The 72,089-nt window shown below is 39.5% G+C and overlaps 1 protein-coding gene across 1 annotated transcript; it reads right to left on the bottom strand.

The window, feature by feature from the left end:
• Window positions 1–24,854: 24,854 nt before the first annotated feature.
• CCNB3 (cyclin B3) lies at window positions 24,855–69,781 on the bottom strand. The gene is made up of 8 exons (XM_004606566.2): window positions 67,712–69,781; window positions 66,739–66,807; window positions 64,990–65,082; window positions 38,468–38,605; window positions 30,762–30,917; window positions 29,483–29,632; window positions 25,114–25,244; window positions 24,855–24,977 (listed from the first exon to the last, which is right to left on the bottom strand). The coding sequence occupies exons 1-8, from the start codon at window positions 69,779–69,781 to the stop codon at window positions 24,905–24,907; spliced, it is 2,880 nt and encodes a 959-aa protein (XP_004606623.2). The 3' UTR covers window positions 24,855–24,904.
• Between the last annotated feature and the right edge of the window lie 2,308 nt (window positions 69,782–72,089).

The following is a 72,089-nucleotide window of genomic DNA, read 5'->3' as shown; positions in this document are numbered from 1 at the left end:
TTTGGTACATCTATACAATGGAATACTATGCAGCTGTAAGAAAAGATGAAGTCATGAACTTGCATATAAGTGGATCAACATGGAAAGTATCATGCCAAGTGAAATGAGTCACAAAGAGAGGGACAGACATAGAAAGATTGCACTCATCTGTGGAATATAAAATAACAGAGTAGGAGACTAACATCCAAGAATAGCAGTATATAATACCAGGAGGTTGGCTCCATGGCTTGGAGGCTGGCCTCAAATGCTGGGGGAAAGGCAGCCCGGATATAGTGGGGAACACCAAGTAAAATGTGGTTGGGGACCCCGCATGAGAAGAGAGAAGCATACTGAAAGTAGCCTAGAGACTCAACACGATGGCCACTCAATACCCCTATCGCAAACCACAACAACAAAAAGGAGAGGGAACTAAATGGAATGCCCTGCCACAGAGGCAGGGTGGCGTGGGGGTGGGGGATGAGAGTGGACGGTGGGAGGGATACTGGGTTCATTGGTGGTGGAGAATGGACACTGGTGGAGATCTGGGTTCTCGAACATTGTATGAGGGAAACACAATGTCAAAGATGGGTAAATTTGTAACTGTACCCTCATGGTGACTCACTTATTAAAAAAATAAAATAAAATAAATCCTAAAAAAAAACTAATGAAGAAGAAACTGTCAAAGACAGCATTGCTAATATGATCCCAGTGCTGAAGAGCACATGCATCAGATTCATGAAGCCTGAAGGGTACCAGCTAGAAGAAATCCAAATAAAATAACTCTAAGACACATCCTTATCGGAATGATGAAAACCATATACAGAGACAAAATTCTGAAAGCATTAAGATCAAGTAAAGAAATTGCCTATAAAGAAGCTTCCTTAAGATTTACAGATAACTTATCTGATGAAACTCTAAGGGCCCAAAGACAGTAGTAGGATATAGTGAAAAATCTAAATGAAATAAACACCTCACCAAACATACTTTACCCAGCTAGACTCACATTTTTATCAGAAGGAACAACACACAGATTCACAGACAACAACTCAGGAACTTTATAGACTCAAAACCATGGTTACAAGAACAACTAAAAGGACTGCTTTAAGACAAGACAAGCCGCTCAACTACATGGAACTTCAGCAGAAAGATGGGACAAAACCCCATGACAATAATCTCTTTCAATGTCAATGGGATAAAAACACCAATTCAAAGAACCAAAGTGAGAGAATGGATCAGAAAACTGAAACCAACATTTTGCTGCCTGCATGAAACACATCTGAACAGTCAGAGAAAACACAGATTCAAAGACAAAGTCTGGAAAAAAGTTTTACAGGCAAACAACTCTCTCAAAAAAGCTGGGGTGGCCATTCTTATACCAGACCACACTGATTTCAGACAGCAGAAGCTCAAAAGAGACAGTGAAGGTCATTTATTATTGATCAAGGGATCTGTATCAGGGAGAACTTACATTGCTGAATGTATATACATCTAATGAGGGACCAGCAAAATGCTTAAAACAAGTTCTGATAGACTTGAAGAAAGATATGGATAGCGACATAATAATAGTTGGAGATTAACTTTATGCTGCCTACAAGAAACACACCTGAACAGTCAGAGCAAACAAAGGCTCAAAGTCAAAGGATGGAAAACAATCCTGCAAGCAAACAATTCCCTCAAAAAAGCTGGGGTGGCCATACTAGTATCTGACAACAAAGATTTCAGACTGAAAAAGATTAGAAAGGAGAGTGAAGGTCATTTTCTGTTCATCAAGGTATATGTACAACAGGAAGATATCACACACTTAAACGTATATGCACCTAAGGAGCAACCAGCTAAATATTTAAAACAACTCCTAGCAGACTTTGAGGAGGACATCGCTAGCAGCACAATATTAGTCAGACTTCAACACTGTATTATCACCTCTGGATAGATCGACAAGAACAAAACTCAGCAAGAAAACAATGGCTCTGAAGGAAGAAAAAGAAGAGAGAGGGTTAATAGACCTATACAGGGCTTTACACCCCCAAAAGAAAGAATACACATTCTTCTTCAGTGCACATGGAACATTTTCTACAACAGATCACGTGCTGCACCACAAAACATACCTCAATAGAATCAGCAAGATAGAAATGGTATCAACTATCTTTTCAGACCAGGATGTGCTGAAAATGGAAGCCAATCCCACACAGACACGAAGCACAAAATCAAATACCTGGAAATTAAACAACTCCCTGTTGAACAAAGAGTGGGTCAGGAAGGAAATCAAAGAAGAAATCAAAAGATACCTCGAAAGAAATGAGAATGAAGACACAAGCTACCAGAACGTATGGGACGCAGCTAAAGCCATGGTAAGGAAAAAATTTATAGCTCTGCAAGCATTCCTCACTCAGGAAGGAAGAAAGGGCCTACATAGAGAGCTTGACTTCACAGCTCAAGATCTTAGAAAAGGACGAGCAAAAGGAACCCAAGCAAAACCAAAGGAAAGAAATAATAAAACTTAAAGCAGAAATTAACAATATGGAAATCCAAAAAACAATCCGAAAGATCAATGAAACAAAGATCTGGTTCTTTGAGAAAATAAACAAGATTGATAAACCACTAGCAAGGCTCACAAAGAAAGAGAGAGAGAAACCTAATAAACCGAATCGGAAATGAAAAGGGTATATCACAACAGAAACCAATGAAATTCAAAAGATCATCAGAAACTACTTTGAAAACCTTTACACCAAACAGACCTGCAAACCAATGGAACAGAGTTGAATATCCTGTCACAGACCCCCAAATATATAGACACTTAATCTTTGACAAAGGAGCAAGAAAAGCAAAGTGGAACAAGGAAAGACTCTTCAACAAGTGGTGCTGGGAAAACTGGATAGCTACCTGCAAAAAATGAACTCTGACCTCTTTCTAAAGCCAGGCACAAAAGTCAGATCAAAGTGGATTAAAGACCTCAATATCAGACATGAGTCTATAAGGTTCAAAGAAGAAAATGTAGGCAGAAATCTCCATACATACATTGAAGCTAAAAGCATCTTTAAGGAAGAAACAGCACTGACCATGCAAGTGGAAGCAAACATAAACAAATGGGTCTACATCAAACAAAGAAACTTCTGCACTTTAAAAGAAACAGTGACCAAAATATAGAAAGAGCCCAGAGAATGGGAAAGAGTATTTACCCAATACCCATCTGATAATATCCAGGATATACAAGACACTTGTAGAATTGCATAAGTAAAAAACCTCCATCCCCATCAAAAATGGGAAAAAGAAATGAAAAGAAGTTTCCTCAAAATAGAAATACAAATGGCCAAAAGGCACATGAAAAAGTGCTCCACATCACTAGCCATTAGGGAGATGCAAATCAAAACAACAATTAGATATCATCTCACACCACAGAGACTGGCACACATTCAAATGAACAAAAGCAACCAGTGCTGGTGTGGATGTGGGGAAAAAGGGACACTCCTTCACTGTTGGTGGGAATGCCGACTGGTCAAGCCTTTCTGGAAAACAATATGGACAGTCCTTCAAAAACTAGAAATTGAGCTTCCACATGAGCCCGAAATACCACTTCTGGGAATATATCCTGAGGATGCAAAAGAGCACAGTAGAAATAACATCTGTACCAATATATTCATTGCAGCACTGTTCACAATAGCCAAAATATGGAAACAACCTGAGTACCCTAAAACAGATGACTGGTTAAAGAAACTTTGGTACATCTACACAATGGAATACTGTGCAGCTGTTAGGAGATATGAAGTCATAAAATTTGCTTATAAATTGATAAACATGGAGAGTATCATGCTAAGTGAAATGAGTCAGAAAGAGAGGGACAGACATAGAGGGACTGCACTCATTTGTGGAGTGTAGGGTAGCATCACATGAGGCTGACACCCAAGGAGAGTACATACAAGGTCCAGTGGGATTGACCCATAGCTGGAAGAATACTTCATGAGTGGAGGGGAGAAGGCAAAAGGAATAGAGAATGGATCACTAAGAAAATGATGGCTGGAGGAACCAGTTGGGATCGGAGATGCATGCTGAAAGTAGATAATGGACCAAACATGATGACCTCTCAGTGTTCGTGTTGCAAACTATAATGGTCCAAAGTAGAGAGAGAGTATGGGGAATATTGTCTGCCATAGAGACAGGGGGAGGGTGGAAAAGGGGGGGTTACCTGGGATATTGGTGGTGGGGAATGTGCACTGGTGGAGGGATGGGTGTTTGATCATTGTGAGATTGTAACCCAAATATGAAAGCTTGTAACTATCTCATGGTGATTCAATAAAATTCAAAAAAAAATAAAACAAAAGAAAATTTGGTACATCTACACAATGGAATACTATGCACCTGTTAGGAGAGATGAAGTCATGAAATTTGCTTATAAATGGGTAGACATGGAGAGGATCATGCTAAGTGTAATGGGTCAGAAAGAGAGGGACATAAATAGAAGGGATGTACTCATTTGTGGATTATAGAATAACATCACATGAGGCTGACACCCAAGAACAGTAGATACAAAGTCCACGAGGATTTCCCCATAGCATAGATCCTGCTTCATGAGAGAAAGGGAGAAGGCAGATGGAATAGAGAAGGTGTCACTAAGAAAATGATATCTGGAGAATCAGTTGGGATGGGAGATGTGTGCTGAAAGTAGATAATGGACCAAACATGATGACCTCTCAGTGTCTGTGCTGCAAGACATAATGCCCAAAAGTAGAGACAGAGAATGGGAATATTGTCTGCAATGGAGGCAGAGGGAGGTTGGGAAAGGGGGGGATATACCAGGAATATTGGTGGTGGGTAATGTGCACTGGTAAGGTGGTGGGTGTTTGATCATTGTGTAATTGTAATCCAAACATGAAAGTTTGTAATTATCTCACGATGATTCAAGAAAATATTTTTAAAAAGAAAAAAAAAGAAAACCTTTATGCCACGAACAAGAGAACCTAAAAGAAATGGATAAATTCATTAATTCCTACAATCTCACAGCACTAAACCATGAAGACTTGGAATACCTGAACAGACACATCACTATCAAGGAAATTGAAACTGTAATCAAATGTCTTCCCAAAAACAAAAGCCCAGGCCCGGATGGATTCACTAGCGAATTCTTCCAAACATTTAAGTAGGACATGTTGCCAGTTCTTCTCAAGCTTTTCCAGGAAACTGATGAAACAGGAACTCTATCAAATAGTTTCTATGAGGCTCATATCTCCCTAATACCAAGAGCAAACAAAGACACCACTAACAAGGAAAAGTATAGGCCAATATCCCTGATGAACAGGGATGCGAAGATACTCAAAAATATATTAGCAAATAGAATGGAAGAACTCATCAAAAAGATCATACATCACAACCAAGTCGGATTTATCCCGGGGATGCAAGTTTGGTTTAACACTCAGAAATCAATCAACATAATCCATCATATCATCAAAAGTAAAAATAAAAACCATATGATCATTTAAATAGATGCAGAGAAAGCATATGTCAAGATGTAACACCTATTTATGATGAAAACTCTCACCAAAATGGGCTTAGAAGGAAACTTCTTCAAGATAGTCAAAGTCATCAACCACAAACCCATGGCAAGCATTATCCTCAATGGAGAAACACTAAGGGCCTTCCCTCTAAGATCTGGGATAAGACAAGGATGCCCATTCTCACCAATTCTGTTCAACGTAGTACTGGAACTACTTGAAAATGCAATTAGGCAAGAAAGACATTAAGGGCATCCAGATAGGAAAGGAAGAAATCAAGCTCGCACTATTTTCAGATGACATGATTCTATACCTAGAGAATCCTAAAACCTCCACTAAGAAACTTCTAGAAACAACAGACTTGTACAGCAAAGTCGCAGGCTATAAAATCAATACCCAAAAATCTGTGTCCTTCCTATACACAAATAGCAAGACAGAGAAAAGTGACATAAAAAAAAATCCCATTCACAATAATGTCCCAGAAAATCAAGTACCTCGGAATCGGCCTAACTAAGGAAGTAAAAGATCTCTACAAAGAAAACTACAAAACGCTACTCCACGAACAAAAAGAGGACATGAGGAAATGGAAACATATCCCCTGTTCATGGATAGGAACACTTAACATTGTTAATGTGGCAATACTCCCCAAAAGCACTGTCCAGATTCAGTGTGATCCCTATAAGGATAACTATGAAATTCTTCAAAGAAATGGATCAAACACTCCTGGAATTCATATGGAACAATAAACGCCCACGAATAGCTAAAGCAATTCTTGGGAAAAAGACGATGGGAGGCATCACCCTCCCAACCCCAAACTCTACTACAAAGTGGTAACAATTAAAACAGCATGGTACTGGAACAAAGGCAGAGCAGCAGACCAATGTAACAGGGTGGAATATCCCTACATGCAACCCCAAATATATGATCACCTGATCTTTATAAGGGAGCAAGAAATGTGAAGTGGAGCAAGGAAAGCCTCTTTAATAAATGTGCTGGCATAACTGGACAACTACATGCAGAAATGAGCTCAGAACTCGATCTAACACCATGCATAATAGTCAGATCAAAATGGATTAAAGACCTCAACATCAGACCACAATCCATAAGGTACATTGAAGACAAGGTCGGCAAAACCCTCCACGATATTGAAGCTAAAGTTATCTTCAAAGATGACACACAACTGAGCAACCAAGTGGAAACAGAGATAAACAAATTGGATTATATTAAAGTAAAAATTTTTGCACCATAAAAGATACAGTGACCAGAATACAAAGACAATCTACAGAATGGGAAAGGATATTCACCCAAAGCCCATCTGATAAGGGGTTGATATAAAGGGTATATAAGGCACTGTTTGAGCTGTACAAGAAGAAAACATCCAACCCCATCAAAAAATTGGGCAAAGAAATGAACAGAAACTTTCTCAAGTAAGAAGTACGAATGGCTAAAAGGCACATGAAAAAATGCTCTGCATCACTCATCATTAGGGAGATTCAGATACAAAAAAACTATGAGATACCACCTCACACCACAGAGACTGGCTCACATCCAAAAGAACAAAATCAACTGCTGTTGGCGTAGATGTTGAGAGAAAGGAACCCTCCTACACTGGTGGTGCGAATGCTGACTGGTTAAGCCATTTTGGAAAACAATATGGTCACTTCTCAAAAAATTAAAAATTGAGCTCCCATTTGAGCCAGCAATACCACTTCTGGGAATATATCCTGGAGAGGCAAAAACAGTGCAGTCGAGATGGTATCTGCACCTGTATGTCCATCGCAGCACTGTTACAATACCCAGAATCTGGAAAAAACCTGAATGCCCGAGAACAGATGACTGGTTAAAGAAACTTGGTACATCTACACAATGGAATATTATGCAGCTGTCAGAAAGGATGAAGTCATGAACTTTGCATATAAGTGGATCAACATGGAAACTACCATGTTAAGTGAAATGAGTCAGAAAGAAACAGACAGACATAGAAAAACTGCACTCATTTGCAGAATATAAAACAACAGAATGGGAGACAAATATCCAAGAATATTAGCAATAAGTACCAGGACATTTGCCCCCATGGCTTTGAACCCAGCCTCATATGCTGGGAAAAAGGCAGCTCAGATAGAGGAGGGAACATCAACTAAAGTTTGGTGGAAGATCCACTCAGGATGGGAGAAGCAGGTTGAAAGCAGACTATAGTTTGAACACAATAGCCACCCAGTACCTCCATTGCAAATCACAACACCCAAAAGGAGAGAAAGAACAAAAAGGAATGCCCTGTCACAGGGGCTTGGTGGGGTTGGGGGACAGGATAGGGGGTGAGAGGGTCCTGGTCCCTGGGGCCATTGGAGGAGGAGAATGAGCACTGGCTGAGGGATGGGTACCCCAGTATTGTATATCTGTAACACAAGCATGAAACTCTGTAACTGCACCCTCATGGTCTCTCATTAATAAAAAATAGATCATGAAGAAAAAACTAATAATATTTGGAGAGTTCAACACCACTTTATCACCTCTTGATAGATCAGCCGGACTCAAGCTTAGTCAGGACATACTTTATCTGAGAGAAGAAATGGAAGAAAGAGGCTTAGTAGATATATACAGGACACTTCATACTGAAAATACTGAATACATATTCTTCTCAAATGTGCATGGGACATTCTCCAAGATAAAACACATGCTTTTGCACAAAACATACTTGCATAAAATAAAGAAGATAGAGATTGTATCAATGATCTTCTCAGACCACGATGTGCTGAAAATAGAAGTGAATCACACACATAAACAGATAACCAAATAAAATACCTGTAAATTAAACAGCTCACTACTGAACAATGAGTGATTTAGAAAGAAAATCAAAGAGGAAATCAAAAGTTTCCTGGAAAATGAAGACATGAGTTACCAGAACTTATGGAACACAGCAAAAGCTGTGTTAAGAGGAAAATTTAAACCTCTATAAGAATTCCTCAGGAAGAAAGAGCAAGCCCATGTAACATAAATTCACAGCTTCAGAGCTTGGAGAATGACCAAAGAAAGCAGCCCAACCCAGTCAGGTGGAAGGAAATAATGAAACTTAGAGCAGAAAATATGTGCTGCTTGGCTAATGTTTGGCATTATGAGAATGATGTCATCAGTGAAGCAGAGGTGGTGTAGTACAGCTCGTGGAGGATCTTGATGTACTGAGTTTGAATGCCCTGTTTGGCTAGGGATTCGATGACCGCTTCAGTCTCAATAGAATCAAAGGAATTCTTTAATCGATGAAAGCAAATGGAGTGTCAGGGAATAGTTCGTTTTTCATGAGTATCGTTTTGTTGAGGTTCAGCTGCAGTCCGACCTTTCTGAAAGGTCGGACTGCAGCTGAACCTCAACAAGACGATGCTCATGAAAAAAGAACTAGTCCCAGATGCTCCATTTGCTCTCAATGGAATGAAAATCTCTGAATGCAGCAGCTATGTGTACCTGGGTCGAGAATTCAACATGAGGAATGACTTGGCAGCAGAACTACACAGGAGGAAGAGAGCAGTGTGGAACGCCTTCAAGAGCGTCGAACAAGTGGTTAAGAGGACGAAGGACTTCTGACACTGGGCACATCTTTTCTATTCCACTGTTCTTCCTGCACTAATATATGTCTCAGAGACCTGGGCCCTAAGCAAACAGGATGAGAATGCTATTCGGGTATCCGAAAGAGGAATTGAAAGAGCTATGCTTGGAGTATCACGTCTCACTCAAGTGAGATAAGGAATCCGGAGTTCTGAACTCCATCGACTATCAAGAATCAGGGACATGGGGCTGGAGTGATAGCACAGCGGGTAGGGCGTTTGCCATGCACGCGGCTGACCCAGGTTCGATCCCCAGCATCCCATATGGTCCCCTGAGAACCTTCAGGAGTAATTCCTGAGTACAAAGCCAGGAGTAACCCCTGTGCAGCACCGGGTGTGACCCAGAAAGCAAAAAAAAAAAAAAAAGAATCAGGGACGCTGTCTCGTTTGCCAAGACATCAAAAATCAGATGGGCCGGACATGTAATGCGATTCAAAGACGACCGATCTGTTACTAACAGAGCTGTTACTAACTAGATTCCACGGGACGTCAAAAGACTGCATGGCCGCCCACCAATGAGATGGTCAGACTTCTTTGTTAAAACCCTGAATGAATGGTTTAAGGCTCTTCCTGTTCCTGGAGCGAGCAGGTATCATTGGGCATCATGACAGGGACAAATGGAGACGCTACTGGCGCCCGTCCGAGCAAATCGAAGATCAATGGGAAGATAAGTGATACAATTGATACAAGAGCAAAAAATAATGAGATGGAAGCCCAGAAAACAATCCAAACAATCAAAGAAACCAAGAGCTGGTTCTTTGAGAAAATAAACAAGTTAGATAAACCTCTAGCAAGACTCAAAAAGAAAGGGAGAGAGAACTCTAATAAACTGAATTAAAAACGAAAAAGGGGAAATAAAAATAGAAACTATATAAATTCAAAGGATCCTCAAAGATTACTTTGAGAAATTATCAAATGCTTACTTTCCAGCAGGTCTGACTTTGGTGGGCGGGGGGAACTCCAAACAATAACAGTGAGTTTTTTTGTTGAAATACTGAATGTAATCAAAGTAAAGAGAAAGTAAAGTGAAATTTATCAGCTACACAGGTGGGGTAGGGGGCTGGGGAGGTGGGGGGTGGGGGGAGGTTTACTGTGGTTCTTGGTGGTGGAATATATGCACTGGTGAAGGGATGGGTGTTTGAGCATTGTGTAACTGAGACTTAAGCCTGAAAGCTTTGTAACTTTCCACATGGTGATTCAATATTTTTTTTAATTAAAAAAAGATTACTTTGAGAATATTTATGCCACAAAACAAGAAAACCTCGAAATTCCTGGATTCTTATAGTCTCCCAAGTCTGAATCAAGAATATCTAGAGTACCTGGATAGACCTATCACCATCAAGGAAATTGAAGCAGTAATAAAAAGTCTCCCCCAAAACAAAAGTCCTGGCCCAGATGGATTCACTAGAGAATTCTTCCAAATCTTTAAAGAGGACTTAACTTCCAAGCCTTTTTAAGCTTTTCTAGGAAATTGAAGAATCAGAAACACTTCAAAACATTTTTTTTCTTTTTGGGTCACACCCAGCAATGCTCAGGGGTTACTCCTGGCTTTGCACTCAGGAATTACTTCTGGCGGTGCTTGGGGGACCATGTGGGATGCCGGGGATCGAACCCGGGTCAGCCGCGTGCAAGGCAAACGCCCTACCTGCTGTGCTATCGCTCCAGCCCCTTCCAAACATTTTCTATGAAGCAACTATCACCCTGATACCAAAAGCATACAGAGATACCACAAAGAAAGAGAATTATAGGCTGATACCCTGATAAACACAGATGCAAATACCCTCAACAAAATCCTAGCAAACAGAATCCAACGACTCAACTAACAGTTCATACACCATGACCAAGAAGGATTCAACCTGGGGATGCAAGTATAGTTTAACATTTGCAAGTCAATCAACATAATCCACTATATCGATAAAGGAAAAGATAAAAACCATATGATCATATCAATAGATGCAGAGAAAGCATTTGACAAGATCCAGCACCCATTTATGATGAAAACTCTCAGCAAAATAGCATTGAAGGAACTTTCCTCAATATAGTCAGAGCCATCTACCACAAACCCACAGCAAGCATCATTCTCAATGGGGAGAAACTAAAAGCCTTCTCTCTAAGATCGGGGACAAGACAGTTTTGCCCACTCTCGCCATGCCTATTCAACATAGTTCTGGAAGTTCTGGTCCTAACAATAAGGCAATCAAAACATATCAAGGTCATACAGATAGGAAAGGAAGAGGTCAAGTTATCACTATTTGTGGATGATGTGGTACTATAATAGAAAATCCTAAAGAATCTACAGAAAAGCTCCTAGAAACAATAGGTTTATACAGTAAAGTGGCAGACTAAAAAATAAACACCCAAAAGTTCATGGCTTTCCTATATACAAATAATGGTAACTAAGAAAGAGATATTTAAAAAGCAATCTCGTTAAAAATAGTACCTCAGAAAATCAAGTACCTTGGAATCAGCTTAACTAAAGAGGTAAAGGACCTATACAAAGAAAATTACAAAACAATACTTCAAGAAATAAAATAGGGGGGCTGTAGCAATAGCACAGTGGGTAGGGTGTTTGCCTTGCACGCAGCTGACCCGGGTTCGATTCCCAGCATCCCATATGGTCCCCTGAGCACCGCCAGGAGTAACTCCTGAGTGCAAAGCCAGGAGTAACCCCTGTGCATTGCGGGGTGTGACCTCAAAAAAAATAAATAAAAGAGGACACTAAGAAATGTAGACACATCCCCTGCTCATTGATACAGATGATTGTATCACTTCTACCACTTGTCATCCTACTGATCTTCTATTTGCTTGAGCAGGCACCAGTAATGACTCCATTCATCCCTGTTGCGTGCTAGTGTAGCCAAATGGTATCTGCTGGCTCAAGGAACACGAAGAGACTAAAACAATTCGTTCAGAGTTTTGACGAAGTCTGACCATCTTGTAGGTGGGCGGTCATGCGGTCTTTTGATATCCCATGGAATCCAGTCGCTAACAGGTCTAGTCCAGCGGTCCTCTCTAAATCACATTATGTGTCTGACCCATCTGATTTTTGACGCCTTGGCAAACAAGATGGTGTCCCTGATTCTTGATCGTTGACGTAGGTCGGAACTCAGGATTCCTTCTCACTTGAGTGAAACGTGATACTCCAACCATAGCTCTTTTGATTCCTCTTTGGAATACCTAAATAGCGTTCTCGTCCTGTTTTCGTAGGGCCCAGGTCTCTGAAGCCTATGTTAGTGCAGGAATACCAGTGGAGTCAAAATGATGTGCCTGGAGCCAGAGGTTCTTCGTCCTCTTAACAACTCCTTTGACACTCTTGTAGGCATTCCACGCTGCTCTCTTCCTCCTGTGCAGTTCTGGTGCCAAGTTGTTCCTCATGTTGAGTTCTTGACTCAGGTATAGATAGCTGCTGCATTCAGAGATGTTCATTCTATTGAGAGCAAATGGAACGTCAGAGACTAGTTCGTTTTTCATGAACATTGTCTTGGTGAGATTCAATTGTACTCCGACTTTTCCATACTAGCAGTCGAAGTTGGCCAGCATTTGTGCCACTTGGCTAATGTTTGGTGTTATTAGAAGAATGTCATCAGTGAAGCAGAGGTGGTGTAGTTCCTACCATCTATCTTTACTCCGATTCCTTCCCATTCCAGTCTTTGCATGACATTCTCGAGGATGGCACTGAAGAGTTTTGGTGAAATGGTATCATCCTGCCAAACACCTCTCTTTACATCGATGGTCACTTTCTTGTAGCATGGTGAGATCCTGGTGGTGAATCCATAATACAGCTCGTGGACAATCTTGATGTACTGAGTTTGAACGTGCCCTGTTTGGCTAAGGCTTCAATGACTGCTTCAGTCTCAACAGAATCAAAGACCTTCTTTAAATTGATGAATGTTAGACATAGTGGCATCTTGAGTTCTCTTGAAACCTCAATGAGAGATTCGACCCGGGTGGCCATGCCTCTGCACAGCCGCGGGAATGCTGAACGAGCAAGAACCAGAGGTAGCTATAAGACTTGGGGTTCCGGCGAGTGCCTGCAACCATGTATGCGGACTGTGGACTAAGCTTTTGCTGCATGCAGCTCCAGGAAGGGAAATGATTCATTTTCCAACTTTAATCTCCCTGGATTTAATTACTAAAATACAGAAATTGTAAACCACGCGGCCGCAATAGCGGCCGTGCGACTTTTTATTTCTTCATTCTCATCAGTGGAAAACTCAATATCAAATATTTCCTTGTCAATAGGGCTGTATTCTTGGGGGAAAATTCCAACAAAAATAATGAGTGTGTTGAAATTCCAACAATAATAGTGAGTTTTGTGTTGAAATATGGAATGTAATCAAGGTAAAGAGAAGAGTGAAATTTATCAGTTACCCAGGTGGGGGTGGGAGGTGGGGGTGGGAGGCATACTGGGGTTTTGGGTGGTGGAATATGGGCACTGGTGAAGGGAAGGGTGTTTGAACATTGTATAACTGAGACATAAGCCTGAGAACTTTGTAACTTTTCACATGGTGATTCAATAAAGTAAATAAAAAATTTTAAAAAATTAAAAAAGAAACCTCAATGAGCTTGGTCACTCTGTGATATGGTAGAACGTGTGGAATCATTTTCGGAACCCGGCTTGCTCACATGGCTGTCCTTTGTCTAGTGTTCTGGCTATTCTACTCAGGATGACTTCAGTGAATAACTTGTAGACGACGGATAACAGGCCGATTGGGCGATAGTTGCTGTTGTCGTTGATGTCTCCTTTCTTGTACAACAGAATAGTTTTGCTGTTTTTCCATTGGGACAGAACCTTGCATTCAGACAGGTAGCATGTGAAGAACCGAGCCAGTGTATTGATGAGTACTGGTAGCAGATTCTTCAGGTGTTTGGGTCTGACCTTGTTTGGACTTGGTGCTGTATGTTTTTTACCAATGAAATGGCGTGTTGGATTTCGGAAGGGAGGACATTGGAAACGACATATCCATCCTGCGGAATTTTGTATGTGGGCAGGTGGATGTGGCTTTTGAAGAGATCTGAGAAGAAGTCGTAAATAATCCTCTCTGTTGCCCTTCTGGAAGATGTGATAGATCCATCAGGATGTCAGAGGGCAGTCTTTTTGGTCTTGTAGTTGGTAAAGGAAAAGCGAGCATCGCGAATACTTTCCCTGGCTTCTGCTGCATTGGCCAATACTGCTGCTCTTCTCTCTTTGAGGTCTTCCTTTATTGCTTTTCTGCACAGCTTGCGAGCTTGGACATTAGCTTGTGATTGCCTGAATCTCATGCCAAACAACGTTGGTGAATGAGCTCAAGAGTTTCCAAACATAGGCATCTTTTTGTGGCTTTCCCACTCTTGGCATTCCTCGTGCAGTCATGGAGGTGCTGAACCAGTCCATTGTGTTCCTTATATATGTTGTCAACAAAGGGATCTTCCCACATTGCCACAATAGTGCCAAAGAGCTCCTAATTGGTGGTCATTCTGGGGGTTCTCTTCTTTAACTTAAACTTTGCAGTCCTTTCTCCCCACTCTGTGAAGTAGAATTTTGCAAGAAGGAGATGGTGGTCTGATCCCATTTGGAAGTTTGAGACAACAGCAACATCAGTTAGGCAAAACTGTCAATTTAATATGATGTGGTCAATTTTGTTGCGTTGTGAAACTGTCCACTGGGAGACTCCCATGTCCAACGTTTAGATTCGGGCTTCTGGAATTGTGAGTTATCATGGATGGTCTTGGTCAACATGATGAACTCAGTCTCTCCCCCTGTTCATTCCATTCTAGGCCATGGGTCCCAATGTGGCGTTCTTCGGGCAACCTTCTTAATCCTATCTTGGCATTGAAATGGATGCTTTCGATGCCAGCGTATGTGAGTTGAAAGTACAGACAATCATTTTAGTCCTTCTTAGTTTCGGAAGTCTAGTTCATCCCTGGGATTTTATCAGCCTCTCCTTGCTTATCCTTCTTAATGCTGCCGTATTGGGGCTTCTTTCAGGGTCAGGGGAAGGAGGCCCATTGTTGTTACTGTTTTTGGCATATAGAATACACCATGGGTAGATTGCCAGGCTCTGCCCTGCAGGCGGGGTACTCTCAGTAGTTTACCGGGCTCTCCAAGAGGGATGAGGGATGGAGGCCTTCAGGGCAGCCTCTAATCGCCCTTTCAGGTATCCCCATGGTTCACACCATATTTGAACCTTATCAAATATGGTGTGGTAATTATGGAAAATGGATATTAATTGCCTTGTGATGTGTTACACGGCTGGAAAGCAGCCTGGAGTGTGGCGGTGGCTGGGTACTGGAGGTAGTGGATTCAGCCAATGAAGTATTTATCTGGTCCCAGTAGGGTGGAATTCTCTGGGTATGATCCCTGGGGTGCTGGAGATTATGGGAAGCAGGCAGAAGATCTCTGTTTGAGGTCCTGTTGAGCCTAGAGACTAAGGTCATAAAGTTCTGCTTGACCTGGTTCTGTTGGGCTTCACTCATGCATGAGGCTTGGTCTGGGTGTCCGGAAAGCAGCCTGGAGTATGGCGGTGGCTGGGTAGTGGAGGTAAGGATGGTTAACATTATCAAAATGGAAATTCAACCCAAAACACTATACAGATTTAATGCCATCCCTATCAGGATACCCATTACATTCTTCAAAGAAATAGGCAAAACACTCCTGAAATTTATATGGAGCAATAAACTCTCATGAATAGCTAAAGCAGTCCTTGGGAAAAAAGAAGATGGGTTGCATCACCTTCCCCAACTTCAAACTATACTACAAAGCAGCAGTAATTAAAACAACATGTTATTGGACTAGAAACAGACTTGCAGGCCAATGGAACAGAGGTGAATATTATGTCACAAACTCTCAACTACATGATCACTTAATCTTTGATAAAAGAGCAAGAAATGTGAAATGGGACAAGGAAAGCCTCTTCAACAAGTGGTGCTGGGGAAACTGGACAGCTACCTGCAAAAAAAATGAATGGAACTCGGACCTTGTTCTAACTCCAGGCACAAAAGTCAAATCAAAGTGGATTAAAGATCTCGATATCATACCTGAATCTATAAGGTAGATGGAGGAAAATGTAGGCAGAACCTTCTATGACACTGACAGTAAAAGCATATATAAGGATGAAACACCACTGACCAAGCAAGTGGAAACAAACACAAATAAATGGGAATACGTTAAACTACATTAAGAAGCTTCTGCACCTCAAAAGAAACAGTGACCAAAATACAGAGATAACTGACAGAATGGGAAAGAATATTTATACAATACCAATCTGATAAGGGGTTAATATCCACGATATATAAGATACTAGTAGAATTATACAAGAAAAAAGCTTCCAACCCCATTAAAAGATGGGGAGAATAAATGAACACAAGCTTACTCAGAAAAGAAATACAAATGGCCAAAGCCACATGAAAAAATGCTCTACATCGTTAATCATCATGGGGATGCAGATCAAAACAAAAATGAGACATCATCTCACACCTCAGAGACTGGTACACATCAAAAAGAACAAGAATAACCAATGCTGGCAAGGATGTAGAGAGAAAGGGACTCTCTTTCATTGTTGGTGGGAATGCTGACTTGTCCAGCTCTTTTGGAAAAAAATATGGGCATTCCTTTAAAAATGAGAAATTGAACCTAGAAAAGCACAGTAGAAATGACACCTGCAACTGTATTTTCATTGCAGCACTGTTCACAATAGCCAGAATCTGGAAACAACCTGAGTTCCTGAGAACAGACGATTGGTTAAAGAAACTTTGGTATATCTACACAATGGAATACTATGCAGCTGTTAGGAAAGATAAAGTCATGAAATTTGTTTGTAAGTGGAGAGTATCATGCTAAGTGAAATGAGTCAGAAAGAGCGGGACAGACATAGAACGACTGAACTCATTTGTTGAATATAAAATAACATAATATGAGACCCTAGGACAGTAGACACAAGGGCCAGAATACTTCTCCATTGTTGGAAGCTTGCCTCATGAATTGGGGGAGAAGGCAGCTGGAATAGAGAATGGATCACTAAGTCAATGATAGTTGGAGGGATCGTTTGGGATGGAGATGTTTACTGAAATTAGTTAAAGGACCAAACATGATAGCCTCTTAGTATCTATATTACAAACCATAATGCCCAGTAGTAGAGAGAAAGTATATGGGAAATTGTCTGCCATAAAGGCAGGGAAAGGTTTGGGATGGTAAGCAATCAAAAACTGGGGATTTTGGTGGTGGAAAATGTGTACTGGTGAAGGGATGTGTGTTCAACCATTGTATGACTGAAACTCAAACATGTAACATATCTAATACTCATAGTAGCTTTGTAATCATATATCAGGGTGATTCAATTAAAAATAACACCCAAAAGGAGAAAGAGAGCAAAAGGGAATGCCCTGCCACAGAGTCCAGGTGGGGTGGTGGGAGGCAGGGTGGGGGTGGTGGGAGGGAAGCTGGGACCATTGGTGGTGGAATACTGGGGATTTTGGTGGTGGAAAATGGGCACTGGTGGATGGATGGGCACTCGACCATTGTATGATTGAAACGCAAGCACGAAAGTTTGTAAATCTGTAACTGTACCTCACAGTGATTCATCAATAAAAATTAATAATAATACCAAAATCAACAGCTAAAACATAAGCATACAGATAAATGCAAAGGAATAGAGAACACATACAGCCCAGAAGTAAACCCACAAATGTATAGACATTTACTGTATGGCAAAGGAGCTAAAAGCAATGGTAAAATGCAGAAAGTCTCATCAGCAAATTGCATGAAAAAAGTGGGCAACCAGTGTTTAGGGCTGGGAAAGGCACAGTGAGAGTGTTAAAGGGAGAGGAGCAATGAACAAATAAAGAAACTGGGTCACTGCATAGTACCAAACTCAATATGATTAAGATTTTAATATCAGAAACCATAAAATACAGAGAAGGAAGCATAGGTTATAGACTCTAGAACTTTAAAGCTGAGGTGTAGCTGGATATTCAACTCTAATGGTCTGGGAAACAAAAACAAGAATAAATAGTACTCCATGAAATTAGAAAGCCTCTACATAAAAAATAATATTACCACATATACAAAATGGCAAACTAGAAATTAGAAGGGGATATATGCATATCATATACCAGACAAGGGGTTAATATCCATAATATACAGAGAATGAACACAACTCATCAGCAAAATGGCAAGCAATCAAAAACTGGGCAAAAGACCTGATAAACACTTCTCCAATGAAGACATAAAAATGATTCAGACATGTGAAAAGAAAGAGGCTCATAACCTATTATGCAAAAATGAAAATCAAAGTAACTGTTACTGTAAGAATAAACTACATGAAAAATTTTAGAAACTAGGTTGGGTGTGGACGTGGAGGAAAAGGAACTCTGGTACACTACTGGTGGAATGTAAATTGGTATAGTTTTATGTATATTGGTATGCAGATTCCTTTCAAAATTAAAAATTAAAAATCCCCTATCAGCCATCAATACCACTTAGCCATTTATGCAAAATATATAAACCCAGCAATAACACTTAGTCATTTATGCAAAATATATGAAAGTGCTAATTGGAAAGAATTATGTTCATAGCCGCATTAATTATAGTAGCCAAAATATGAAATCAAACCAAATGCCTACCAACAAGTGACTGAAGTATCTATGTTATATTCAATAGAATACTATTGGGTCACTTAAAAAGGTTAAATTGTGCCATTTAGGAAAAAATGGGCAAACTTAAAGTGGTTATGCTGAATTAAATATCAGAGAAAGTCAGAAAGTTTCCTGATGGTTTCACTCAGATGTGGAATAAGTAACTAAAGCAAATAGACTATTGAGTGTCAACACAACTCCTAGACTAGGAGAAAACTTTGGTGGTTTTCAGTGGGATAGGGGAGATGCATTGGAGAAATAGGTAGAAGGATATTTCAGTAAGGGGATGTTATTTGAACTTTTTTTGTGTGTGGTGAATGTCACATGAAGAGGTGTGAAGCTAAATCCCGGAAATTCAAAAGTATTGAAAAACAATGATAAATTAACCACATAAAAAGAACCACGTGGAATATATTTTGGTATTAGATATTGGTATGTCTAAAACTAGCACAGCAGGTAGGTTGCCTTACACGTGGCCAACCTGGGTTCAATTCCTCCGTCCCTCTCGGAGAGCCCAGCAAGCTACCGAGAGTATCCCGCCCGCACAGTAGAGCCTGACAAGCTACCCGTGGCATATTTGATATGCCAAAAACAGTAACAACAAGTCTCACAATGGAGACATTACTGGTGCCCGCGCGAGCAAATTGATGAACAACGGGACAACAGTGCTACAGTGCTATGGCTAAAATACTGAGTAAATGGTCTATTTTATACAGTTTTCTCAATAAATGCTCAAATAATTTAAATACATACAAGTGTGAGGGAGTTTGCGAAGAAACTGTCATTCTCATACACTGATGGTGGAAATATAAATTGTTGCACAATTCAGAAGCTCCACTCCTAAGAACTACCCAAAAGAAATGAAAACCTGAAGCCAAGGATGTAGTTTAGCATAGAGTGATTGCCTTAGCATAGAGTGATTGTGCTCAGGGACATACCTGAGGCCCTGAGCACAATGTTCAGCACTGCACATAAATAACATTAAAGCATGTCTACAGAAACACATATAACACTCATGGCATAATTACTTATAACAGCAAAAGTGGAAACAAACAAAATTGCCACCAACTGATGACTGGATCAACAAAACACAGTATGGCTATACAAATGAATTTTCAGCAATGAAAGAAATTGAAATAATAGCATTTGTTGCAAAATTTGGTAACCTTGAAAATGCTAAGAAGTCATACATTAAAGGCCACCTATTTTAGAATTTAATGCATATGAAATGTCTTGTCTCTGCAGAAAATTATGTCTAATCTGCCAGTCATTTTGCTTCTTTGCTCTGCAAGCATATTTCAAATAAAGTCAAATAAAGATAGCACACATTTCTGCTACATAATGGCATACACCAGAAGGATAACACTTTGGTAGCTGGCACACGAGTATATAGACTTAGTCATTTCAAACCATATCACAAGGAGGCCCTCTTACAGGACTGAAGGTAACAGCCATAATCACTATTCCAATCAAAATTACTTGTTTTCATTTGTGGACAGGAGTTTTGTCCTGCACTGTGATATGCCTCATTAAATCAGTTCTGTATTTCTGTTCTCTGCTTATTTCACATGGTTTTCAGGCTCTTAGTTTTGGGGAGTTTTTTTGTTTTGTCTTTTGGGGCCTCATCTGGCTGTGCTTGGGGCTTACTCATGGCTCTGCACTCAAGAATTGTTCCTGCTGGTGCTCAGGGGACCATATGTGGTGCCAGAAATTGAACCCAGGTCAGATATGTGCAAAGCAAATGCCCTTACCCCTTCCCCTCAGTTATTATTTAAAATAACTGTCCCCCAGGAGTGTACCTTTGCACTCCCTGCAGCACCCTTAGAGCACTGTTGGGCATGAACATCAAAATATCCAGCCACATTGGCTATGCGTCGGCAGGAATGGCTTCCAGATCCTCTCAATACTGCTTGGGAGTCACCCTTAAATATTAAAAACTAAAACTCATACTGAAATACGTCTCTCATACACATACATTTGTTGAGAAATCAAATTTGAAAAATGGGGGGGGGTCTGGAGTGATAGCACAGTGGGTATGGCGTTTGCCTTGTATGCAGCTAACCCAGGTTCAATTCCCAGCATCCCATATGGTCTCCTGAGCACCGCCAGGGGTCATTCCTGAGTGCAGAGCCAGAAGTGATCCCTGTGCATCGTTGGGTGTGACCCAAAAAGCAAAAAAATAATTTTTTGGACTGTGTGTATATTGATAATTGTTGATCTTCTTGTGGATAATTTAGATGGAAAAATGAATTCTTCTGGGAAGGTAGACCTGAAATTCTACTCCATTATGGGAGGCCCTCCTAGGGAATATTATCATTTAATTACTTTAATAAATACCAGTCTTTGGTTTTTCCTAACATCTGAAGCACCATGTCATGGAACTGGACAGGGTCTGAAAGTTTGGAAAGTTTAGAAAGGTAGGGATTATGATCTTATATATCTCATTTCATTTATTGACAACATTCTGAGACCTGTTGCATTAAGCAAGATCTTGCAATAATTTAATTGAAATATTGATATTTATATGTATATATTTTTATATCATCATTTGTTGACTTTTGAGTGTTCTTATATTCACTGTTATGTCTTTAGAGAATATCCCATCTGCATGGAAGAGCCTGGCAATTCAATATGTCAAATCCAGTAACAACAGGTCTCATTCCTCTGACCCTGAAAGAGCCTCCAATTATTGGGAAAGATGAGTAAGGAGAGGCTGCTAAAATCTCAGGGCTGGGACGAATGGAGACATTGCTGGCGCCCGCTCGAGCAAATCGATGAATAACGGGATTACAGTGATAAAGTGACAGTGAAATGTCTAGAATGGACAAATCTATAGTGACAAAAGAAATTAATAGTTGCCAACGGTTTGGCAGAGTGATGTATGTGCAGAACAAGATTGGGATTAATTGCTAATGGGTATGGGTTTTCTTTATTACTCAACTAGAGATACACAGTTAAACAGCTGTTCATAATTCTGTTTAAGTCATACAATATTCCAACACCCATTTCTCCACCAGTGTACATTTTCCACCACCAATGACCCCAGGTTTCTTATCGCTACCACCCCCATCCCAATCTGTCTGTATGACAGGCACTTTTCTTCTTTCTCTGTCTCTCATTTTGGAGATTATTTTTGCAATACAGGTCTGAGAGTTTATCATGTTCCTTTACCTACTTTCAGCACACAGTTCTTATCCAGTGATCATTTCCAACTATCATTGTCATCGTGGACACTTCTTTATACCTACTTTTTTCTCCTTCAGCAATTGAGGCAGGCATTCAACCATGGACCAATCCTCCTGACCCTTGTTTCTACTGTCCTTGAATACTAGTTGCTGACTGTGTTTTTATATACCACAAATGAGTGCAATTATTCTGTCTCTCCTTCTCCTGAGTCATTTCACTCAGCCTGATACTCCTCATGTTCACCGGTATCAGTTTTCTTTAAGGAAGAGGAAAATGTTCCAGAATTAGATTGTCGTGGAAGACAATTCCCTGAATATATTAGAAATATTGTGTTGTAAATGTCAAATTCGTGAGCTTTATGGTTTTTGAATTATAACTCAATAAAACTGTTACAGATGTTAAGATTAGGGGGGTCTGGGTCTCAGTAGTATTGCAAACCTGAGGCTAATGTGCCCATGAACTCAAAGCTCATCTGGGTCAGAGTGATATTATAATGGGTAAGGTATGGTTTGCCTTGCACGAAACTGGACTGGGTTTTTATCCAGCATCCCATATTGCCCCTGAACACTTCCAGGGGTAATTCCTGAGTGAGCATCACTGGGTGTGGCCAAAAAAGAAACTCATCATCACCCAATTTGCCTGAGTGTGATCCAGGCAGCTCTGCATTTAGGGATCCCGTGCATCGCAATGAAATAAGTGATTTCCAAAACATCACAACCAGGTATGTATGAGCACAACTAATATTGTGAGCACTGAAACTAGATGTGTAATCCCTACAGAACACTACAAACAAAAAAGTGTGTGAGCACAACTACAGTGTACAGCTCTCTGTGAGCATGAACAGTACAATCAAGTGTGCAAACCCAAAAAAGTGTGACCATCAAGTGTGTGTGCACAAAAAACAAGTGTGTATGAACTGAAGTTACTAGAACAAAAATAGTGGGGAGATCAATACATGAAAGTTCCAAAGAAGAGCCATTATATATAACTAGAGTCACCAGAATATAAAAATAAATAAGCATTATAGTAGTAGACTTACTTCTTTAATAAGGCACTAAATAACAAGATGCAAGTCTAATCACCATCATTATTTTTGAAGTAGGTATGAATGTAAAACAAATTGAGATGTGTGACAGTGACAACAAAAATAACAAATGGTCCCATTAACACCCACAGAGTTAGAAAAGAGGGGAAACAATCAAACCTGCTCATCTTTTACCATAATAAAGCTCCAGAATTTTCTCAAAAAGGTATAAGACACTCCCTTTTAGTGAGGCTGTATATATGCAGGATGAAATTCAGTCCAGTGCTTTTAATTTATTGTGCAAAGTTGGCTGTTCTAGTTATGTGATGGACAAGCAAAATCAAACTGTGGTCATCTTGCAAAGATGTGCCATTGTTCATCTTGCAAAGCAGTGGAATGGGGCAGGAGGGAATTCAGAGATGTTCACCAAGGTGCAAGTTTGGATGGAGGAAACAGAGGAAAAGAAAACTCCTAGATATCTGGCATTTTGGACATGAACTCTTTCTGTCCTTACCCTGCCAGTAAAGGTGATGTGACTTGAATAGCATGGTGAGCCACAGGGCCGGAACTGGGGAGGTATCTTCCCTATTTCTTCTTCACTGACTAGTCCCTACACCAGATACCCAAGCCCAAGAACGGGTATTCAAAACCTTTGGCAAGAGGTAACAAATAGCTAGACCAATCGAACAGTTGCCAGTCAGTTCTAGGAGAGAGGTCTTGGGGTTTCTGCTGTCAGAGACATTAATAGCTTTAGTACCTAGGTTGTTGGAAGGGGACGATATGAGAATGAATAAGGCAGTGACTGCATTAGGTAGCACACAGAAGTTCACCTCCCTCACCTCCCTCCTGTGTTAATAACTGACATAGCTTTGCTAGGATAAAACACCCCAGAGATGGGAGAGACAGAGGTGGAGCGGGAGAAAAGATGGGTGAGAGAGGAAGATGGGAAGAGGATGAGTGTAGCAAGAGGAGAGAGAAGAAAAGATTAAATGAGGCAGTAAATGATGTTAGAGAAAGGAAGAGGGAGGGAAAGAGGGAGAGGATGAGTGATGAGAAGAAGAAAGGGAGAGAAAGGAGAAAGTGAGAAAGAAGGAAGGAGGGAGAGGGGACTGAGAGGGGTAAATAGGAAGAAAGAGCAGAAGGGAGAAGAGAGGCAAAAGGAAGAAAGGGGGAGAGAAAGGGAGTGAGGGAGGAAGAGAGAAATAGAGAGGTAGATAGGGAAGGAGAGAGGGAGATAGGGAAGGAGAGAGAGGGGGAAGGAGAGATGACTAGGTGAAGAGGGATGGGAAAGGAGAGGGAGAAGGGAAGAGAGGCAGGAGGGAGAGAGGAAAAGAGGGTGAAGGATGGATTGGGCAAGTGCTTGATCCTTGCATTCACAGGTGGGGATTTTTCCTCTTTTGAGGGGGACCAAAAGAGATTTCAGCATGAAACTCCAAACTAATTTTTTATACATAGTCTAGAAAACTATCAAACTAGAAAAACAGGGCTCTGTTTGCATTAAAATCTTGGTCCCTAACATTTTGTGAACTAGATAGCAGAGAAGAAGATAAGAAACTTGAGATCAGAGGAAAGGGTCTTTGTCCACACTTGAAACCGCCCCCAGTCTGCTAGTGGAATCTCTTCTTGGACTGCTACAAACTTGTTTTTAGTTCAATTTCTCTTCCAAAGAAGACCTCCAAAGAGAGAAGGGAACTGGGTAAGCTAGATTCTGAGGTACAGACCTCATTAGGCAAGTAAAAAAACACTTGGGTCCATGAGCAATAAAAGGGGAGTGAAACCACTTTAAGAACTATTCATTTTTATTTAATTTTAAATAAGAGTACAATAACTTACTCTGATTCATAAAAACACTTAATATGTATAGTGTCATAAGCTTATGAAGAGAGAAAGAACGAAAGTAATTTCATCAAACAATAAATTAAAGAATAGAATGAAAACATTGAAGAACACAATGAATAACACCCATATCCCTGGGGGATGCAGTTGGGAGAACCGGATCCTCAGCTTTGGAATCAATCTCAGAATTATTCATTTTTCATAAGCTTTTCCAGCCACAATAAGTTCATGGGAGGTGTTCTGGCAACGTGGAAAAAGACCCTGCAAAAGGAAGAGGGGTTTAATCCTGGGTCAGAAACTAAAGGTCCATGATTTTCTCCTACTCCTTATGTGGGGGCTGCTCTGGGCTTCCTCATGACTATGTACAATCCCAGGTCAACTGGACCTCAGTACTTACTTGTGAGAATACTTCAACTTTATACTCTTGAGGTCCTCAGTAGGACTCAAAGACAACAGAATGTTCAATTGTAAGACCAAGGAGTAAAGCTCAGAAATCTTGTAGCCACTGCATGTCTCTAAGGCAGGAGCCTAGAAGAATCAACATGAACAATGACTTTTACAACAGGAAGCAGACCTTTCAACTATCCTAAGTACAGGCTTCTAATCTGTGAAATCAGCAGGAAAGCTAGTCAAATATTTGGGGGTTTTTGTTGTTGTTTTATTTGCTTTTTGTTTGCTTGTTTTGGGGCCACATCCTGTGATGTTCATAGCTAACTCCTGTGCTTAGGAAAGTACTCCTGGCTGGGCTCAGGGGAACCATACTGGGTGCAGGGATCAAACCCATGTTGGCTGTGTACAAGGCAAAGCCCTACCTGCTATTCTATCTCTGCAGTCCCACTAGTCAAACATTTTAAAAACTGATAAGGCACAAACACTGATCAATGATTATAGGGCACTACTTAGAATACTAGTGTACAAGTTCTAGTTGCTGTATTCATAAGTGCCGACTAAATTATAATAAGCCATAGATAATCATGTAAGCTGAAATCTATACAAAAATTTAGAGAATAGAAATAGACTTTTCCTTTAATCATTCATAGTTAAGAGCAGATGAGAAAGTAAACCTAAGAACAAACTTGAGGCCCCATTTCAACAGCTAACAGGAACTTAAGCCTGTTTTCCCCGCTCTGGCTCTTACAACTCTCAATCCACATGTTTATTTTCTCATTCAACTTTAAAAATGCCCATTAAGAAGCAGAATCAGTATATCAGCAAACTTAAGAGCAAAACTTCTGGCAGAAAACTGTATTCCAGCTTCACTAGCTACATGGCCTGGAGCTAGCTATTTAACCTTTTGTTACCTCAGTTTCCCAAATTCCCAACTGGAGATCATTACAGCAATTACACCCTAGCATTAAATTAGTTAATATATAGAATAAGGAATTGAGTTCAGCACATCATTAAGTATGCAGACAATGAAGAGTAAGCTTAACAACCCTCTGTAGGACACTGGAAATATAAAGATGATTAAGGCTGCTGTGCTTGAGATGTCTATAGTCCAGTGAAAGAGAGATGTAAGTAAATAGAGAATTAGAAAATGTGCAGTAAATGTTATGATGGAAGTATCACAGGGCCCTGGAGGACAAAGCAGCACCACCTATGAAATTTGAAAAAATAAAAGATAGCTTCAAAGAGGATATGGCTGTAATGGATATTGAAAGGTCAAATGGAAGATCAAAAGGCAGAAAAAGAAAGATTCTTCCTATAAGGCTTCTGAAGATGCTGAACTGTTTTCCCGGAACTCCTTTTTAACCCATATATCTTACCTGGAAGTCCAAATATCTTACCTGGAAGTCCAAATATCTTACCTGGAAGTGGGGCTCGGGGCTAAAATGACCACACTTTACTTTTTTTACGTGGCCCTTATACTTCTGCAGAAATTGCAGGGCTCCACTGAATACTGTTTGGAAACCACTGCCACAGGCAAACGACAATCATTGGCATGCTGATCAAATAATGGGCTAAATATTATCTTAGATGTCTTAAGTAAAATTAACACCCCAATCATCGCTGCATCAGTTCAGGTCCGATGTTTTGCCTTGACTATGATAAAAGTCTTTTTGCTGGTGTTTCCACTTTTCCACTGCCATCCAGTACACTTCTTGTACTGCGACATCAGTAGTAATTTCCAAAACACAAAAACAGGAGTACATCACTTCTTGGTCTGAAAGATCTTCCCACAACATAATTAAACATGGGTGTCTTCACATGGCATCAAAGGTCTAGCAATGGGAACACTTCCTACCATTCTGGTTTCATGTCTCATTATTCCCTACTGATACAGTCTTGAATCTAGTTATAGAAAATGCCCTATTCTATCCCAAATGCATCATAGACTTTCCTTATTATCTTCACATCTTTCTAATCATTGTTCTCTACACTTAGAATGTCTTCTCACAACTCCCTACTCATGTTTCAGGAGCCAACCCAAAAGTCACTTCCTCTGTGAAGCCTCTCTAATCTATAGAGAAGTAACATAAAGAACTATGGAAGTGATGACCTGAAGTTAGGTCAAGAGGACACTTAGCACTCAGTGATTTAGCCAAGAGTTAATACTGCATTATTTCTATATTGGTTGGAAAGTGGTTTGTCGCCATAAATTCCAAAATGTTCCCTTAGGGTCTTCCAGATGGCTACAAGATCCTGAATTCAAAGCCTCATTATCAGCATTATCAGACTCAATGATCAGGGCTCTAGGCCTATAGTTCTATCCTTTTCTTTTTTGCCACACCTGGCATACTGAGGCTCTGCATTCAGAGATCACTTCTGGCCAAGATGTGTGTGTGGAAGGGAGGTGAAATTTGTGGTGCCAAGGATCAAACCCAGGTTGGCTGATTTCAAGGCAAGTAACTCAACACACTGTACTAATTTCTCCATCCCCCCCTATTTGTTCTTATTATATCTTATTATGGAGTAGGTAAAGCTCCAAACCTGCTGTACTATCGCTCCAGCCCTAATATTTTACTTCTTTGTTTGTTACACTTCAGTAAAAACTCATAGCTCTGTAAAGCTGATTTTATTCACAAGTTTTCATAAAACCAAGAAAAAGCATCCCATAAGGATTTTATTCATATTAGAGAAGGAGACTTTTGTGATTTTCCTCTTTCCTCAGAGAAGGGCATTATAGCATACCTCCAAATTCCCCCCTTTACACACAGGTTTGTTTTCACTATGCCATTCTCTAAGTGGGTGTACATCTAACACAAGCTCCCTGAGAAGACACACAAATGTTGAGGGCACTGCAAAGGTGGAATGGTGTCAGATAAGAAAGGATCCCACCCACCAGAACATCATTTTATTAGTCTTTTTTTACAATACTTTAGGTAAGTTTTCTTTAAAAGAATGGATATTGGGCCTGGAGCAATAGCACAGCGGGTAGGGTGTTTGCCTTGCACAAGGCTGACCCAGGTTTGATTCCCAGCATCCCAAATTGTCCCTTGAGCACCACCAGGGGAAATTCCTGAGTGCAGAACCTGGAGTAACCACTGTGCATTGCCGGGTATGACCCAAAAAGCAAAAAAAAAATGGATATTAAGACTAAAAAAAGGAAATCAAACACTTTAAAAGACATCTCACTAAGAATGCTTCAGAAAGCAGCCAAGCCCCTAAGGTACCAAGATGGCAAAAAAATTAAGTGTGAATACACAGCAGTTTTGTCACCAAGATTCCCAAACAACCTAATTTACATCTTCTTCCTAAGCCACCCTATGTTTTTATTTTTATTTTAATTGAATCACCATGAATTACAAAATTATAAAGTTATTTATGTTTGAGTCTCAAGCGTACAATGTTCCAACACTAATCCCTTCACCAGTGTCTACTTCCCTCCACCAATTTCCCTCCTCAGTTTCCCCCTGTCCACCGCCAGCCTGCCTCATTGGCAAGCACTTTCTTCTTTTTACTTCCCTTTAAGAACTGTGGCTTCCACAAGCAAGGCCCAGCTGTTTGGGTTCCAGGACTAAATCTCCATGCCACATGGTGGCAGAGGTGCCAGGCTGTCCCTCCCTGGCTCGCCGCCCACTTGTCAGCCTGGGTGTCACCCCCACAGTGTACCTCCGGGTGCCATCTTAGCACACCAAAAGCCTTGGTCCAGAGACACCTAATTGAATCCCAAAATGGATTAGTGCCCTACATAAATGTCTCTGGAACTCAACCATTTACAATCTAGGATTCCAGAAATGCATGGCCACAGCATCCATGGTATTCAAAATGAGCAATGGACAATAAATGATCTAACATCTACCCCTGGAAGGCAGGCTTGAATGGTGGTGGAAAAATTCGAGCAAAAGATAATGCCCCAAAGTAGAGAGAATACTGGGGAAATTGCCCAACATGGAGGCACGGTGAGGACTAGGATGGAGGTGGGATATACTGGGGACACTGGTGGTGGAAAGTGTGTGCTGGTGGAATGATGGGTGTTTGATCATTATATGGCTGAATCTCGAACATGAGAGCTTTGTAACTATATCTCACAGTGATTCAATAAAAAATAAAGGTAATGTGGTATAAATGCCCAATTCAATCAGCTTAATCAACGGCTGAATAAATAGCAGTACTCCTACATCTAAAAAAAGAGAATTGTGTTCTACTGTAGCTGATAGGGTAGCACACATGTCCCTTTACCTCCTTTTAGCACAATCTCTCCACCAGAGTGACCACTTTCCTTCACTATTTTCATACTAATCTCTTCCCTGACCTATTCCCTTTACCCTGACAAGCCACCAGTGATTTTAAATCTGTAACCCTTGCCCCTGGCAAATTATTACCTTATTTTTGAGATTATTTATATAGAGGGATAGGAGATAGGAGGCAGCAGCAAGCTTGGAAGCCTTCGCCTCGATAAAGGCATAGTTCTGCAGTGTCAACTCACAGATGAAGTGGGACAAGGTCACGGTCTGCTTGTTAGTAGGAACAAACTGAAAGCAGAAAGACAGGCTCAGTCAATTTAGAAAGTTCATCAAGAAGACCTGCTGCACCCAGTCTCTCCAGTTAAAGGCCTAAATACCTCTTTGAGTAATACAGCACTCCAGCTAGTATGATTAACTCTCAGGACTCCACTCCTAAATCACAAGCGTTTTAGTGGGGATAATGATATTTGCAGTGGGACTTGCCATTAATAGGAGTTTTAATGAAATTATCAAGTGTGCATTTCGTACCTTCTCCCAAGTACCAAATGTACAAGCCATCTTTTGAAGCACTAATGTCCCCCAGCTTTGACTTTACACTTGCTTCTACCCTAGGAGGTGTTTCTTATGTTTCTTCCTCCTCATTTATTTTCTGAATTTTTACAATTTTTAAAAATTTAGGCACCACAATTTACAAAGCAGACAACAATAGCATTTCAGGCATAAAATGTTCCAACTCCAATCCCACCATCAACGGCAGAGTCTCTGCACTAATCTTCAAATTCCCCCACACACAGCTTGCCTCCTTAACATTAACATACAACTTAATATTTTTTAACATACAACTTAATATTTTTTAACATACAACTTAATTTTAACATACAACTTAATATTTTTAAGTTATAAATATTGCAGTTTGGGGCCCAGCCCTACAGTCAGTTGTACTGCCTCTGGTGGTTTGAATACATCAGATACCTCACTTCTTACCTCTGATTGTTTAAAATTATAATCACAACAGAGAAAAAAGTACACAATATCATGCTGTGAAATACAATGGATCATTGTAAGTAAGTTCCCTTATAACTAATGAGATTCATAAGAAAGAAGAGAACCTTGCGAAGTATCTCCCTCAAACTTCCCACGTGTCCTGATTAAAGAAAGTTCTTTTTCTTCCCTTATTCAGTGCTCTCCTTAGAACTTACAGGCACATAATGGAAATTTGCCATTTCTACACTACCCCACACCCCTGCCACATATATACCATCATCATGCTGTCAATCTCTAATTTAGGAGGCTAAGGAAGAAAATTACCCTTCTTCCCAAGTGTCCTTTTCCCTCACCTGACACACAGGTAGCACTCTAGGCATAGAAGAGACTAAACCAGTAGTGGGAAAATAAAGATGTGCTTCACTCCTCTTACCTTAGCATAGGCATGCAGAAAATGATAGGCAATGGGAATGTTGATATCAAAGTCGAGGGTTTGCAGAACTTTAATTTCCATGTTAATCATCTCATGTCGTGAATACATATCATCGCAGACGTACAGGAAGTCCTCCATACAAGGTGGCTTGGGTTCCTAAAGGTTCAGTGAAAAGGCAGTCACAAGGAAAGACACTTCAAACTGTTTGTGTTTGAAGATGACAAACAGAAAATCAGATAGGGAGAGAAGTGAAAGAGACAGCCACACTTCTTGGCATATGCTTTCAAGGGCATATGATTGAAAGGCAGCTTCTGGTTCATTTGAGTGGCATATCTGAGAAAAAAAATAGTGAGAAATAAGAAACCTGCCCCAAACTGCACCACCAGAGAGATTAGACTCTCTGTAGAGAAGGCCCTGTTGGTGACTTCTTAAAGCATTCAAGGAAACGTAATATGACAAAGGGACTGGGAACAGTTATCTCTCCTGAGGAGTGAGTGTTGGGTATGGGAAATCTCAGGCCTATTCTGGGAAGAGGGAGGAAATGAAAGCTATAGACAGGAAGGCATAAAGATGGAAAATAAGCCTGTAATTTTGTTCCTAGTCTAAAGAACAAGAAACAATGTTTGGGAGGGGACACCACTAGGGTATAACACAGTGAGAGAGACACAAACAGGCACAAAGAGTGCTTAAGTAAATACTATGGACTCCAGAAGGTGAGAAGATATGCATGGAGGGCTAGACCTAGGTCAGACTGAGGATAACAAGAACCCCTATCTGGGAGTGCCTTTTTATGTTTCCTGCCTCTACATAATGAACCCTGTTTTTGGAAAGACATCTAAGAGGCAGGAAGACCTTAACACTTTTCCCTACTTGCAGTTAACTGCCTTGCACACAGCTGTCCCCAGTTCAATCCTGAACCCAGAGCCAGAAATATCCTTGATCACCACCAGATGTGGCTCAAATCAACAACCCACCCCCCCGAAATAAATCCACTCTAAATAGAGTAAAATTGCTTATCTAAGCTCCTAAACCCTAAGGTTCTATACAACTACTCAATCTGAAGGAAAAATGTGAGTTAAACATGAACAGTTAGCATCTATGGAAAATCCAAGAAATAATATGGAGTATCATTTTGGAGGAAAGGCCTCATTTTTCACTGCTGCTTCAAAAAAGAACTATTCCACATGGGTTCATTATTATACCCAAAATGTCACGTTTTCTTCCATATCTCCAGCATCTAGACTTCAAAATGTTTTTTTACTTACAAGGGTAATTCAAGAATGAAAAGGCTCACTGAGCTTCCCAGCCGTCGGTGCCTGCGCACTGCGCACGCGGCCCCCGGACCCCATCTCCAGCCAGTGTCCAGCGGACAGGGACTCCGCCCCTCGCCACCACTGAACCTGCGCCTCCTGCTTCCACATTCAGGTGCGCCTCTTCCCTTCACTAAGCTTCCCAGCCGTGGGTGCCTGCGCACTGCACAAGCGGCTCCCAGACCCCATCTCCAGCCAGCGACCAGTGGCCAGGAGGGGCGTGGCCTTTGGTAGTGGGCGTGGCCCTGCTTCAGTGGGCGTGGTCGCCGGGAGCAGCGGCCGCAGTTATTTTCTCCTGTTCTAGTGTACTTGACAGACACTGCAATCCTCATTAACTAACTTTGTGGAGATCTTCCCTGTTACCTCAAACACAAAAGACTAAACTTACCACTAGCCTACTCCAATTGCACCAAAATATCGAAAACTCACGAAAAGAGATTAGCTCTAGTGAGCTGGAAGGTCCAACCTCCATACAACCGTGACAGCTTGAAGAAAAAGAGCAAATCCACACAGCAAGGAAAGGACGAAGAAGAGTCCAGAAGCTTCAGCAGGGGTTTCCCACAAATGTAATCTCTCAGATAAAGACATCAGAGAAGAAATTCTGAGAGTGTTCATTGAACTTAAAGTAACGGTGGAGCAGTCAGTGAAGAAATTACGGGAAGAAATGAGAGCAGAAATAGGAAAGCTACATTCAGAAATGTCATGAATAAAAGACACTGTAGACGAAATAAAAAAACACAGTTGGAGCCCTCAACAGTAGAATGGCTACAGCTGAAGAGAGAATTAGTGAGCTTGAAGATGAACAGAAATCCCACAGGCTACAACAAACAACTAGGAAAGATCTTAAAATAGCTCTAGGGCGAATCGGAGACCTAAAGGATGATGCCAAGAGGAATAACATAAGAATCATTGGAGTTCCAGAAGGACAGGGAGGCAACCCTAATGAGAAAGCCACAGTTAAAGAAATCATTGCTGAAAAGTTCCCAGAGTTCGATAATGCAGATGTTCAGATCCTACGAGCCAGAAGGGTGCAAGCTAGAAGGGACCACAATAAAAAGACTCCAAGACATATCATAGTCCGAATGATGGATGCCACGAATAGGGACACAATACTGCAAGCAGCAAGGTCAAAAAAAAAGAAATCACATACAAAGGAGCACTCCTTAGATTCACAGCAGACTTATCAGAGGAAACCCTCCAAGGCAGAAAACAATGTTGGGATATAGTGAAAAAACTCAATGAAATGAACACCTCACCACGGATACTTTAACTGGCTAAGCTCTCACTCAAACTTGAAGGAACCATACACAATTTCATGGATAAATAAAACTAAGGAACTTCATAGACTCACAAACAAGCTTAAAAGCAGTACTAAAGGGGCTTTTGTAAGACAAGGAAAAACCCCACAAGAACAACAAACCCCGCAGAAAGATGACACAAAATCCCATGACAATAATCTCTCTCAATGTCAATGGCCTACATGCATCAATTAAAACACAGAGTGGAAAAATGGATTTGGAAACAAAACTCAACATTCTGCTGCCTACAAGAAACACACCTGAGCAGTCACAGACTCAAAGTCAAAGGATGGAAAACAATCCTGCAAGCAAACAACTCCCTCAAAAAAGCTGGGGTGGCCATACTAGTATCCGACAACATAGATTTCAGGTTTAAAAAGATTAGAAGGGACAGTGAATGTCACTTTCTATTTATCAAAGATATGTACAACAGGAAGAAATCACGCTCTTAAACGTACACGCACATAAGGAGCGACCAGCTAAATACTTAAAACAAGTCCTAACAGACTTTAAGGAGGACATCGCTAGCAGCACAATAGTAGTCAGAGACATCAACACTGCCTTATCACCCCTGGATAGATCGACAAGAATAAAACCCACCAAGGAAATACTGACACTGAAGGAAAAAATAGAAAAGAGAGGCCTAATAGACCTATACAGGGCTTTACACCCCAAAAAAGAAAAAATACACATTCTTTTCCAGTGCACACGGGACATTTTCCAAAATAGACCACATACTGGGCCATAAAACATACCTCCATAGAATCGGAAAAATAGAAATTGTATCAACTACCTTCTCAGACCACGATGCAGAGAATCAAACACAGACACAGAGAATCAAAGCAAGCACCTGGAAATTAAACAGTTCAGTGTTGGACAGTGAGTGACTCAGGAAGGAAATCAAGGAAGAAAGAGAAACCTCGAAACAAATGAAAATGAAGACACAAGCTACCAAAACCTATGAGACGCAGCTAAAGCTGTGTTAGGGGAAAATTTATAGCTCTGCAAGCATTCCTTAGGAAGGAAGAAAGGGCCTACACAGATAACTTGACTTCACAGCTCAAGGCTTAGAAAAAGACCAAAAATAGGAACCAAAACCAGACAGAAGAAAGGAAATAATAAAAATTAGAGCAGAAATTAACGACATGGAAACCCAGAAAACAATCCGAAACGTCAATGAAACCAAGGGCTGGTTCTTTGAGAAAATAAACAAGATTGATAAACTGCTAGCAAGACTCACAAAGAAAGAAAGAGAGAGAACCTTAATAAACCAAATCAGGAAAGAAAAGGGGGACATCACAACAGAAACCAATGAAATTCAAAAGATCATCAGAGACTACTTTGAAAGTCTATATGCCACAAAACAGGAGAACCTAAAAGAAATGGATGAATTCCTTGACTTCTACAATCTCCCATGACTGAACCAAGAAGACTTGGATACCTGAATAGACCCATTAATACCAACCAAATTGAAATTGCAATCAAAAGTCTCCCCAAAAACAAAAGCCCAGGTCCAGATGGATTCACTGGCGAATTCTTCCAAACATTTAAAGAAGACCTGTTGCCAGTCCTCCTCAAGCTTTTCCAGGAAATTAAAGAAACAGGAACTCTCCCAAATGGTTTCTATGAAGCAATATCTCCCTAATACCAGAAGCAAACAAAGACAGCACTAACAAAGAAAATTATAGAAAAATATCCCTGATGCACACCAATGCGAAGATCGTCAACAAAATATTAGCAAATAGGATCCAACAACTCATCAAAAAGATAATACACCATGACCAAGTGGGAATTATCCCAGGGGTGCAAGGATTGTTTAACATTCGGAAATCAATCAACATAATCCACCATATCAACAAAAGTAAAGATAACATCCATATGATCATATCAATAGATGCAGAAAAGCATTTGACAAGATCCAATATCCGTTCATGATGAAAACTCTCACCAAAATGGGTATTCGAGGAACTTTCCTCAAGATAGTCAAAGCCATCTATCACAAGCCTATGGCAAGCATTATCCTCAATGGGGAAAAACTAAGGGCCTTTCCTCTAAGATCAGCGATAAGACAAGGATGCCCACTCTCACCACTTCTCTTCAATACAGTACTGGAAGTACTTGCGATAGCTGTTAGACAAGAAAAAGCGATTAAGAGCATTCAGATAGGAAAGGAAGAAATCAAACTCTCACTATTTGCAGACAATATGATACTATATCTAGAGAAGCCTAAAGCCTCTACTAAGAAACTCTTAGAAACAATAGACTCGTACAGTAAAGTTGCAGGCTATAAAATCAATACCCAAAAATCAATGGCCTTCCTATATGCAAAAAATGAGACAGAGGAAAGGGACATAAAAAAGCAATCCCATTCACAATTGTGCCCCAGAAAATCCAGTACCTCGGAATCAGCTTAACTAAGGAAATAAAAGACCTTTATAAAGAAAACTACAAGACGCTCCTCCATAAAATAAAAGAGGATGTGAGGAAATGGAAACATATCCCCTGCTCATGGTTAGGGAGAATCAACATTGTCAAAATGGCAATACTCCCCAAAGCATTATACATATTCAACGCGATCCCTATAAGGATATTCATGACATTCTTCAAAGAAATGGATCAAGCAATCCTGAAATTTATATGGAACAAAAAATGCCCACGGATTGCTAAAACAATTCTAGGGAAAAAGATGATGGAAGGCATCACCCTTCTCAACCTCAAACTTTACTACAAAGCGGTAATAATCAAAATAGCATGGTACTAGAACAAAGGCAGAGCCGCAGACCAATGGAACAGGTTGGAATATCCCTACACACAACCCCAAATATAACCACCTAATCTTTTAAAAGGGAGCAAGAAATATGCAGTGGAGCAAGGAAAGCCTTTTTAACAAATGGTACTGGCACAACTGGACAACCACATGCAAAAGAATGGGCTTAGACCTCGACCTGACACCATGCACAAAAATCAGATCAAAATGGATTAAAGACATCAACATTAGACTACAAACCATAAGATACATTGAGGACAAGGTCGGCAAAACCCTCCACGATATTGAAGCTAACAGTTTCTTCAAGGATGACATGCAACTGACCAACCAAGAGGAACCAGAGATATACAAATGGCACTACATTAAACTAAGAAGCTTCTGCACTGCAAAAGATACAGTGACCAGAATACAAAGACAGTCTACAGAGTGGGAAATGATATTCAATACCCATCTGATAAGGGGTGATATCAAGTGTATATAAGGCACTGGTTGAATTCTACAAGAAGAAAACATCCAACCCCATAAGAAAATGGGGCAAAGAAATGAAAAGAAACTTTCCCAAGGAAGAGATACGTATGGCCAAAAGGCATATGAAAAAGTGCTCTACATCATTAATCATCAGGGAGATGCAGATCAAAACAACCATGAGATACCACCTCACACCATACAGACTGGCACACATCCAAAACAACAAAAGCAACCGCTGTTGGAGAGGATGTGGGGAGAAAGGAACCCTTCTACACTGCTGGTGGGAATGCCGACTGGTTCAGTCCTTCTGGAAAACAATATGGAAGCTTCTCAAAAATTTGAAATTGAGCTCCCATTTGACCCAGCAATATCACTACTAGGAATATACCCCAAAAAGCAAAAAAGTATAGTCGAAATGACATCTGCACTTATATGTAACATTGCAGCACTGTTTACAATAGCCAGAATCTGGGAAAAACCTGAGTGCCCGAGAACAGATGACTGGTTAAAGAAACTCTGGTATTTCTATACAATGGAATACTATGCAGCTGTTAGGAAAAATGAAGTCATGAACTTTGTGTATAAGTGTATCAACATGGAAAGTATCATGCTAGTGAAATGAGTCAGAAAGAGAGAGACAGACAGAAAGATTGCACTCATGGAAAACAAATTATCAATTGCTTCCTTTTCAGCAGGTCTGACTTTAGGGGAGAGACTCTCCAAACAGTAATAGTGAGTTTTGTTGAAATAATGAATGCAATCAAAGTGAAAGTAAAGTGAAGTTTATTAGTTACACAGGCGTGGGGGGCTAGGGGTGGGGGGTTATTGGTGTGGGGGTGCGGGGTGGAGCTATACTGTGATTCTTGGTGGTGGAATATGTGCACTGGTGAAGGAATGGGTATTCGAGCATTGTATAACTAAGACTTAAACCTGAAAACTTTGTAACTTTCCACATGGCGACTCAATAAAAAAAAATTAAAAAAGAAAGATTGCACTCATCTGTGGAATATAAAATAACAGAGTAGGAGACTAATATCCAAGAATAGTAGAAATAAGTACCAGTAGGTTGGCTCCATGGCTTGGAATCTGGTTTCACATGCTGGGGAAAAAAGGCAGCTCAGATAGAGAAGGGAACACCAAGTAAAATGTGGTTGGAGATCCCGCCTGGGATGGGAGATTTGTGCTGAAAGTAGACTAGAGACTGAACACAATGGCCACTCAATACCCCTATTGCAAACCACAACACCCAATTGGAGAGAGAGAACAAAAGGGAATACCCTGCCACAGAGGCAGGGTGGGGAGGGGGGAGATGGAATTGGGGGGTGGGAGGAATACTGGGTCTATTGGTGGTTGAGAATGGGCACTGGTGGAGGGATGTGTTTGTGAACACTGTATGAGGGAAAAACAAGCTCGAAAATGTGTGAATCTGTATCTGTACACCCTCATGGTGATTCACTAATTAAAGAATAAAATAAATTTTTAAAAAAAAGAATGAAAAGGCTGCAGAGGATAGAGATTCGTGAACAAGATGAAAGATGAAAGTTTTAAAAAGAACAACCAACAATTTAATTAGTCACATCTATAAGCATACATTTGCAAAGAGGAAGTGGAAGAATCTAAAACTCAGCAATGCATATATCACCACTGCCACTCAATGCTACTTTCTCTAGTGGAGAAATTTTTTATGTGACTATGAATGCAATTGTATACACATATAAATGCATATATTCACCAGTGTATACACATGTATGATATATATTTATACACATAGGTATACAAAATATATACATACATATGCATGAAATATCTGGTATGGAACAAAACCTCATTAGTTATTTACAGATTGTATGGGTTCAGACTTACCTCAAATTTTGCTGCAACAAGAAAAGCTGTAGAACCAAGGAGTTGTAGCTTTTCCTTTCTGCATATTACCTCCATAAGATAGAGATCTATCAGCTTCACTGCTAAGTACAAGGTCTCATGACTCATCTCAAAGGTCACCTAGAAGAAACACAAGCAAGGTAAGAATCTGCATATTATCAAGCTACAAAGACATGTCCAAAACGATTCAGCCTACCTGACACGCAGAATTAAGGAGAGTGGAGTTACAAGACTTGATCAGCTTATTATACTCAGTTTATGTTTGATTGTAACTCAAACATAAAAGCTCTTAAATGTATCTCATGGTGATTGAATAAATAAAATTTTTAAAGACCTGATCAGCTGAGACTGCTATGGATGAAAAAACCCTTTTGTGGACCCAAAAGGCACTATGTAAGGATGTTTATGCTCCTGTTTAGGGAACCACTATTCACACTAGCCAAAATCTGGAAACAACTCAATTGGCAAAGAACATATGACAGGATAAAGAAATTGTGATGGGCATGCCAGAGATATAGTTCAGAGGTTGAGGCCATTTTACTTCATATAGTCAACCATATTAGATCCCTAACATTGCATTTAGTTCCCTGAACACTGCCAAAAGTGAATCCTGAGCATATAGCAAGGAGTAAACCCCAAGCACTGCTGGTGTCACCCAAAATAGGAGAAAAATGAAAGAAATGAATTGTGGTGCATATACACAATGAAACACTACCTGGCTGTAAGAAAGGACAAAATCAAGCAATTTGGCACTATGCAGATCAATCTGATGAATATCATGCTAAGTATAGTCAGTCAGAAGGAGAGAGACACAGAATGATCTCTTATATGCAGGCTATATAAAGAAATATAGTAAGGGAATAAAATATGGTCAAAGGCAACAGAACACGGAAAATTAGCCTACAGAACTGAGACAATGATAGTCGAGGAGTGTGGGTGGAAAGGCACACTCTGGTGGAAGGTGATATTCTGGTGAAGGGAACACTGGTAGAACTAAAATGTTATATGCATAAAACCTTATCATAAACAATACTGTAAATCATGGTACCTCAAATAAATTTTAAGTATCTTTTGAATTAAAAATTCCTTTTTCTAGTTCTTGATTCTATCTTCAGTGCCTTGGAGTATCTTGTCATTATCTATACCTGGACATTTGGGAAGTTGAGCAGTCTTTTATTTAATTTATTCTTTTATTGAATCACCATGTGGAAATTTACAAAGCTTTCAGGTTTAAGTCTCAGTTATACAATGCTTGAATACCCATCCCTTCACCAGTGCACATATTCCACCACCGAGAATCATAGTATACCTCCTCCCCTCTCCCCCCACCACCTCATCCCTCCACCCCGCCTGTGTAGCTGGTAAATTTCACTTTACTTTCCCTTTACTTTGATTACATTCAATATATCAACAAAAAACTCACTATCATTGTTTGGATTTTCTCCCCCCTAAAGTCGACCTACTGAAAAGGAAGCATTTGATAATTTGTTTTCCATTGCTGAGAATGAAGAGATATGAGGTTGAGTGGCCGCACTAGCCGCCGCAGGATTTAGATTTCTGTATTTTAGTATTTTAGTAACTAAGTCCAGAAAAATATCTGCCAGAAATTGCATCACTGTAAGCTTGCACCTCTCAGCTACTTTATATTCCACATATGAGTGCAATCTTTCTGTTTGTCTCTTTTTTTCTGGCTCATTTCACTCAGCATGATACTTTCTATGTTGATCCACTTATATGCAAATTTCATGACTTCATGTTTTCTGACAGCTACATAGTATTCCGCTGTGTAGATATACCAGTCTTATAAATCAGAGATGTTCAACCTTCTCTATGAGTATCTTAAATGAACTCTCTCTCCTTGATCCCCAACACCTATATTCTTGCTTACCCTATTTGCTACTACCTTATACAGCAAACTCTCCACATGATCATGTTTATTTCACTCTGAAATATAAAGACTTGCTTCTTAGTTTATTCACTCAGTAGCTTCTATTCCCTATTAGATACGTTATTAAAATCTATGGATTAAGAAAAGTATCAATAGTACCATCTGGTAATGAGGTAAGGGACTAGATGAGCCAGAATGTGATTAAAGCATTACTAATAGAACCCTTGTTTCCAATTTTCCTGGTACTGCCTACACCAATTCCAAGAAACTATACACTCTAACTCTAATCCTAGTTAGAGCTGGCCATATGGCATGCTTTCCAAATGAGTCAAAGCTTGCCTTGTTTGTGTAAGTGGAGCCCTTTAGACATATATCTTATCAAATAAACACTTTTATAATAATGAGCAGAAAGTATTCCTGCCTGAAATGATTGCACTCCCTCAGCCAGAATGCAGTTTAGGAAACAGAACATAAGATTTGGTCACTCACCCAACCTTCAAGGAGCTTCTTCCTCATAACCCTTTGTGTTCTTTCTTCAAGAAGAATAAAATAGACTTTTCCAATACTTCAACCATGCATGAATGGTTTCTTTAATGTTTGCCCAAGTAGTTGTTCAGTTATTGCCATATGACCACCAAATACAGTCCAATTTCTAACTTAATTTCCCATTGCCATGTAAAACAAGTTCATGGGTTCTGAGGATTAGGATATATACAAGTAATTCTGTTTATTATATTTTTCATGGGAATACCATAAGAAAAAGAAAGGGTGATCCTATAAAGATTAAGGCTATTGGCTATTTTCTTATTTATCAAGAACTGAGGTCAAATAATTTCATACAGAGTACACTGGTGTGGAAAGAGCAGCAGTTCTCTGACACAAATGATAAAGCCAGTGCTTACAGACTCTCTTAGTACTTCACATAGGCACTTGCCAGCCATTCACTTTTACTGGTATCAAGTGGTAACATCTATAAGTGTGGGTAAAAATCTGATTAACTGGCTGAAATCTAGAGTCAATAACGTTTAAATCTGAAGCCTCTCCTTAAATTGAGACAACAGTCTTTAAGCACAAGCTTGCCACTTGGAAAAACGTGAAACAAGTCTGTTATTACTTCCTGTGACAACCCTCCAAATACTGAAGGCAGCTATTATGTTGCTTATAAACTTTCTCCAGTTTAGGCCAAATAAATAACTTGAGTTCACTGAGCTATGCTTCACATGCTATAATTTTCTGACCTCTTGATATCAGTCTACATATGAGAAGCCTTACTCCATGCCTGTCAGAGAAGAGTGACAGTGCTCTCACAGCCACTAAAAATGTGGACAAGAAGTCTGCCATTTACAGTTTCCAGATTCTCACAACTGTCTTTGACTAATCTGCTCTTTCAATTTTTCATAAAAAAACTGTATTTATTTGGAGACAAAAAAATAGGGAAATAAGTAAATCAAAACCACGATAAAAAATATTATTCAGCTCCAAATAAGGAAACAAATTTTACAAAAATAAACTCAAAATTTCCAAGACTATTTTCTAGTAAGATGAATAAACACAGATATAAATTAGATATAAAAAAGAAGTAATTATTCAAGAAAAATATTGTGAGAAATCAGAATGACTACTTATTAATTTTTTCACTTCAAAGAAGTAAAATCACTTTTCAAAGGAATTAATCTCAACAAGACCTGAGAAGATGCAAAATCTTTGAAAATAGATCACTCTGAAAATAAAAAAAAACTGTAATCTATTACAACAATATTACATAACACAAACCTGTAATAGAATCAGTATCTTAGACTGTAACAAAACCAAATATGTAATTTCAAAGACTACTTTGTACTTAGTTCTGTACTACCTTAAAGAACTAAGATGTAAGAGATCTGGAGACAGTGAGTAAAACCTTGAGAAACAAGATTAGATTCTATAAATCTTCACACAAACATAAACATACAAAATCAAAATGAAAATGAAGACAGGCAGGAAAACTAAAGAAAGAACATATTAATTCATCTGAACCAAGGAAAGATTAAGCCTTTAGTTGTAAAAAACACAAACTATACTGGACAAAATTAATGAAAACAGATAAAGAAGAAATATCAAAAATATTTAAAGGAACATAAATATTAAAAAACTATCTAGACCAAGGCCAGGGATGTAGCTATGTGGTGCAGCAGATGTCTTGCCTGTGTGAGGCCCTGGGTTTGAACTTCAGCACGAGTACCATATACCCCATGAGCACTACTGGGTGTCACCTCACTCAGTAGCATTTTAATATGAAATATTAATAGTAATAATATAGATCAAAAGTCTACATTGTTTTAACTATAACTAAGAAACATAGGAAACTGTCTCATCTTTCTTGACAAGTATACAAAATAGGGTTAATTAAATTATGTCTATGTGCATATAATAGAATATTAATGCAACATTTTAAAAGGATAAAGTACCTGGATTAGGGAAAGAACTGAAAAGGTTGGAGCAAATAGTCTGCTTAGGAGATCGATTCCAGTTCATCCCTGGCAACATATGACTACCCCACCCCCAGCACTGCCAGCCAAGAAGCATTGTATTTCGGGACTCAGGCACCAAACCTCAGGTCCATGAAGCTGGCAGAGTATCACCAGACTTGATCTCAGGTACCTTGGGAGCTACTCTAATCTCCCCACAAAAAGAACAAAGTAGAGATACATTTATATGGAAAGATTACTACAGTTTATCTTTGTTTGGAATTTTTTTTATTTGGAGGGGACTATACCTAGCAGTGCTTAGGAGCACTGCTATTCCTGAGATTGGAGGTTCCTCCCAGCATTGCTCTGGGAACCATGCTGTGGAGCCAGGGATCAAATCAAGCCTTCTTATATGCAAAGCACGCACAGACCATTGAGTTATCTCTCCAGCCACAGTCCAGAGCTTTATTTTGTCTGGAGGCCACACCCAGCAACACTCAGAGCTTACTACTGGCTCAGTGTTCAGGGATCACTCCTGAGAGGGTTCAGAGGACCATATGGGGTTCTGGAAAGCTAATCAGGATAGCACTTGGACAAAGCAAACACCTTAACCACTACACTCTCTCTCCAGCTTCAGTCCATATATTATTTTTTTGTTTTTGTAATGTAGGAGCACTACTATTTATTCATCCATTGATTAAGCTGACTGAATTGGGTATGAACTACACAATACTTTTTTAATCCAGAATGTTAATTTTATTTTAATGTTTTGTTATTATTTCACCTTTTTTGATTCACTGTGAGATACAGTTACAAAGCTTTCATGTTTGAGCTTTGGTCATACAATCATCAAACACCCATCACTTCACCAACATTTTCCAGTTCTCCAGTTTTTCAGTAGCTTGGCAGTCACACCCACAATCTGCCCCCAGTTGCATGTAATTACATCAACGGCCAAGACCTAGGGACTATAAACTAAAGCTCCCAGAAGAGAGCGCCACAGAATGTCCTGACCCCATGCCAGGCTGTCTTCACCGGGGCACCTGAAGACAGCACATTTTCCACCACTAGAATCCCCAGTATTCTCCCTCCCACCACTGTTCCAACCCTTCCCCTGCCTGTGTGGCAGGCAACTTCCCCCATACTCTTTCTACCTTGGTTACATTTGGTATTTCGACACCAGTACCACTACCAATCAAACTTGCTGAAAAGGCAATGCTAGACAATTTGTTTTGTATTCCTTGTTATAGATAGAATATAATATCCAGGAAATTATGTGTCATTCTTTTCTGGGAGTGTTAGTTTATAGTCTCTGGGTTTTGCCACTGATGAGATTACATGGTGTCAGGGGCAGCTTGTGGGTGTGACTGCCAAGCTACTGGAAAATTGAGGACCTGGGGGGAGGAGGTCTAGTCCTGATCTATGCGGGCTCGAATATTTAAGTCATGGGTTCCCGCATACCTGGGTTTTCCTGCCGGTCCGCTCTTTGGTGAGGTTGTCTTGGGTGAGGCTCGTCCTCTCTTGGTTGAGGCTCATCCGAGCATGTGGAGAGTGGCCTTGAGCATGGTGGCCAGTTGGGTTCTGGAAGTTTACGGCTGCCAGGGTTGTTTGGGGCAGGGAGGGGAACTCAACCTGCCCCCCTTCAAGGTGCCCCAGTGAAGACAGCCTGGCATGGGGTCAGGACATTCTGTGGCGCTCTCTTCTGGGAGCTCTAGTTTATAGTCCCTAGGTCTTGGCCATTGATGTAATTACATGGAACTGGGGGCAGTTTGTGGGTGACTGCCAAGCTACTGAAAAACTGGAGACTTGGAGGGAGGAGGCCTAGTCCTGATCCAAGCGGGCCTGGAGATCTCAGTCACAGGTTCCCGCCTACCTCCACACTACAGGCCCTAACTGCGTCTTCTGATCTCTTTCGAGATTTATGGGTCTCTGAAATAATGCCAATAAATGAACTTATATAGCTGACCTGGAGGTGGATTTTGGGTATGTCTCCCACATACCTATGTTTTGGCTGTTTAATTTCTTGGTAAACTTGGCCCCAAAGAGTTGGGGTTTGGCCAAAGGCACAGCAGCAATTTGGGAGTATCTGAAAGTCTAAAGTCATTATCAGATACACTCGCCCCGTAGGTACAGGTTGACTTGCTGGTGGCACCATATCCCCCATAGATTATTTTTAAAAGAAAGGAAAACCATTTTCAGAACAATGTTTACAGCATAACAATGTGTGATAGTATAATAATGTGTATACTATAACCTCTTCATATAACAAAACATAAACCCATAAACCATACTCAACACATATGCATACACATATGCATTCGTGTATTACTCATCTAACTTAAGGTTTTGAAAGAAAAAATAATTGACCTATAAAATAGGACATACAAGGAAAGTTTCCATAAAGGTCAATTATAAATAGGGTACTCTGTTTATAGTTACCTCCAAAGAATAAGAATAGAGGAAGGTGGCTGATTTATAAATGCACAGTGTACAAATGTACATATATGTCAATAAACAAGTATAAATGTGTACTAAATGTTATAGTTCAAATTTTTATGACAAAGAGAGATTAAAGTAAGACTGGATGGTGGTACAGTGGGAAGGGTGCTTGCCTTGCAAGCAGCTGAACCAGATTTGATACTTGGCATCCCATGTGGTCCTGCAAACTCACCAGAAGTGATCTCTTAGCGTAGAGCCAGGGGTGACCCCTAAGCACCACTGGTTGTGCCCCCCAAAATAAAAACAAATAAAGTGAGATAGGAAGGTAAAAACAGGATAAATTAACAAAGAGGTAATTGTGGGTGATTATCACTTTGATAAACAGAAAATTTTGCATATAAATCATGCCATCATTTAGCCAAAATTAACTTATATACTGATCTTTTTACCCTATACAGAATACACTGTAGCACTGCAGCCAGCACTGTCCACTTTCTTCCCCTTGTTCATCGATTTGTTCGAGCGGGCACCAGTAACGTCTCCATTGTGAGACTTGCTATTACTGTTTTTGACATACCGAATATGCCACAGGTAGTTTGCCAGGCTCTGCCATGCAGGCGGGATAATCTCAGGAGCTTGCCGGGCTCTCCGAGAGGGACAAAGGAATCAAACCCAGGTCGGACACCTGCAAAGCAAATGCCCTACCCGCTGTGCTATTCCTCCAGTCCAGAGAATACACAATTCCTTTAAATATCAGTGAATCGTTTATAAATACCTATTTCTGAATCCATGAAGAAAATCTCATTAATTTAACAGAAGCAGAAATTATCATTCAGGCCATAATCTCTATGCACAATAAATCTAGAAACTGAAAATAAAAACACAAAACGAAGAAAAGCAAAGTACTTTGAATAAAGGCGTACACAATGATATCAATGATTCAATGATATCAGGGTGAAGGAAGAAATAAAACTTGCAACTACAGATTTAAAAAAAATAATAGCTACAACACTATCTTTCAAAACTAATGGAATGTAGTCAGAATTGTTCCTTAAAAGAAAATGCAGTTTTTACCAGGAGGTTGACTCCATGGCTAGGAGGCTGGCCTCACATTCTGGGGAAAGGGCAACTCAGAGAAGGGATCACCAACTATAATGTAGTCGAAGGCCATGTGGGAGAAGGGAGTTGCGGGCTCAATGAGGGCTAGAGACTGAGCACAGTAGCCACTCAACACCTTTATTGCAAACCACAATAGCTAATTAGAGGGAGAGAACAGAAGGGAATGCCCTGCCACAGTGACAGGGTGGGGTGGGGGGAGATTGGATTGGGGAGGATGGGAGGGATGCTGAGTTTACTGGTGGTGGAGTATGGACACTGGTGAAGGGATCCGGGTTCCCGAACTTTGTATGGGGGAAGCATAAGCACAGATGTGTATAAATCCGTAACTGTACCCTCATGGTGATTCATTAATTAAAAATAAATAAATTTATTTAAAAAAAAAGAAAATGCAGTTTTGGGGCTTTTATTAGGAAGTCAGAAATAAAAACTAAAAATAACAGACTAAAGCATTCATCTCAGGAAGCTAGGAAAAACAAAATATAAAAATAAGAATAAAATAATATGGAAGTAGATGTAAATGAATTTTTAAAACAGAAAACTTTATGTATGTATCGATAAGCTATTTCTTTATCCTGAGGAGTGAAAGTTTCCTTTGCAAAGAAAACTGAGGAAATGAGAACATAAACTCGCATGCAAACATATGAGAGTAAGATAATGTACTATACATACCATTTTGAGTGAGAAAATAATTACAAAGGAATATAAAGTAATGCCAATTATAGTCTATAATAACAATTGTCAAAATAGTCATTAAGTTATTTTTATGATAAAAAGTCATCGAAGAATGGAATACATAAATGCCAATATACATTGATATGTTTATAGGCAAGTTCTTCAAGGAATACATAATCCCTTCATTAAACCTAGGATAGTATAAAAATTTTCTATGTTATGATAAATTTCCTAATATTAATAATTTAGAACAGTGATTCTCAACTGGGCTGGAGCAATAGCACAGCGGTTGGGTGTTCTCCTTTCATGCGGCCGACCAGTGTTTGATTCCTCCGCCCCTCTCGGAGAGCCCGGCAAGCTACCGAGAGTATCTTGCCCACACGGCAGAGTCTGGCAAGCTACCCGTGTGTATTGGATATGCCAAAAACAGTAACAATAAGTCTCTCAATGAGAGACATTACTGGTGCCCGCTCGAACAAATCAATGAGCAACGGGATGACAGTGACAGTGACAGTGATTCTCAACTGGGAAATCATGTGGACCCCCAAGATTTTCCAAGGGGGCCATAACTGAAAATCATATAAATGCAGAGGTATGGCATGAGTTTAGGGCCAACCAGTAAAACTGGGAGGGGTCACAGGAAAAAAAACAAGGTCAGAAGGGAGCCAAGGTGGAAAAAGGCTGAAAAACACTAATCTATGGTATCTGGTACCATAATTTAATAAAAATAACACCTTTCGCCAAACTTAGAAAGATACCCTATTTATGACTACAGATGCAACAATTATTAAAAAATAAGCAAAAAATTAAGCAAAAAGTGTTAAATAAATTAAATATATAAAAATATCAGTTACATTATTAATATACTATCAATGTATTGTAATTAAAATTAAAAGTATAATACTTCAAACATTTTTAAAGGTTCTCAATGAGGCTAGAGAATGTTGAAAACAATTAGCCAATAGCCAACTAAATCCTTTAAAGTCACTGAGACCAGAGAGAAAAGTAAAGCTCCTGTTATAGAGGTAGGCAGGGGGTGAGGTGGGTTGATGGGAGGGAACCTGGGGACACTGGTACTGGGAAATGTACACTGGTGAAGGATAGGTGTTGGAACACTATACTACTGAAATCCAATCATGAACGGCTTTGTAAGGGTCTATCTCACAGTGATTTAATTAAAAAGTTAAAATAAATAAGTCATTGAGACCAGTATTAAGAGAATCTTTTATCTTACTTATTTTTGTTTTTGGGAGTCACACCTAGGGGTTCTCAGGGATTACCTGACTCTGTGCTCCTGGTGGTTCTTGGGACTATACCGAGATCAAATACTGAGACTATTATGAGTGGAGATCAAGCCAAGGTAAGGGGTAGCACTGTAGCACTGTCATCCCATTGTTCATCTATTTGCTTGAGCAGGCACCAGTAACGTCTCCATTGTGAGACTTGTTACTGTTTTTGGCATATCAAATATGCCACAGGAAGCTTGCCAGGCTCTGCCGTGAGGGCGGGATACTCTCAGTAGTTTGCCAGGCTCTCCGAGAGGGACGGAGGAATTGAATCCGGGTCGGCCACACGCAAGGCAAATGCCCTACCTGCTATGCTATCGCTCCTTCCAAGGTAAGGGGTATGCAAAGAAAATGCCTTACCAGCTGTACTGTCTCTTCAACCCCAAACATAATCTTTCAAGCCTCGAAATTATAGGGGCAGAGAAACAGCTTAACAGGCTGATTGCATGTTTTGAATGCATGGGTCTCGGTTTAATCTCTGGGACTGCATAGCCTCCAACGTACTGCCAGGAATGATCCACCGAGCATAGAGATGGCCCCCAAATTTTAAAAAAGGCATAAAAGGTGACCTAATAGTTAAACTTAAAATATAATGGCTTGTAAAGTTCAATATTATAAAAACTCTTGCTATATTTGGGGGCTAGACCTGGGGGTGCTCAGGGCTTATTCCTGGATCTGAGCACAGGGATCACTCCTGGTGAGTTTGGGTGACCATATGTAGTTCGTGGCAAGTGTCCTACCTACTGTACTATCTCTCTGTCCCCATAAAACATTAATTCTCCTCAATTAACCCAAACAATTAATTTTGAATAACTGTCAAATTATTCTACTGCTTATCTGAAAGAGTATATAAGAAAAAAAATCTTTTTTAAAAAGATGTACAAATAAACATGAAGAGGACAGTATAGGCTGGAGAGAAAGCTTAACAGGCAAAGCACATGCTTTGCATGCTGGAGGCCTTGGTTTCAATCTCTCCTTTAATCCCTCCATCTTGGCACTGCATGATCCCCCAAGTACTACAAGGAGTGACTCCCAAACATAGAACCGGGAGTAAACTTTGAGCATGGCTATGGTTCATAAACCAAAGCATATTACAAAGTCATACTTACAAAAACAGTATATTTCTAATGCTAGTATAGGAAAACATACACAATATTCTATCATCTCCATACTGGAAAGACTAAACACAAACCCAAATATGTGATTAAAGGTGTCATTTCAAATCAGTGAAGAGTGAAAACCAGAAACTAGAATTATAATAAATGAACAATATATAAAAAGAATAATAATACCAAGATCAAGTAGTGTTCATCTTAGGAATATTAAGCTGCTTCAGTATCTGAAAATCAAAGTAATGCACCATTTTATAGTCTAAATCCAAATTAAAATTAAATCAAACTTAGCGAAAATCTTTTGACAAAACTCAACAGCAAAGCAGGTATGGAAAGTAATTCCATCAACCTAATCAAGGGTGTCTTAATAAAACACCACAGTAAAGATAATACTAATAGGGTGTGGATAATTAGCATATAAGGTAAGGCCCTTGCCTTGTATGTATTTGGCCACAACCTTGGTTCAATCCCTGGCATAGCATATGGTCCCCTGAGCATTACCACTGGTGACCCCTAAGCATAAAGCCAGGAGGAAGCCCTGAGCATCACCAGATGTGGCAAAATAATAACAATAACAATAACAATAATAATAGTGAAATATTGCTTTTTTAAGAACAAACAGAAAGAAGACAAGGTTGTCATTTATTAATTTTATCCTTATGTATATTCATGCATGTGGGAATAGGGATCTAACTCGGGATCTCACACATGAAATCAGGCACTCTACCACTGAGCTACATCTTGCAGTGATGGCTATCCATTCATATTGCTCATGTTGAACATCATAATAGAAGCCTGTAGGTAATGCAATAAAACAGAAAAATAAAATTTAAAGCAAAAACATTAAAAGGAAGTAATAAAACTGTCTCCATTCACAAATGACATAACTGCCATGTAGATAATTCTAAAAAATCCACCAAAAGAAAAGAATTCCAGTGAATTAATAAGTAAGTTTTAGCAAAGTAACAGAATATAAGATCAAAAAACAAATAGTATTTAAAACTGGCATTGTGTAAAAAAGAAACTTATTTTTAAAAAACTGTTACATTACCAAGGAAGGAAATATTTGGTATGATATAAATTTAACAATGCATGTATGGATATGTGTGGTAAAAAATATTTTTTTCCATAAGTGGTATTGTTGAGTCAAATCGGAGCTCAATTTCTAGTTTTTTGAGAAATGTCCATATTGTTTTCCAAAAAGGCTGAACCAGCCAGCATTCCCACGAGCAGTGAAGAAGTGTCCCTTTCTCCCCACATTCATGCCAACACCGGTTGGATTGCCTTTATTCTTTTGGATACGCCAGTCTCTGTGGTGTGATATGATATCCCATACTTGTTTTGATCTGCATCTCCCTGATGATTAGTGATGAAGAGCATTTTCTCATGTGTCTTTTGGCCATTCAGATTTCCTCTTTGAGAAAGTTTCTGCTCATAACACCATTTTCTGATGGGATTGTATATATCCCGGAAATGCAAAAAAGTACAGTAGAAATGATATCTGCACTTGTATGTTTGTTGCAGCACTATTTAAAATAGCCAGAATCTGGAAAAAAACTGAGTGTCCAATAACAGATGGCTGGTTAAAGAAACTTTGGTACATCTACTTGATGGAATACTATTCAGCTGTTAGAAAATATGAAATTTGCGTATATGTGGATGGATATGGAGAGTATCATGCTAAGTGAAATGAGTCAGAAAGAAAGGGACAGACATAGAATGACTGCACTCATTTGTGGAATATAAAGTAATATAATAGGAGATAAACACCTAAGGATAGTAGAAATAAGTGCCAGCATATCTCCCTAATACCAAAAGCAAACAAAGACACCACTAACAAAGAAAACTATAGACCAATATCCTTGATGAATACCGATGCGAAGATTCTCAACAAAATACTAGCAAATAGAATCCAACAACTCATCAAAAAGATCATACACCATGACCAAGTGGGATTCATCCCAGGGATGCAAGGTTGGTTTAACATTCGGAAATCAATCAACATAATCCATCACATCAACAAAAGTAAAGATAAAAACCATATGATCATATCCATAGATGCAGAAAAAGCATTTGACAAGATCCAACACCCATTCATGATAAAAACTCTCACCAAAATGGGTTTTGGAGGAACTTTTCTCAAGATAGTCAAAGCCATCTACCATGAACCTATGGCGAGCATTATCATCAATGGAGAAAAACTAAGGGCTTTTCCTCTGAGATCGGGGACAAGACAAGGATGTCCACTCTCACCACTTCTCTTTAATATAGTACTGGAAGTATTAGCAATAGCCATCAGGCAAGAAAAAGATATTAAGGGGATTCAGATTGGAAAGGAAGAAATCAAGCTCTCACTATTCGCAGACGATATGATACTATACCTAGAGAAACCTAAAAGCTCTAGTAAGAAACTCTTAGAAACAATTGACCTATACAGTAAAGTCGCAGGCTATAAAATCAATACCCAAAAATCCATGGCCTTCCTATATGCAAACAATGAGACAGAGGAAAGGGACATGAAAAAAGCAATCCCATTCACAATTGTGCCCCAGAAAATCAAATACCTTGGAATCAGCTTAACTAAAGAAGTAAAGGACCTCTACAAAGAAAACTATAAAACGCTACTTCATGAAATAAAAGAGGACATGAGGAAATGGAAAAATATCCCCTGCTCATGGATAGGGAGAATAAACATTGTCAAAATGGCAATACTCCCCAAAGCATTATACAGATTTAACGCGATCCCTATGGGGATACCCATGGCATTCTTCAAAGAAGTGGAGCAAGCAATCCTGAAATTTATATGGAAAAATAAATGCCCACGGATAGCTAAAACAATTCTTGGGAAAAAGATGATGGGAGGCATCACCCTTCCCAACCTTAAACTCTACTACAAAGCGGTAACAATTAAAACAGCATGGTACTGGAACAAAAGCAGAACTGCAGACCAATGGAACAGGGTGGAATATCCCCACACACAACCTCAAATGTATGATCATCTAATCTTTGATAAAGGTGCAAGAGATGTGAAGTGGAGCAAGGAAAGTCTCTTTAACAGATGGTGCTGGCACAACTGGACAACCACATGCAAAAAAATGGGCTTAGAACTCGATCTGTCACCATGCACAAAAGTCAGATCAAAATGGATTAAAGACCTCAACATCAGACCACAAACCATAAGGTACATTGAAGACAAGGTAGGCAAAACCCTCCAGGATATTGAAGATAAAGGTATCTTCAAAGATGACACGGAACTAAGCAATCTAGTAAAAACAGAGATCAACAAATGGGACTACATTAAACTAAAAAGCTTCTGCACCGCAAGAGATACAGTGACCAGAATACAAAGACTATCCACAGAATGGGAAAGGATATTTACACAATACCCATCAGATAAGGGGTTGATATCAAGGGTATATAAAGCACTGGTTGAACTCTACAAGAAGAAAACATCCAACCCCATCAAAAAATGGGGCGAAGAAATGAACAGAAACTTTACCAAGGAAGAGATACGAATGGCCAAAAGACACATGAAAAAGTGCTCTACATCACTAATCGTCAGAGAGATGCAGATCAAAACAACCATGAGATACCACCTCACACCACAGAGGCTAGCACACATCCAAAAGAACAAAAACAACCGCTGTTGGAGAGGATGTGGGGAGAAAGTGACCCTTCTACACTGCTGGTGGGAATGCCGGCTAGTTCAGCCCTTTTGGAAAACAGTATGGACGACTCTCAAAAAACTTGAGGTTGAGCTCCCATTTGACCCAGCAATACCACTGCTGGGAATATATCCCAGAAAAGCCAAAAAGTATAGTCGAAGTGACATATGCACTTATATGTTCACCGCAGCACTGTTTACAATAGGCAGAATCTGGAAAAAACCCGAGTGCCCTAGAACAGATGACTGGTTGAAGAAACTCTGGTACATATATACAATGGAATACTATGCAGCTGTCAGAAAAAATGAGGTCATGACGTTTGCATATAAGTGGATCTACATGGAAAGTATCATGCTAAGTGAAATGAGTCAGAAAGAGAGAGACAGACATAGAAAGATTGCACTCATCTGTGGAATATAGAATAATAGACTATAAGACGAACACCCAAGAATAGTAGAAATAAGTACCAGGAGGTTGTCACCATGGCTTGGAGGCTGTTCTCTCATTCTAGGCAACTCAGAGAAGGGAACAGCAAGTAAAATGTGGTTGTTGGTCATGTGGGGGAAAGATGATGCGGGCCAAATATAGACTAGAGACTGAACGCAATGGCCACTCAACACCTTTATTGCAAACCACAACACCTAACCAGAGAGAGAGAACAAAAGGGAATTCCCTGCCATAGTGGCAGGGTGGGGTGGGACGGTACTGGGAAGGGGGGGTGGGATGTTGGGTTTACTGGTGGTGGAGAATGGGCACTGGTGAAGGGATGGGTTATCAAACTTTGTAAGGGAGAAACATGAGCACAAAAATGTATAAATCTGTAACTGTACCCTCAAAAAAAAAATAAAATTATGAAAAGATGGAAAAAAAAAAAAAGAAATAAGTGCCAGGCGGATTGCTCACAGCTTGGAAGCCAGGATCACGTGCTGGGGGAAAACACAGCTGAAATAAAGAAGGGACCACCAAGTAAAATGATGGTTACAGGGCTCACTCAGGATGGGAGATGCATGCTGAAAGTAGACTATAGACTAAAAATGATGCCGCTTAGTACCTCTACTGAAAACCAAAACACCCAAAAGGAGAGAGAGAGAGTAAGAGGGAATGTGCCTGCCACAGAAGGAGGGGGTGGAAAGGGGTGGCGGGAGGAATACTGGGAAATTGGTGGTGTAGAATGGGCACTGGTGGAGGAATGCGTACTCAATCATTTTATGACTGAAATGTAATCATGAAAGTTTATAAGTCTAAATATACCTCATGGTGACTTGTTTAAAAAAATTCAAATAAAAAATATTTTTTCTTGGTCAGAGAGAGAGTATACTGAGATCATGCATAAGAAAACCGACAACATTTTAAGCCCTAAATAAACGAGAAACAATCCATGTCCATGTGTTACAAGTTTGAACACAGAAAATATGCCAATTCTTTTCAAATTCACCTAGAGGTATATGTCAGGGATACAGAAGACCACTCCTAGGTAGACTAATTACTAGAAAAAAAATCAGCTCATAGTCATGTTCATGGCTACGTTTTATTATAGAAAAAGATACAGATCAAAATTTGCAAAGGAAAAAGTTTGTAGAAAGCCAGATGCTTCCAAGAAGGTGGTCCCTACTCACTGAAGACTCCTTAATTTTCCAGCAATGAGTTGGGACAACGTGTCAAGTGTTGTCTACTAGGGAATCCCACTAATAACTCCGTGCTCAAGATTTTACTAGGATTGAGTTGGTTGCACGTAAATACTCTCTGCCAAGCACATACTAAAATTCCAAACTTCCAGAAGAAAAGAAAGCAGGTATTCAGAATCCTAAACATTGTCTGAACAATTATTCTAGGGATGATTTAGGGAGGGTTTTATAGCAGTGTGGGAAACTGATTGCAGTTAAGTTTCCAGATGCCAGCCAAGAGCCACCAATGCTCTAAGCTCTAAGAGCCACTGGCACTAAGCAGTATTGTGCCTGTTATTTTCTTTTCTATACAAGATATAAGCCAAGTTCACCAAGCTTCCAGCAGCATATTTTCTGTACATAATGACAGCCAATTCTTAAATGTATGTGGAAATGCAAAGGAACTAGAAAAACTCAAAAATATTTTGTAAAAAAGACAGAGAAGACTCATCTAGTTTTTATATATACTATAAAACTACAAAAAGTAATACTGGCAAAGGGATTGACACAGGTATCAATAAACACAATTTAGAAATAAGCATATAAAGTGGCCCTCCTTCAAAAGACTAACTGATCTTTGGCAAAAGAAATACATTGGGGAAATTATGTTTTCCCTTCGTACAAATGATGTTAGAAAAATTAAACATAATTTCTAAAGAGAAGAGTAAGCTATGAACACAAAACCTCACAACTTTACAAAAATTAACTCAAAATGCTTTCTAGATTTAATGCTAAAACTATGAAGCTTTGAAATAATATGTAATAGAAAATATTAATGACCTAGGTTTGGGCAGAGTTGTTAACATGGGGTCAGAGATATAGCTCAACAGCCAAGAATACATGCTTGGCATGCAGGAGGTCCAAGTTCAAACCGTGGTACACATATTCCCCTAAGCACCAAATTGGTCACCACCAGGTACAACACAATTTATTAAAATAATTTTTAACAACAAAAAAGCACAATTCATAAACACTATTGAACTTTTTCAAAAATAAAACTTGGTCTGTGAAAGACAGAATTAAAAAGCTACAGACGTTACAGATATAATGATTACAATAAAGTTCAAGTACAAAATAAATTTTAATGCAATTTGTTTTAGATAACAGAGTTGAAAACTTAGTCATGTAAATGAGAATAGGCAGTTTACTATATTGTATTAAATGATTTGAATTTCTTTATTTACAAAGGTTAAAATCATACAGCAAGTTGTCATTACAAATCAACTTGTTGATTTATCTTATGATAATTCCATTTGCCATTTCTTTAAGTTTTGTTGGAGCAAGCAATATGAAATAGATGTTATATATACCAAGAGGACAGGCTGGGGATGGTAGGAACCCTGGGGACTGGTGATGGGATGGTGTTGCAACATTGTATGCCTGAAACAATTCAATTATGAACAGCTTTGTATATTACTGTGTCTTAAAAAAATTAAATTTAAAATGGCACTAATTAAAAATATTTCATAAGATGGAAAAAAGGTTATATACTAGAAAATATTTGTATATTTCATATCCAACAAAGCATTTGTATTCAGCATATGAAAAGAAGTCTTGTAATTTATCACTAACAAAATAAGCTACCCCTCATTTTACACTGTGGAAGACTTACACACTTAACCAAATAGGATACACAGATGAAAAGTGTGATGCTCAATTGTATGAGCCCTAGAGGAGGGAAAACTTAAAACTGTGACGGAATTCCATTAAATATCTATTAGAAGGCTAAAATTAAAACAAACAGAAACCACTAAGTACCATGTGGTGGCTAAGATGTTCAACAACTAGAACCCTCATACAACTCAGATTTGAGAATGCAAGATGGTACAGTCACTCTGAAGAAGTGTCCCACTAAAATAAATATACATTTTTTGTAATACCCAGTAACTGGAAACAACTCAAATGACCTTCACTGTGGCTACATATAATACTAATCAGTTATAAAAAAGGAATAGGAATAAACTACTGATAGACACAACCTGGATGATTCTCAAGGGAATTATAGTGAATGATAAGAGTCAATGTCAAAGCATTACCAACTGTATGATACTACTGATTTAAAATTCATGAGATTGTAAAAGTGTAGAGGTAGAGAGCAAATCAAGAGTTTCCAAAGACAGGAAGGTGTGCAGAAGGAGACTGCAATGGCCATAAAAGAATAACATGAGGGATCCTTATGGTGAAAGAATAAGTATATATCTTAACATTATGCAACTCACATGTGATAATATGCAAATTGACCCCCACAAATATGTGCATGTGAAATTAATAAAACTTAAAAAAATGCCTGTAGACCTTAACTGTGACACTATAGTATAATTACATAAAATGTTATATATTCGTCCAAAGTTACCATTGGGCAAGACTAGGTGAAGGATTCACAGGACCTCTCCAAAATACATTTTGCTGAGTTTTGTGACTATTATTTGAAAACACGTGTGAAAATTCCATAGAAAAGTAACAATATATGTCAATGTTTCTTCCTAATTATATCATTGCATCACTGTCATCCCATCGTTCATCGATTTGCTTGAGCGGATGCCAGTAACTTCTCCATTCATCCCAGCCCTGAGATTTTAGCAGGCTCTCCTTACTCATCCTTCCCAATGGTGCCATATTGGAGGCTCTTTCAGGGTCAGGGAAATGAGACCAGTTATTGTTACTGTTTTTGGCATATCGAATACACCACAGGGAGCTTGCCAGGCTCTGCCATGTACTTCCTAATTAAACATATACATTAAAATTTATATCATTTTTCTAAAACTCTAGTTTTTCACTCAAAGGGCACTTGTGGGCTTTATAAACTATGTGTACATTGGCCATATCCCAGTTTTAATTTGATCTTAGACTAGGATAAGGACCTATTATGTCTGTACTAGAGGGACAATCCATAATAGTGTATATCTACTTTAAAAATGATAGGCTATGTCTACTGCAAACCACAACACTCAACAACACCCAAAGGAGAAAGAGCGCAAAAGGGAATGCCCTGCCACAGAGGCAGGGTGGGGTGGGGGAAGGACAGGGTGGGGTGGTGGGAGGGATGCTGGGACCATTGGTGGTAGAAAATGGGCACTGGTACAGGGATGGGCACCCGACCACTGTATAACTGAAATGCAAGCATGAAAGTTTGTAAGTCTGTAACTGTACCTCACAGTGATTCACTAATAATTTTTTTTAAAGTGACAACCTAGGGGCCAGTGGGTAGGTTGCTTTCCTTGCACATGCCCAACCTGGGTTCCGTCCTCAGCATCCCATATGGTCCCTTGATCACTGACAGGAGTGATTTCTGAAAACAGAGCCAGGAGTAACCTCTGAGCATTGCCAGTGTGTCCCCCACCAAAAAAGTAATGGGCCAGGAGCCAAAGCGATATTACAATGAATAGGTAGGGCATTTGACTTGCACACGGCTGACCCAGGTTCAATTGCAGTATGCCATATGGTCCCTTACAACCTGCCAGGAGTGATCTCTGAGTGCAGAGCCAGAAGTAATCCCAGGTAGGTGTGGCCCAAAAGCCAAAAAGTAAATAAAATTAAAGTGAGGAGACAATACACATATAAACACAAATAGCAGTTGAGAGGGTCACAGGTAATTACAAATTACTATTTTTCTATAATAGAAATGCATTTTATATGATAAAAGCCAATTTTTTTCAAAAGTCTGTTGACCATTCCACCTAGTAAAGATAATTTATCTGTTACACATTTATTTCCAATCTCTATTTCCAGTATCTTGGCATCTGTAAATTTGATGAGTATATCTTCACTGGTCTCATCTCTCTTGCTAATAAAATGGTTGATCAGAACCAAGTCAATTAAAAATCTTTAGAATTATGTTTCCTTACTTAATATCTGCCCAGACTTGCCCCCCACTGCCAAACTGCACTTGTACAAGGAAAGAATAAGATTTCTGGATACATGCATGGGACACAGGGCTTACAAAGAGCTTCCTCAAGGCAGAATTTGGGCATTCTAGACTCCTGCAATTTAAATAGACAAGTAAAATAAAGGTGGTAGTCATAGAGTGTGTGCCATATGGAAGTGGCTCTCTTGTGTAATGGCTGAGAGCTAGACAGAGCAGAACAGAGATAGTATGAACCAGGACATGATAACTATCCTCAAGATTATTCTTCTTCCCTGTTTATTTGGGTCACATTTGGTGGTTCTCAGGGAAAACTTCCTGGCTTTGTGCTCAGAGATCACTCCTGGCAGTGTTCAAGGGACCCTATGCAGTGCAAGGGCTAGAACCAGAGCTACTTTTGCAAGGCAAATGCCTTAACCCCTGCACTATCTTCTCACTGACAATCCTGAAGATTCTTATCATGGATGAAAGTGGTGAGGGATAAGGGTCAGGTCAGCCTTCTCTTAAGATAACCTTTCTGTTTTTCATTTAGTCACACCAGGCATTGCTAGACTGTTGCCCCCAGAGGTGCTAAGAGACAATTCTGTTCCAAAGATCAAACCCAGGTCTCCTACAGGCAAAGTATGCACTCAGTCCTTTGAGATAACTCTCCAGTACCTCAGACATAGATGATACTTTTGATGCAGAATTTCAGCAAAAATAGGTGTACTTTGAGGTAAAAACAGTTTCAATGAACAGAAATAAAACTGAATTTGCAATATAGTATACTGCTAGTCAAGTTTAGTCATAACATGAACTCACAGTATTATAGAGGTGCAGTGGGTGCTATATTAGTTTGTGTCACAAAAAGAGGTACATCTGTTAAATTAAATAATTGGCTAAATGGATAGGAAACATACTGCACAAGAAATAACACAGTAAACTAAATGTGCTAGTTGGAAATAAATTAACAAGGAAAATTGTGAAATCAATAGAAATAAAGGGCTGAACTTTGCACCAAACCATTTCATGTTATTTATAGAGGCTAGTGGGGAAAAAATGTGATGCTGTGGACAGCACACAGCTTATTGAAAACATCAATCAGGTATCTGTCACACAGAGAAGAAAAGAAGGCCATGACGGAACCTAGATGGATAGCATTCTTTATTATAAACTCTGGGAAATTCCGGCTCTTGCATATTTGATCAGACAGTGACATCTTTTTGTATATAAATACTTTAACTGCTATTTTTAGGAAGCTTGCAATTTGCACATATTTCTTTTGCATCGTGACAGTAAATACTTGCAAGAAAAAAATCCCACTCTTGTCTAGATCACCCTGATCCTATAGTTTAGGGAGGAGGACAGAGAATAAAATACTCAATAACTCTGAAAACATGAGATTTAAGCTATAACCACTGAGCTTTGTACTGTGCCTGTCACATGAAAGGCAAGTGGGTGGGGTAGGGGTGAGGGGGGAATGGAGTATGGGAACACTGGTTAAAGGAAGCTGACACTGGCGGTGGGGCTGGTATTGAAGTAGTATATGTATAAAATTCAACTACCAATAACTGCAAATTACAGTTCTTTAATTAAATAAAAATTATTTTTAAAAATAAAAATATCCCACTTACTGATTTTTTCCAAGTAAAATGTTGTGATAAACATGCAGACTTTGCACATCATGTCTTATTAGTACATTAAATTTTATAGTTTGCATTTAACATGCAATTAAAAAAAAACACTATCCAGGGCCAGAGATGTGACTAAGCACCAAAACACATGGTATGCATGCAAGAGACCTGGTTTCAGTCCCTGTATCATCTAAAAACACAAACAACAGAAACCTATCTATCCAGTATATGTTGATAGAAGGTCTGTCTTCAGTCTTGTATTCCCAGTTAAATACACTGGTGAATTACTGAAATAATAAACCAATCCAGCTTCCCTCCCCACCCCGAGCAGAGATCCCGGCGGCCGAAGACCTCCGGAACCTAGCCACAGCCATGCTCAAGGCCCCTCTCCACACATTCGGATGAGCCTCACACATGAAGGTACCGGCAGAGGAACCCAGGTGTGGGACCCGGGGCTGAGACCTCCAAGGCTGCTTGGATCGGGACTGGGTCTGCTCCGCCCAGATTTCCTATTTCCCAGTAGCTAGGTGGTCACACCCAGGGAATGACTCCAGCGCTGTGTAATCCCATCCACAACCAGCATCCAGAGACTTAAAAGCAAGCTCCCAGAAGCTTCGAGGCCGCGTGCACAATATCTTATAGCCTTCTTTTGCTCTGGAAGAACCTGGAAAACTACCGGGAGTTTCCTGCCCACCTGGGAGAGCCTCGCAAGGTCTCCTGACCCTGAAAGAGACTCCAATGCAGCATTGTTGGGAAGGACGAGTAAAGAGAGGCTTCTAAAATCTCAGGGATAGGACGAATGGAGACATTACTGAGACAGCTTGAGAAATTTGATGATCAACGGGATGATGATGATGATGAATAAACCAATCACACTATAGTCATTCTAGAATGATTACTAGAATTTCTAGAACCACTGGGATATACATATGATAAGTTATCATCAAACCTGGCAATTTTTGTTTTATGAATAACTCAGTATAATTCCACAGCTTTTCTAAGATGCTTGGTGACAGTACCTAAGCAAATTTCTCTTTGCAGACTATAGTTTAGACCAATTCATAATCAAAACTATCTGTTCTAGGGGCTGGAGCAATAGTACAGGGGGTAGGGTGTTTGCCTTGCATGCAGTCAACCCAGGTTCGATTCCCAGCATCCCATATGGTCCCCGAGCACTGCCAGAAATATCCCCTGTGCATCGTCGGGTGTGACCCCCCACCAAAAAAAGAAACTATCTTTTCTGGTGATACTTCTAAACTGGCATTAATATGTAAAGAAGTTTAGTCTTTTTTTTTGGTTTATTTACATGAGTAGCCCACTTGCTTAGCTTGAGTTTTATTCCATGATATGTACACTGGATTCATGACCCTTTGTGATGCACATGTAGTTATGTGGTGGTTAGCAAAAGAGCAGTAAGATTCCCCGCTCATTTTAGTTTCAGGAAGACATATGTGTTAATGCAACTCAATGTTCCCCAGAGGGAGATACTGCCCCCACGGTGGCTGGGACCAACAAGTGAGTATGTATAAAATCAGTAGCCTCAGTTACAACTGGGAATGGGGAAATCTTTTCTTTCCTCAAAGAGGGTAGATTTGATGGTGGGCGGGGGGGGGCGTGTTGCTGAGTCTTTTTTCTGAAAAGTGTAAATAAGTCAAATAAGTTTGGCAACCTCTGATGAAAATCATATAATACATGGAGGGATGGATACTCAATCACTGTATGACTGAAACACAAGGACGAAAGTTTGTAAGTCTGTAACTGTACCTGACAGTGATTCATTAAAGTAAAAAAAAAAAAAACTTTTAAAACTACAATTTCCAGGGGCTGGAGCGATAGCACAGTGGGTAGGGTGTTTGCCTTGCACGCAGCTGACCCAGGTTCGATTCCCAGCATCCCATATGATCCCCTGAGCACCGCCAGGGATAATTCCTGAGTGCAGAGCCAGGAGTAACCCCTGTGCAGAGCCAGGTGTGACCCAAAAAGCAAAAAAAAAAAAAAACACACACACAATTTCCATAAACATTGATGGTGGTTTGACCAGGTATTTCTACTGCAGCTGTAATATTTATGAATATCTGTATCTTATTACTTTCATAAATGGCTATTTGATATTAAAAGCCTATTCCTGTGACTGGAGATATTCATCAGCAGGGAGTTTGCCTTATATGCAGCCTACCTGGGTTTCATCACCAGCATCCCATGTGGTCCCACAGTCTTACCAGGACTCTGTGCTTACCCTGAGCACAGAGCCAGAAGTAAACCCTAAGTACAGCTAGGTGTAGCCCCAAAACAAACAGAAAACCTGTTTCTGTGTTGTGAGCACTGAGGGAAAACAGTAAGTGAGGTTTATATATAGCTCAACAGAATGAGCACATGTTGAAAGGCCTATGCAGGTTCTATCCCCTAGTAGTTCCTGGAGCACTGTCAGGAATGGCCCATGAGCATCATTGTATATAACCCAAGCCTACCCCAACCCCCACATACATTACAAACAACAATTTGAGAAAGTCATAGTTTCCAGATTTTGATGTGTTGGGGAAAATATTATTACAATATAGACTGATAATTTGCTTAAACAAGTAGCCAATCAAAACCAACCTGAGTTTTCATATACCCAGCAATACCACTTTTGGCAATATACCCAGGGGGCGCAAAACACACAGCAGAAATGCTATCTGCATTTCTATATTCATTGCAGCACTATTCACAATAGCCAGAATATGGAAACAACCTGGCTGCTCTAGAACAGATAACTGGTTAAAGAAACTATGGCACATCCACACAGTGGAATACCATAGAGCTGTTGGGAAAAGATATGAAATTCTCTTAGAAATGGATGGACATGAAGAGTGAGTATCATGCTGAGTGAAATGAGTCAGAAGGAGAGAAATAGATATAGAATGATTAGACCTATTTGTGAGTCTAATATGAGACTAATACCTAAGGACAGTAGAAACAGGATCCAGGAGGACTGATCCACAGTTGGAAGTCTACCTCAAGTGCTAGGGCAAAAAGACTTGGGACTGAGAAGGGACCACTATGGTAAAGATAGTTGGAAATGATCACTCTGGATAAGAACTGTATGCTGAAAATAGGTAAAGGAACAAACATGATAATCTCTCTCAATACCTGTATTGCAAACCATAAATGCCCAAAAGAAGATAGACACACACACACACACACACACAGAGAGAGAGAGAGAGAGAGAGAGAGAGAGAGAGAGAGAGAGAGAGAGAGAAGGAAAGTGTCTGCCACAGGGACAGACTGGGGGCAGGGTACAGGATGACAAAAGGGAAAATGGAGACATTGGTGATGGAAAATGTACACTGGTGGAGGGATAGGTGTTGGGACACTGACTGAAGCCTGACCATGACCAGTTTTGTCATTCTGTATCTCATTGTGACTGAATAAAAAAAAACCAACTTGAATAAACCGATACATATTTTTCACAGGATTCCTTTTCAACCCTCTTGCTATTGTACACTGTATATTTTTCCACTTACTTTATTTAGCTTACACTTATTTCTACTATTTTAAGCCCCCAAATAAGTAACTTGTACTTTCAGTGTTCACTATAATGCCCCTCAGTAAGCTTTTAGTATGAATTTCTTGTTCTTTATGTACGTTCTTTATACAAAACTGCTAAGGATAAACATTGAGGTCAAAAAATAAGCAAAGCAAGACCTACCAAAATTCTACTCTTAATTTTACTATGCTTCATTTATGTAATATATTATTTCATGTTTTGCTAATGTCCAAATATATCACATCTATCACACTTATTTCCTGGTCTGTCATTCCAAAATGAGCCTAAATCACTTTTCTGAAACATAAAAAGGATATTAACAACATTACCTTTTAATCTCAATATATACTCTGGTGGGAATGAAACTATACCTTATATTTCTTTGTAAACTCTATTCAATTCTATTCAATTAGCAAATATTTACTGTATAGCACAGCAGGTAGGGCGTTTGCCTTGCACACGCAAACTCAGGTTCGATTCCTCCATCCCTCTCAGAGAGCCCAGCAAGCTACCGAGTATCCTGCCCACATAGCCTGGCAAGCTATCCGTGGTGTATTCGATATGCCAAAAACAGTAACAACAAGTCTCACAATGGAGACGTTACTGGTGCCTGCTCGAGCAAATCGATGAACAATGGGATGACAGTGACAGTGATCCTTCTAATGACAAATACTATTACTATGGCAAGTACTATTCTGGGTTATACTTTGTTAGTGCAAAGTGACAAGCATTCATAGCGATATATTAGCAACATCCAAGTAAGGACAAACAGCTACCTCCTATTATCAATCCCACACAACATTTAAAATATTGTCACTGAAACTTATCCAAGTCACCAGATAAAAATTAAGCTACGATAACATCATAAATTTTATAGAAACAACCTCCTTTCACTGGGTTTTCACAACACTTTAACTATAATATTTACATAGTAATTATTTTATTTCTCCCACCTAAAATTGCATAGAAATGCTACACCAGACACTGTATAGTATCTAAATACATATGGTATTTCTATTGTTTATTGAACTTAGCTTGTCTGCAAGTCCTATCTTGTCCCTGAGATCATAAACCACTTGAAGGCAGGAACCATGTTTTATTCAGTTCCATAAATGCCAATGATTTTTACCATGTTTGGCACATGGCAATCCTTAATGAATAATCAGTAACCAAGAATAGCAACCCCTAAGGGTAGTAATTGTCAGGCTTACCTGCAGTTCCACCAACCAGTCCACAAGAGTAGCCCTCATGTCACTGCTGATATCAGCCTGTCCAGGCATGTATTGATTAACTTTGAATTTTTCCTGTCATCAATATAAAAGAAATGTAATGAACTCTTTTTTATAGTTCAACATTTTTAGCTTAAAATATTTAGAATTAGTATTATAGGAAAACAATGTAACAACACAGTTCTTTGTGGTTCTTTTTTTTTTTTTTGCTTTTTGGGTCACACCCGGCAATGCACAGGGGTCATTCCTGGCTCATGCACTCAGGAATTACCCCTGGCGGTGCTCAGGGGACCATATGGGATGCTGGGATTCGAACCCGGGTTGGCTGTGTGCAAGGCAAACGCCCTACCCGCTGTGCTATCACTCCAGCCCCTCTTTGTGGTTCTAACTCATTACTTTCAGCTAGTATCAAAAACCCTATTACAAGACAAGTTCCAGTTATCCCTGAGAAATGTATGTATATGCTCTTCAAGGGTCAAGGTTGATACTGAGAAGTCCAGGGGCAATGTGCAATACTGGCTATAGATAAATACCAAAGGTTGAGTCCCTTCTTAGCAATTCCATATAAAACACAATACCATGCCATATAGAGTACTCCTCTCAAACTTAACCATACATAGATAACACTTAGGGATCTTTAAAGTTCACAATCTCATTCAGATGATCTGGAGTGTGGTAGTGTTTCTGCAGTCTTAGAAAGTCAAATGTGGGGGCTGGAGCAATAGTACAGTAGGTAGGGCAGCATGTGCCTTGCATGCGGCTGACCTGGGTTTGATCCCCGGCATCCCATATAGTCCCCTGAGCACCATCAGGAGTAATTCCTGAGTGCAGAGCCAGGAGTAACCCCTGACCATCACTAGGTGTGACCCCAAAACAAAACAAAAAGTCAAATGTGATACCAACACTTTTGAGCTGACACCAACACTTTCCTAGTAGTAGAGTGATCTCTTACTTCCTCCAAAGCATACTAGACAAGTACAAACTCTGGAGTTAAATGTATCTCTAGAGAGGAGATGTTCATTCTTCCTCTTCTGCATGGCCTGCTAAGACTCTTGCTGGAAAATAATCTAGACTCCATCTGTTTTGTTGATGCTGAAGCTTAGCACATACACAATGATTCATTTCTTTCCACTGTCATTTCCTACTAAGGTTTTCCAACACTCACCTATTCAAGGCCAAAGCAGCAAACTATGGAATCAATGAATATTATGGCAAAGAAAAATTTCAAAGGAGAAAAATGTTCACCATGTTGGAAAGCTGTAACAAAGGGTATAATCTTATATATAACACTAGAAACTTGTACAGAGCAGAGAAACTATCTCTAAAGGAATACATTAAAGGAAACTACTTGATTATTTTTGTCTGGAACCATCTTTTCAGCAATTAGAAGGAACTATTTACTGCCTTCAAGATAAACATATTTCAGTCCATATTGCAACACACTAGCTATGTTACTCTTTAGAGTTTCTTCCTGGAATATTAAAGGATAACAATTACTAACATTAACTTTATTATAATGAATAATTCCTAGCTATTGGGACAATTAAATCAATGCCTTTAATCTCTCAGTATGATGTCTAAGTCACTGTAGGCTACCAATAACTATCAATTGCTATTTTTGCTATTTTCACAATCATTACCTCTGATTTTGACCTGTTTTTGAAGGATATAGTAAAGAAAAAATGAGAACTGGGAATTATTATGACACCCACTCCTCAGTCACCTACATACCTCTCTCTCTTTCATATATCTGAAGATATCCTTGGCATATACTGTATTGAAAACTGGATCATTGTTACTCTGTTTGAAAAATACCAAGAAGACATATTAGAAAGGCAAACATTCTAAGGAATGCTTCGCAAATACACATAAAGTATGACTCTTACTCCCACTCTAATCTCTGCTGCGCTTCAAGTCTCATACATTTTGAGTCATAAAGAGCACCAACTCTGCCCTACAATCCGTATATACTCAAGTTATTGAAAAATGCTTAGTCTTTCTTACAGCTGCTTTGCTCTGCCCCAGGAGCAAAATACCATTTTGTAGCTAAGTTCACACTGCCCAATAAAAACACTTTTAATTTACTATTTCAATTTGTGCCACCTTTCATCCTTCTTAGGCCTCTTATTAGATTTTAATGTCTTGACCTGGCTCAATTACTCTTTTGGAAAACCTTTTCCTTACATAACTTCATCCAAGTTGTTTTGACTACAAGAGAAATATTTATCCTCCTGTTTGCCAAATATTATCCCTTTATCCTTACTATTTACAATTTAAAGATCATTTTCCTTTATGAGAAGGTGTCTCTATGAGCCATATCCATCTATAACTAAAATTCACTGTGATGCAACCTTAAATTACTAAGAAATGCAGTTTATTGAAAATTACCCAATTACTACTGCAAAACTCCCCACCCTATTCTCAGAGAGTATTCCATATTCTTGTGGATATTCCTGTAACAAACATTTTCTAAAGGTTTGAGTGTATCACTCCATGAGTCATAAAGCCAAGGAACTCTACAAGTTTAACTTTATTTGCTACAATGTGTTATATTTATAGCTCAACTGCTTAAGAAAGCAAAAGCAAAACTCTCTGCCATCAGCCACCTCCAGGTTAACAAACAATGTGTGATCAAATTTAAGAAGAGAGAAGAATAACTCTTGTGATTTCATGTTCTAAGATGAGAAATCTCTTCGGAACTTACGTTATAGGTGCAGAACTTGTTGGCAAAACTGAACTTCTTCATATTTGAAATGCCAACAACTCTGAGCTTCTTTGTTCCACATTCAGAGGGCCTGCTAACCTTATTTGGGCTATTCTGTGTCTGGGATAATAAATCGCTGATAGTGTTATCTTTCATGTGGATGGGATTCTCTTCATAGGTCAATGACTGGTTCATATACACCATTTTACTAGTAGTGGGCTTTTCATTCAAAACGAATGCTTCCTTGAAACGGACTACCTTATTGACAGTAGGCCTCTCCTTAAAGATTACTGACTGCTTGCAAAGGGTCACCTCATGGCTAAGATTCTCCCGTGCAGTCAAAGGCTCCTTTGAAATAGCCTCCTCTTCAACTGGGTGTTTTTCATGCAAGACCACAGGCTCCTTCTGCAGAATGGTCTCATTCTCAGTGATGGGTTTTTCCCTTAAAGCCAGTTTCTGATTCATAATTGCACCTTCTTCATTGGTGAAGTGGTATTGTAGGGCCATGTGGTTCTTCAAAGGAGCCACCTTCCACTGAGCAATGGGATTATTTTTAAAAGATAATTGCTTCTCTTTGCTTTTTGCCACCTCAGGAATGGGGGTCTTCCTTGAAAACAATTGATTCCTGGGATAGTACCCATCCTCTCTAGTGGTGCTTTTCTCTGAAACAGTTAAGAACTTCTGATAAGAGCTCTTTTTGATGTCATTCTTCTGAACAGGCAAAGTCTTCCTGGAGACATATTTATCTTTGTTGGAGGGTTTAACAAGCAATGAAAATTCCTCCTTAGTCATAAGCTTCTTCTGCAAGGTGGATGCTTTCTTAATACTTGACTCCTTTTCACTATTGGTCTTCTCCTGCAAGGTCAGCAGATTCTTGGGCAGAGACGCTGCATGCAGAGTGGTGTTTTCTTCTACAGCACCTGGATCCTTGGGGAGGAACACCTCTTCGGCTGATGGCTTTTCCTCATCGTTTAACACCTTCTTACAGAGTGACTTCTCTTCAGAGGTCTTCTTCTCTAAGTATAAAATCTCCTGAGTACTTTGCTGTTCCTTTAAAGATAGTGATGCCTTGGTAACAGTTGCTTCTTTGGTTGAAGACTTCTTTGGTGATTCTGGCCTCACAGGGTGAAAATTTTTATCTTTGTTACTCACATCTCTCAAGTCCAAGACTTTTTGTTGGGTGATCATCATCGTTTCAGTGATATAGCCTTCATTTGTTAAAGATTTTTCCTTGGTGGAGAATGCATTTATGTTATATTGCTTTCTAAAGGAAAGCGATTCCCTAACAAATTGACTTTCTCTTTCAATATCCTCCTGAAATATATCTGGCTTCTTCAAGATGGTTACCTTCTCTTGCAATGCAGCCGATGCCTGGAAGACAGTGGCATGTTTCTCTTGCAATGCAGCTGATGTCTGGAAAGGGGACACCTTCTCAGTCTCAGTCGTAGGCTTGTTTTGAAATGTCAGTGATTTAATGAGCAGCTGCTCTTCAGAAAAGGATTTAACTGCTAGTGGCAGTGGTTCATCCGAGCCGGACACATTCTTCTGAATGGTACATTTCTTCTGTAAAACAAGTGACTCCTTGGTAGGATTTTCCATCTCAGCTTTCGAGTTCTCAATGTTCTTCGGCTTTGTAGATACCAAATCCTCTTTAGCATTTAAGTCCTGCAAGGTTAAGTCCTCATTTTGGCAGGGTGGCTTCTCCGAATTTGTGTACTTCTCTACAGAACTTATCTCCGTGTTGATGTCTGACTCCTTAACCAATGTAGTCTTCTTCTCAATAATGCTTGGATTCTCAGCAAAATCATCATCATCACCAGTCTCCTCTAGCAAGGTCAGTGGCTCTCCCAGATGATCCAACTCCTGAATTACAAGATTCCTTGGCAATAATGGCTTCTTGAGGAGTATTGTTTTCTGACCAGTCGCTTTCTCACTTGAAGCTAGTGATCTTTCAGTAAGAGATGAGTTTTCAGCTGTGAATGTTTGAGAGAGAGTAGATGGCACCACATGGAGTGGGTTCTCTATATTTGAGTCACTGGCAGTGGAGGTTGATGGTGATGAGACTATCATGTGATATCTATGAAAAGAACAATAAAATGCCTGGGTAAGTAAGCATAGTAGATAGAAACCTTACTTACCATCTAATTTTGTTACTACATTTATAAAATGGACAGAAAAGGCTAAAGCCCAAGAAACAGGATAACGTTCAATAGGTACCATAGTGAGACAAATAAGTAGCACACTGAATAGATTCCCACAATTTCCAAAAAATAATTCTCAAAACCATGCTATATTTTCTCATATAAAATTTATTACCTTTACTTATACATAAATTTTTTATTACAGTACTTATCAGTTTGTATTAATTATGTACTTAGATAGCTGTCTCCCACACTAGTTAAATTTACTTATTTTTGTCAATCGAGCCAGGCATGGTAAAATACAAATTTTAAATTAATATTGTTTGAAGGCTTGTATGAGAGGATTTTAAGAGACAGACGTGTAATAGGTTTATGAAGTCTTATCATAGAAATGTGGATTAATACTAATATTGGTGTTATCTATATTCACTTCACCCTAGGCTACTCAAAAGATGCTTTTATAGTTGAGGTAATAAAAAACCGAAATAAACATGTTTTCTTTGTTTTGGGGCCACACCATGCTGTGCTCAGGGGGACCACATACAGTGCCAGAGATCAAACCAGAATTGGATGCATGCAAAGCAAGTGTGTTAACCCATGTTATCTCTTCAACCCCAAAATATTTTTAAGTATCAGATACAAATATTTATTTTGAATAGAACTGTTTGTCCAAGTAGATTAACTAAACAATGTAATAAAAATTACTGGAAGACTAGAAATCAAAATGAAAGGATTAAAAGCAAAGACAATTGTCCATCAGAACAACAAAAAGTGTCTCCAAAGGACTGAATATCATGATACCATTCATATAAAAATTCCTGAATACACATGTCCACAGATGCATATCCATAACTAAAAATACACTGAGTGGTTGCCTGCTAATGTATGTGCTTCTTTGCAGAGTTGGAACATTTCTAAAATACAGGTGCTGGGAGTACAAGTCTACAGATCTATATTATTTAAACAATGCCGTATGGGGGGCAATGAAATACTTGTACTTTGTATCTTTCTACCTGCGTACACTGGTTCCCAGTTCTTCTTGATAAGAGAGGCAGATTTCAAAGAGTTTAGTTTCAATAAAGTATTCTACAACTAGACTTTCTAGGTCCAGGGATGAAACTTGTCAACAGAGCACTTAATTTTTTAAGTTAAAATTTCATTAATTTTTTATTCTAAGTACCACTACCACAGCTTACAGGGTAATGTGGTACAACTACCACAACTTACCTGAGTAATGAAAAAGGTAAAATATAAAACAAATAAAGGTAAAGGATAAAATAGATAAAAGACCTTATAGTGTACATCTAATTGAGACTACATTGCATTAACAAAAGCTTTACTTTTTGCAAAATGTAGCTGTGACGGTCCTGAACAAGAAAGATTTCCTGTTTAGACTGCAGTACCTTTGCTAACTATGCATCATTGATCCTGCCTTGCATTACAGTTGCTCTAATGAATTTGGGACAACTGTTTCAAAGCAATTTTAAGTTTTTCTGACAAATCCTCACTCTCCTACTAAGTACTGTGCCCTACTCTTATGAGTTTTTAGAACTTCCACTACCATGTCTATCACTTCCATTACCAGATCCACAACCACTACTAAAGGGTCTGGCTGAGTTTATTCTACCAAATCTGACCTTGGGTCTACATGGGTTTCATAGGTCTACAATTTGATTGATGTTGTCCACTGTGATTTCCACAATAATTATAGTTCTAACCACTACGATAGTTACTACTGCTAAAATATCCCCCATTGTAACCATCTACCACTTCCACCATATCCACCACACTGGGTTCAATGCCTGACACCACACCAAAAAAGAAAGCATTATATGACTATTGGGCCAGAGATACAGTACACATTAAAGCATGTGACTTATATGTGGCAAATGCTAGTAAAATCCTTACTGAATATGGTCCGCCAAGCAATGTCAGAAGTGATCCCTGAGCAAAGAGCCAAGAGAAGCTCCCGATTATCACCAGGTGTTCCCCAAAACCACACCCCACAAAGATTAAATAAATAGAACTGCCCAAATTCCAATCCTTATTCTTCCACTTACTGGATGGGTGACCATAGGCAAGTTAACTCTTTGTGCTTCACATTTTCATCTATAAAATGGATATTCATAATATTACCTTCTCTATAGACATCCTGAGAACATTAAATTAACATGCAGAAAAATGCTGAAAACAAAGATGTTATAAATAACTGAATGCCAAAAAAATCATATAATTTG

The sequence above is a fragment of the Sorex araneus genome, chromosome X (genome assembly GCF_027595985.1).
Source record: "Sorex araneus isolate mSorAra2 chromosome X, mSorAra2.pri, whole genome shotgun sequence".
Taxonomy (NCBI): domain Eukaryota; kingdom Metazoa; phylum Chordata; class Mammalia; order Eulipotyphla; family Soricidae; genus Sorex; species Sorex araneus.
Note: the sequence above shows the minus strand (reverse complement) of the source record. Positions and strands in the feature narration are given on the sequence as shown.

Coding starts and splice junctions, on each gene's coding strand:
- CCNB3 (XM_004606566.2), bottom strand. CDS start 69,781: ATGATAGTCTCATCACCATCAACCTCCACTGCCAGTGACTCAAATATA. Junction 38,606..64,989: donor ACTGGTTGGTGGAACTGCAG/GTAAGCCTGACA, acceptor TGTTTCTTCTAG/GTGACCTTTGAGATGAGTCA. Junction 24,978..25,113: donor AAGTTGAAGTATTCTCACAA/GTAAGTACTGAG, acceptor TTCCTTTTGCAG/GGTCTTTTTCCACGTTGCCA.